The following is a 72,089-nucleotide window of genomic DNA, read 5'->3' as shown; positions in this document are numbered from 1 at the left end:
AGAACCAATTGCAATTAGCGCCTATTGGAATATAAGTGTTCCTCCGGTTAGGGTTAATAACAGAAATAATTCGGTTATTAACCGAAATAAATATGTGTTAACAGTACAGGCGTATACCGAAACATTTCGGTATTCTTTATCAAGGGGGTTATTGCGAACACTGTTAACAGAAATTAAAGGTTAACAGGAATGATAGGTTAACCGCTTTACAAACGGTTATTTTTGCATGTTGCCATTCCGTCGTGCGAAATGAATGCTGGCAACGCTGCGCCAAGCAACCTGCAGGCACTTGTCGGCGTCGTTTAATCGTTCCACGCGCTTTGTTTTTTACTATTTCGACGTTTACTTTTTAACCAGCGACGCTACGCGGAAAGGTCGTAACGTAGTTGCAGAACGCATGATCCGATTTGGTTACGTTTTTTTTTTGTTTGATAGGTGATAATTACGAGAAGATTTGTAGACATGACGGAAGGATCCAGGGTCTGATGATGACCAGGTTATATTATATTATTATATATACTCGACAAAAAAATTACGCAAGATCGCCGAGTTTGAGTTTGTTTGACTTGTCTTGATGAACACTCTGACCCTAGGTGGTTGTTGGTGGTTGATACTCAGGGTGTGATGATAACCAGGTGGTTATAAGGATAGGAGCTCGATATTAAAATAACGCTAGACCTCCGAGTTTGGGCTTGTTTGGTTTGTCTTGATGAGCCTTCTAGCTATACTTGGCTTTGGTGGTTGGTATTCAGCGTCTGATGATGACCAGGTGGTCATAAGTTAGGAAATCGATATTAAAATAACGCGTAACCTTCGAGTTTGGGCTTGTTTGAATTGTCTTGATGAGAACTTTATTGGTGGTTGGTATTTAGGATTGGATGATAACCAAAAGGAAGTTTGGGTTTGTTTGATTTGTCTTGATGAGAACTCTGACTCTAGGTGGTTGTTGCTGGTTGATACTCAGGGTGTGATGATGACCAGGTGGTCATTTGTATTGTCAACTTAGAAACTCGATGTTAAAATAATTTGCCTTGACGAGCATTCTAGCTCTGGTTAGTATTCAAGATCTGATGGTAACCAGATGGTTATAGGAACTCCATTTTAAAATGACGCAAGATGTGGTTACTAGTATGAAGTCGGAAGGTAGTTGTCATGGAATCTAGACAATATAATAACGCTCTCTAACTCACTTGTTTGAGTGATCTTGAATATTACTCTGATCTGAGATGGAATTGGGATGCATCTTAATATGTAGCCATAGGATGAAGTCCGTATCGCATGGTTTAGGCGTATGGTACGTTACGGTTTTGTATGATGCGTATATTAATTTAAAGACTTGAATCGAGTCTATTTTTTAGTCGAGGAATCGATTGGATTCGACTAGAATCGATTAAAATGGACTGGATTTGACAAGCACCTAGAATCGTCACAATCAGCTTGAATGGACTTAAACTGACACAAATGACTTGATCCACTCCACTAGACTGGATTCCACAAAATCGCCTGGAAACGACTAAAATCGACAGTTTTTTATTAATAATATAGGCTCACGTTTGAAAACCGCGTCATTCTCACCTGGTGGTATGGGACGATGTGGTCTAGGGTGAATCACGCTTACCTAGTAAATGCCTATTCACCCTAGCCTTGAAGAATGCCAAATTATAACGAGTTGGAAATGCAGACAACAGTTCCAGTCCTTTGCTATTCGCATCAAAAAGGAAGAGGCAAAACGTTTAGTGCGGATTGGTGGTATATCAACAACATGAAATGTCTGCCGACGACTAGTTGTTCGAAGATGGAATAGTGTGGGTGGAATTAACTCATGAAGTTCCTGCACACACTGAACCGCACACCGAAGTGTATCCTATAAAAAACCGCTACCCTTCGTCTGTGTTTTAGACTTTGGAGTCGAGTCTTCACTAACGACTCATTGTCTACGAGCTTTAATGCTCAACGCTCCACCAAGTCGAGAGCGGCCAACCGAGAGCTGGCAGAGCCTTGCCAAAGGTGACAGCAGTACTCCATACTACAACGAACCTGTGCTGTGTATAGATCGAGCAACTGCTCTGAGGGGAAATATCATCTGACTTTAGAAAGGATGTCTGATTTTTGGCTGCAATTTTGTTATAGACTCGGTGTAGCAGCCGAAGTTTAGGTTGGCAATTAGGTCCATACCATAGAGCTCGAGATAGTTGGTAATTGACGTGGATATTAGTGATGGTGTAACGAAAGTAAATTTTTAGACATTCGCGAATGCGTATACGAATATCTGCAAAAAATATTCGCGAATGCTAATATTCGTTACATCACTAATGGGTACACTCCGGAACATTGGAGCCAGATTCTTTTCGCGGTGAACAGACATGCCTGGGTTTTGGAAGCGTTGAATTCGACCAAGTTGTTGTCACCCCGTTCTGAGACGGACTTAAGGGTCAAATTCACACGATTCATAAGATTCTGATAACAAGTTCTGATAACGCTGACATTTCTGGTGCTTGTTCTCCGTCACTGTGCTATCGTCTGCATACCCATAGGACATAAATCAGCAGATAATTGATCTGGAGCAGGAAGATAGTGGGAGAGAGAACAGATCCCTGAGGGACTCCGGCACTAATACCATGTAAATCAGACGAGCACCCATCGACGACTTCCCAAATCCGTCTATTCCTCCGGAAGTCAGATATCCAATTACACAGGCTAGAAGGGATCTCATATGCCGGAAGCTTTCCAATAAGCCTATGGCTATATTTCCAATAAGACTCACCCAAACCCTATCAAAAACCTTTGTGATATCAAAGGACACGGCAAGAGCCTCGCAAGTGTGTAGCGTACACAAGAATTCGCCAGTTGACCTATTACGTCGGAAACCAAATTGGCGGTCACTAAATAGATCGTTGGTGAAGGTACGCTAGAAGGGAATTGTTCAAGTTCGCTGAAATGGGGCGGTAGTTAGCAGGGTCGGCACGGCACGACTACCTTTTTTGGACACAAGCTGCGCATAGGCAAGCTTACATGGGTTCGGGACTAGTCCTGAACCCAAAGAGAGCCGGTAGAGCCGTGTCAGTACTGGAGACGACTCAAGTGCACAGTTCTGCTGTACGATTGCTGGAATACCATCTGGACCACGGAACTCATTCACGTCTAGAATGTGAAGCATTTTTAGGACCTCATGTTGCCGGATACAGATCTCTGCCATTCTTCTTCTTCTTGTAGTTTCGATGGCATTCAAATTTTTTTCAGCCCAGTATTGCCATTGCCAGATCACAAGGAGGTACACTAGGTGGAATATTGTTCTCAGCATCTAGACGAGAGTCGCAGGTGAGGAGATAAATAAATTTGCCTTCTCGTGCGCGGTATAGGTCAGCGATCCATCAGGTTTCAGCAATGGCGGCAACAACAGACGGCAGAAATTAGCTAGATAAATACCAGTTGGGTACTTAGCCAGTTTCGCACCGATTTGGCCTACTTATATGGTCGAAACGAGCTCCGCGTATTGTCCTCTTGCAAGACTTGGCGGCGTTATTCGGAGTTTTCTTCAGAGTTAGGAGCTTTGCAGGTATATTCTTCACCCCACACCCGGTATGCGGGTCTGCGCAGCTCGTCGGGTCTTCTGAAGAAAAGCATACCTCACTCCAAGGATAGGACGCGAAGAAGTGCCGCATCTCATCCCAGTCTGCTAACTTGTATCGTCATATTCGCCTGGATTCTCTGCGGTTAAGATCAGATGGGAGATAGACAGATAGAGATCTCACCAAACAATGGCCGGAAGTTCCTAAAGGAAAGTCACTGATACTTGATATCGGTCCGGATCAGTTGTCGGCAGAAGGTCCAAGCAGTTGGCGGTATGGTTGGCAACGTCAGGTACCCTTGCAGCGCAATTTACCAGCTGTGAGAAACTTAGTGACAAGGCAAAAGCCTGCACCTCTTTGTCAGCATGGTCGGTCTGCTGGAACGGGTACAAACACTCTTGATGGCAGGTGTTGAAGTCCCCCAGAAGAAAAAGTTGCGTTGAGGGATACTATACTCCGCATTACCAACTCCACTTTGCCAACTCCGATGTGTCATTAAGGTAGGTGAATAACCTGGAATCCAGTCGAGTGAAGTGGAATCTAGCCATCCTTATTCCAATTCGATTCGATTCCAATCAATTTTGTAAATTTTACTCGAATCCAGACGATTTTAGCCGATTTTTAACGATTCCATTCAATTTTGTCGAATATAGCCGATTCTTCAAAAACGCTTGTTTCCCGTTTATACCCATCTTTCTCTTTCCAGCTGAGTTTGTTTTAATATTTTACTCTTCGTTAGTAATAACCTATAAAACCGAGGTTAACCCTTGATATGTGTTAACAGGTTTCAATAGGTTAACAGATTAACGTGTTACCGTAATAAAAGGATACCGATTGAATCTGTTAACCTTTTATATCGGTTAACTTTTTAAATGGGTTTTCCGAACACTGGAATATATATTCAAAATTCAAATTCAAAATTCAAAAATATCTTTATTCAGTAGGTAACATAGTTACACTTTGAATCGTCAATTTTACATAACGAACGTCTCATCCGCCTAAAACTACTGCAGCTTCTCACAACCTGTATAGCCGGGGAAAAGAAGCTGCAAGAAAAACCTCGGCACAGGGCCCTAGACGTTCTTTAAAAAAATAAAAATAAACATAAAACATAAAATATTGGTATACAATTGAGTAATTTAGCTGCCTAATATCGGTTCTCAGACAGTTAATCCCATGCATTCACATCTTCTAAATAATCACCAACTTTATAATAACCTTTTTTGTAAAGTTTTTGTTTAACTACTGTCTTAAAACAGTTGAAAGGCAAATTCTGAATGTCAATGGGAATCTTATTGTAAAAACGTATACATTGCCCCTTAAAAGATTTAGTAATCTTATGTAATCGACTGACTTGTAAAGCAAGTTTATTTTTATTCCTGGTATTAACAATGTGCCGATCGCTATTTTTTGCAAATAATCCTATATGTTTTTTTACATATATTAAGTTTTCAAAGATATATTGTGATGCCAAAGTTAAAATATTAATTTCTTTAAATTTATTTCTAAGTGACATCTTGGGTCCCAATTTGTAAATCGCCCGAATGGCTCGCTTTTGCAGAACAAAAATGCTGTTCATATCTGCAGCATGACCCCACAGCAAGATGCCGTACGACATTAGACTGTGGAAATAGGCAAAATAAACTAATCGCGCGGTTTCTACATCGGTTATTAAACGAATTTTTTTGACCGCGAATGCTGCTGAGCTGAGCCTTTTGGACAACTTATCAATATGAGGACTCCATTGCAACTTAGCGTCCAAAGTAATTCCCAAAAATACAGCAGTATCCGTGAGGTCCAATTCCTTATTTTTTACAATAATAGAATCGAGGGGCCTACTAACATTCGATAACGTAAAATAAACATATTTTGTTTTATTTTCATTAAGTAGCAGGTTGTTTACAGTAAACCAATCCACTACCTCTGAAATGGCGTTGTTTACATCGTCAAAGGAATCTTGTCGTCTCTTTACTTTAAAAAGTAAGGAGGTATCATCTGCAAACAGCACCACCTCGTGTTTTACAAGACTAGGTAGGTCGTTTATGTAAACTAGGAATAGAAATGGACCTAGAATTGAGCCCTGCGGGACGCCTATAGTGACGTTAGATCCACACGATCTGGAGCCATGCACATCAACCCTCTGAACGCGGCCACTAAGGTACGACTCCAAAAGAGCGATGGCATTATCAGTTATTCCATAGTGACGAAGTTTCGCGATCAAGATATCATGACAAACGCAATCGAAGGCTTTGGAAAGGTCGCAAAAGACACCAATAGCATCTTTGGACTCCTCCCAAGCCTGAAAAACATGATTTATTAACTCGACACCAGCATCGGTTGTTGAGCGACCCTTTGTGAAACCAAATTGTTTATTAGACATTAAATTGTTTAAATTGAAATGTTGAAGTAATTGCAGTAATACAATTTTTTCAAATATTTTACTAAGCGTGGGTAGTATAGATATTGGTCTAAAATTAGTAGGGTCAGAAGTACTACCAGCTTTAAACAATGGAATGACTTTACTGTGCTTCATTAAATCTGGAAACACACCATTGTCTACACATTTATTAAATATACATGATAGATAGGGAGCTATGCAATCAATCACGGAGTTAATGACTTTAACAGAGAGACCATGAAGATCTGCAGTCTTTTTGATTTCTAAAGATTTAAAAGCTCTTAAGACGTCCCTAGGACTCACGTGTGTAAATGTTAGTTTATCTACTTTGGACGTATCTATGTGCTCCCTTACAAGTGATTGAGCGAGTGCAGGAGATGACTTCAAGTCCTTGGTAGTCGAAAATGGAATGTCAGTAAAGAATTTTTCAAAAGCTTCAGCAACTTGCTTATCATTTGTGAGTAGTTTACCGTCAATTTGTAATTGATACTCGAGATCGCGTGCTTTGACTTTCCCAGTTTCGCTATTAATAACTTTCCAAGTCATTTTAATAATATCTGAGCTACCTTTAATTTTACTGCTAATAAACATTGCCTTCGCGGTAACGCAAACACGTTTGAAAACTTTTGAATACTGTTTTACATAGTCGTGAAAAGCTACGCTATGATTGTATGTTCTTTCTTCGTAAAGTTCATACAACCTGTTTCTACTCTTATAAATTCCTACCGTCGCCCAGTCACTAAAAATTGGTGTGTCTGCTTTCTTAATTGTTCTTGCCTTAAATACTTTATTAAATTCCGATTTTGTTAAATTAAATAGGGAGTTATATAACAAATTTGGGTCATCACAGTAAGGAAGTTCTGGTAATTTGTTTGACATATTATCTTTGAATTGTTCTAAACGACTACTTGATATGGGATTGCATGTAACATCCTTTTTCAGTGAGCGGTCAACAAATAAGTTGAAAGATATTTGTTGACCACAGTGATCCGACTTTAATTTATTAATTATTAATTTATCACAAGGTTCTAAGTTACTAAAAATATTATCGATACATTTCGCGGACTGTGACGTGATTCGGGTTGGTTCTGAAAAAAGATTTACAAGATTATAACACAGAAATAAGGATTTGAATGTAGTACTTAATGAGCAATTTTCCAGAATATCAATATTAAAATCACCGCAGACGATAACATGTTTGCTTTTATTACATAATTTGCATAAAGCTTCATCAATAACTTTCTCAAATAGATCATAAGATGAAGCGGGGGGTCTGTATACGCTCAATACAATAAGCCGGCTGAGTTCAATACAGGCTAGCTCAACAGTTCGCTCAACTGAGAGACTTACAATATCCGTTCGTTCCTTATATTTTAAACAATTTCGTACTAATATTAATGAACCGCCACGGATAGCCGTCTCCCTGCTGTACGAGCTGGCAACCTGGTGATTATTGAAGCAAACGAACTCATGTTTTTTTAGCCAATGTTCAGTTACGCACATAATATCAACACAATTACTGTTTAAAAAAAGTTCAATTTCAAGTTCCTTGCCCAATATTCCTTGTATGTTTTGGTGTAACAGGTTGATTACATTTGTATTTTTCTTATTGCATTTTATATTTAATATGTCGTCATTTAACTTACTACAGCCAAAGTTTTTCTCTGTTGTCATTAAATTTAATTTAAATTACAAATGTCAGAAATAAAAATAGGCTGCTCAATAGGAGCAGACGCGTTAAAAGCCAACGAATTGGCTGATTCTAATGTAAAAAAAAAGGATAGCGACTTCGCTATTTGTCTTTTGTAAAAGTTAGATAGATAGTAATATCTACCTTTGGTCAAATAAAAATTCCTAACATAGGAATTCGTATCAATGAACTGAAATTTATTATAATAATCACATACTAAAGTATGCAATGTCAGGTTTAGATCATGCCTAAACTTATTTTCGGAATTAAGCTGACTTTGGCTGAAAGGCAATGCAAACAAAATCACTTGTTCTACATTCGGTAGGCTGTTAAGTAAGGAAATATAATGGGAAAGTAGTTCTTTGTTCGCGTTACCTCTCCTACCGGCCAAGATTATGATTGTACTATTTTTCGAGAATTTATAAGAAATTATTCTTTTTAAAATGTCTAAATAGGAGGCACCCGGCATACAATTATTAATTACTGCCCGCCCCAAGAAATGGCTAAGTTGTAAACCCATTGTTTTGCCAATTTCGTCACTAAACATAATAATATTTTGCGCTTTGTTTACCGGCGCGGGCGCCGCCTGCCCGGTCGCCGACGAGAAGGACGTATTATTGTCATTAACAATTGGTGTGAGGAGCAAGTCCTGCGCCGCCCGTACCAGCTGATGGGCCGGCGCGGGCGCGGACAGCGGGGAGGACTCGGAAACACGAGCAGGCCGCTCAGTCTGCGAGGATGAATGATTGCAACTATACTGACGATTAATTAGTGAATCGAAGCGTTCCGCGTTGTGAAAACTCAAATTCACTAACTTATCAGCGGCCAGCTCGTGCTTTCGAATAGTTTTCTGAGCTACTTCGTAGTCCAGTGTCATATTTTCTAAGGATTTTGTCAGTTTTTTTATCTGTGCCTGGAGCTGATCAATTTCACACTCATATTTTTTTGTTTGGTTTTCTAACGTTACGGTACAAGTATTAATTTCGTTCAATAGATGTTGCCCCGTATTAAACAAGTGGTGGTGTGAAGTTGATGCTTGTGGTGAGTCACAAGTGAGGTTACTCTTTGAACACAACACCTCGTGAGATGGGGTGGCGGCAGGGACCAAGTCAGGTGAGTCTGTGATCAGCTCGTCAAACAGCGATTGTGTCCGAGACGTTTTGAAAGTACTGTCCGCGAGTTCAAAGTCCGATATTTGTTTATGCGCGTCGCGCAGCTCGCGTTCTAGAACAACGGTGCGCTTGAGGGCGGTCTCAAACTCATCGCAGCTCCGGTCAAACACATGCACCGTTCTTTGTAGCTGGTCATTTTGGTCTTCCACATCATTTAAACGCTGATGTAAAGCCGCCATCTCACTCTTTAATTGTTTATTTTGTTCTAGTATGACTAATACCTCCTTCTCGCTATCCTCTCTCTCTGATAGTAGCTGCTCACATAACGCTTTAGAATTCTTAAGTTCTAGTAAAGTCAGCTTTAATTGATCTTCTAGCTTACGAGCTGCCACACTGCGAGTAGTCATAGAGGACATAGTACTCATAGTGTTTTTGAGGCAACAAAAAGAAAAGAAAACGTGTCAGTGAGAAGCCACCAAAGAAAGCAGTTACTTACAATTTTGATAATCGTTATTCTTTAATAAATATTTAGAATGCACTATAGATTCCGAAAAGATTACGCACTTTTGAGTTTGTAACGGTTTAACTGACACAAAGACACTTATCACAATTTAAACGCCTTATAGCACTTATAACCACACAAATTTATACAATATTGTTAAAATATGATAAGAATATTATGACGAAATTGGTTTTTTATGAATTTATATACGAAAAATTAATTTAAATAATTAAAAACTACGAGAGCCAATTTGTTTACAACCCAACCGTAGGGTTGCCAGAGCAAAAAAAAAAAAAATATACTTTTAATTGTCACGTATTATGTACGAAGTTAGTACAAAGTGAAATAGCAATCACTTTATCAGTAACTTTAGATCATATTAATTTCAGAAATTCAAAATGGAAGACATTTTGTTACGGAGAATAAATCTGCGAAGAGAGGCTTTGCGATCGGTTTATGACCCCGCAAAGGAAAAGTACGACGCCGGCAATTTAAATGTGGCGGATGCATCCGTTATAAAAAGGCAGCTTCTTAGTTTGATATCAACTTTAGATGCTGAAATTAAAACTTACACCGAAAAATCGTCAATTCACAACGTTGAAGTGGTGGATACCGCATTATTAACGCAAATAGAGGCGGAAGGCCTTGCCACATTGCTCGATCATTCATTGCAAATAACGATGGAGCAGAAAGCAGTGACTAACTATACGGCGACTGACTCCCTGACTACTGCCAGGCTACCTAAGCTCCAGCTTCCGATATTTTCTGGGGACAAGCTGAAGTGGACAGAGTTTTGGGACCGTTTTCGTGCAAATATTCATGATATAAATATTGGGGAAGCTGATAAGTTGTCATATCTGCTCAGTTGTCTAACGGGGGAGGCATTGGAGGCTGTCTCCGGTCTGTCAACTTCGAATGAGAATTACACTATTGCCATTGAGGCTCTTCAAAGAAGATTCGGATCTAAGGATACCATTGTAGATGCTCACTACACGGAGTTGTGCAATCTTAAAAGGGCCACAGATGATAGTAAAAGTTGTCGGACAACCCTCAATGAGATTTAAAGAAACATTAGAGTACTAGAAACACTGGGAGAGCCATCAAACGGAAATCATCTTCGAGCTATGGTATTGCGGAAGTTTCCTGACCGTGTGGTCCATGAACTACATGTCATTGGCACTGACAATTCAATGACTGACATCAGGGCTGGCTTGCACAAGATTATTACTGCCATGGAAAAATCTGTTGCGGTGCTGGCAGATTCTCAGGTCTCATTTAACAATCCTGGCTCCACTACCGAAGCTCTACATGTACGTACAGAGAATACTATGCCAAAACAAAAAACTGAATTTCTCATGAATCAACACAAGAGAAAGGGACAACCTATCAACTATGGACATAAGGCGAAAAAATCCAAAAGGCCTTGCCTCTTTTGTCAACTTTCGAACCATGTCAGTGCTGACTGTAAGCGAGTTAATACCGTGGAAGCCCGAAAAACTAAATTACAAGGACGTTGTTTAAAATGTTTACGGCGAAACCATAAGTCTGAAGATTGCAAACGCAAGATAAGTTGTTTCCGTTGTAATGGACCTCATTTCCAAATGCTGTGCCCGGAAATAAAAGGTGATCAAACTCTGTCTGGTGCCGATAATGTTAACACTTCATGTCAAGTGGCTAATGGTTTTACATTTTTACAGACAGCAGTGGCAAAAATCAGAGGCACTAATGATGTAGAAGGTAGCAGCAAGGTCGGCAGGATTCTTCTAGACAGTGGCAGCCAAAGAAGTTATGTGACAAAGAAACTTGCAGATGTACTTAAGCTGCAAACCGTCAATACTGATCTCTTGCTGATATATACCTTTGGAGCATCTACCCCTCATGAGACATCTAGCCCATCTTCTGAAATAATAGTAGACACCAAACGAGGGATAAGTCAAAAGATAAATGTAAACATAGTGCCTCACATCACAGATCGGGTTCCAATAGCTACAGTCAATGATAGTCGAGTTGATATATTTGCAGATGATGAATCAGCTGGTGAGGGCATAGACCTTCTCATCGGTAATGATTTCTATAGTTCATTCATGCGGGAAAGAAAAATCAAGATGTCTGAGAATTTATATCTGATAGATACCGACTTTGGATATGTTCTTTCCGGAAATGTCACTTCATTATGATAATGATAATATTTTGTCCATAAATACTTACTGTCAGTGTCACACACCCAGTTGCCCATACTTCACTGAGCCGGACTTGCCATTAAGGAATATTGACATCCGATTCTTATGGTCTCTGGAAAATATTGGGATTACGGACTCTCCAAAAGCCACTCAACATGAAGAAGCTGTACAAAAGTTTAATGAGACAGTGCAATATAGAAATGGTAGATATGAGGTCAAATGGCCTTGGATCCAATATCCACCAGACTTGCCATCAAATTTTGGCTTGGCCTTGGGGAGACTGAAGAGTCTTATGAGAAGGCTAGACGAAGACTCCCTGAGGGAATACAACAATATCTTGAAAGAGCAATTAGATTTGGAAATTATAGAAGCTGTACAGTCGCGTGTCGTAGGTCATCGCGTACGGGCGTGCTCGGGTTAGCGCTGTGCATTTTACCGAGGACGTAATGACCTCTAAAGTGTTAAAGTGTAGTAGTTGCAACATCGTCATCAATGAGGTGTTGGCATTTGTGCAAAACAAAGTGGAGGTGATGGATGAACATGGGTTAGCGAGACTATGTGTAACGGCTTTCTCGCCAGCTGATATTAAATTGGCTAAGGATTTGCTGTTCGAGTCGGTGGCAACAAGGAAGCGCAAAATTACGAGGAAAAGAGATTGTAAAGAACAACGTGATATCGAGGACATAATCACATTAATCAAGGAGATTGATCCTGAGATAATCCCAATTTTCGTGGCTCGTGACTTGCAACGTCTACCCCCAGTCACGTTTGATCATATTGATGCAACGAAGTTATTAAAAGACCTAATAATCCTACGAAAAGAACTGTGCGTTATAAAAGAAAACTATGTACAAATCGATCAATTGAACGAGTTAAAAAATGAGCTTGATAGTTTAAAAACGGTCTCAGTTCTTAAAAAGTTTAGACATTGTAATGTGAATAATAAACGAGGAGCATATAACAGTGCGGACAGTTGCGATGGCCTTGATAGCGGACCTACAGGCTTTATAAACACTCCAGAAAAGCCATTGAACTGTAGTCATTTTGCATTGTCTTATCACTCAGCTGATCGTGACTTGCAAAATTCGCATCATGCGCCGAATAGTGCGAAACGACCATCTCAGTCGCGCACGCGTGTTGAGAATCTTGCCCTCTCGCACAACATCGTAGCGATGAGTCAAGAAGAACCGATGCAGACAAGCATATTGCACCAGAGTGTATCTCGCTCACCTACATCTCAATCAAATACGTGGCTCGCGTCGCCGTGCAAGCAACAGGTGCTGCATTCGTCACCTTTGCACGAGCAGCCTATGCCTACAGAACGACAAGGATACACGAACGATAAGTTGATAAACGAGTCTATGAGTGTGAGTCAACGCGATGGTGCTCTCGGTAAGGAATGTGAGGCGAGAGCGAGCGAGAAGGACAGTGTTGATGATAGACGCACACAGATAGGCTCCTGTTCTGACGCGGTAAAGAAAGGTAGCAGCATAAAAACAGTGGTGCGGGAACAGGACGAAAACTGGATACTAGTACAGAGAAATAGATTGCGTAATCGGTTCGTTGGCAAGAGTGGCAACGGTATCATGGACAAGCAATGTAAATTTCAAGCTGCGGATTTAAAAACTGTTTTGTTTATAAACAATGTTAGTACGACTACATCAGAGAAAGACATTCAAGATTATATTCTAAAAAGTACAAATGAACTCGTGCATGTCATTAAGATAAAGATGAAAAGACAAAAAGGATACGCTGCTTTTAAAGTATTTGTTCCAAACTATAAATTACATATGTTTATGGATGACAACTTGTGGCCTAAGGGGATAAACTTTCGACGTTTTTTCGACTTCAGGGTCAAGAAGAGTGAGAAGAAAGTTTCTACAAGTGAAGCTTAAAAGAGGCAATCTATTATTATTATTAATTAATGGATCATAAAGGTGAGCTAGAAAAAATTATTTTAGGTACTTTTAACTGTAAATCTGTAACTAGATCCGTGGATGGAGTTCGTACCCTATGTCAGTGGGCAGATATAATCTCTCTTCAAGAGACATGGCTTTTGCCGCATGATGTGACCTTTATAGGCGATATTGATTCGGAGTTTGGATTCACAAGCAAGTCCGCCGTGGATACTTCCGCCGGAACTCTTCGTGGAAGGCCGTACGGTGGAGTAGCAATAATGTGGCGTAAAAGTGCGTTCTCCGCGGTGTCAGTGATAGAGTGCAATAGTGTTAGGCTTGCAGCTATTAGGGCTACGACGTCAGACCGTACATTCCTAGTTTTCTCAGTGTATATGCCTACGGATGAGCTTGCGAACTTGACTGAGTTTACCGAGTGTTGAAGTGAAATTAGTGCCATAATAGAAAGCAATAATTTGTCGTCCGTTTTTATTTTGGGTGATTTTAATGCGCATCCTAATGAGCATTTTTTTAATGAGATGTGTAATTTTTGTTTGGAACAGAGTTGGGTCTGTGCCGATGTTAAATTACTGGGATTAGATTCAGATACCTACACATTTGTCAGTGACGCACATGGATGTAGACGTTGGCTTGATCACTGCTTAGTCACAGACGCAGCTCTGAAGTCTATTAAAGGGATCAGTGTTTCTTATGATATATACTGGTCGGATCATTTTCCTATGCTAGTCGAATGTGATATTAAAAAACTGGGGCCTAGATGTTCTCCGTGCAAGCCGATTAATAAAGTCGTTTGGGGTGCGCGTAGCGTACAGCAAACTGATTTGTATATGGAGACTTGTAATCAGGGCTTGAGGGACATCGACTTGCACGAGGAATGTTGGTCCTGCTATGATAGTTATTGCAACAAACTAGAACACAGAATCTTAATTGATGAGATGTATAAAAATATTGTGTACGTCCTGAGCCGCGCGGCAGAGCGTAGTCATCGACGAGCGAAACACAGAGGAAAGCGGGTTGTGGGGTGGAACAAACATGTAAAGGACGCTCATGGGAACGCTCGGCTTGGGTTTCAGCTTTGGAATTTGCAGGGTCGTCCTCGGTCGGGGCCTATTTATAATAGAATGATTGAAGCTAGAAGGGAATTTAAATCCAAGCTTAAGTGGTGCCAAAACAACCAACAGCAGATTAAGATGGATATTTTGGCATCTCGTCATTCGAGAAAGGACTTTGCCGGCTTTTGGAAACAGACCAAAAGCATGGGGCACGGGCTGGGCCTGCCAGTGAGCGTTGAGGGTGAGTGTGAGCCAACCGCAATTGCAGAGATTTTTAAGGATCATTTTCGTGTAGAATCTCCACTAGGATCAGGGGGTCAAATGTTGGATGCTGGGGCTGTTGTGTCTGGCGACCGTGTACTGTTTAATGCCGAAGAAATTGAGTGTATAATTAAAAACATGACGCGGGGTAAATCGCCTGGTCACGACAGCCTCAGCATTGAGCACATGCAGTTCGGAGGGGTTCATCTACCCAGGGTGCTGGCCATATTTTTCAACTTGTGCATGGGTCACTCTTATTTGCCGGCAGACCTCATAAGGACAATTGTTGTACCTATTCCGAAGTCTAAGACGGCGGATGCCTCCGACAAGGAGAATTACCGTCCGATTTCGCTAGCCACCATCATGGCGAAGGTGCTGGACGGTGTGCTTGATAAACGTTTGGAAAGGCATATTCATTTATATGATGCACAATTCGGGTTTCGGCCGGGGTTGTCCACGGAATCTGCTATTTTATGCCTCAAGCACACTGTTTTGTGTATTATACGGACCGGAAGACTCCAATATACGCTTGTTTTCTCGATTTGTCGAAGGCGTTCGATCTTGTGTCGTATGAGGTCCTGTGGGAGAAGCTGGCAAATGAGACGGACGTGCCCGGGGAATTGATTGCCATTCTTAAGTATTGGTATGGTAATCAGGTCAATCAGGTTCGTTGGGCTGACTCACTCTCAAGCGTGTATGGGTTGGGGTGTGGAGTTCGTCAGGGGGGGTTGACGTCCCCGCGTCTCTTCAACTTATACATGAATAAATTGGTGGGCGGGCTCAGCGGCACCAGGGTTGGCTGCTCTATTGACGGCACTATGGTCAATAATATCAGTTATGCTGACGATATGGTGCTGTTGAGTCCGTCTATCAGTGCCATGCGAAAGTTGTTGCGTCTGTGTGAGGAGTACGCCGTGGCCCACGGTCTCAGGTACAACGCGAAGAAAACCGAGCTTCTTATTTTCAAAGCAGGTCGCAAGTGCCCTCTCGAAGTGCCACCAATCACGTTGTGTGAAACACAGATACGTAGGGTCTCGCACTTTAAATATCTGGGGCATTGGGTCACGGAGAATATGTCTGACGACATGGACATTGACAGGGAACGCAGGGCGTTGGCAGTTAGGTGCAATATGCTTGCCCGTAGGTTTGTCCGCTGTACAGCGTCGGTAAAAATAACTCTATTTAGGGCTTTTTGTCAGACGTTTTACACGAGCGGCTTGTGGATCAGGTACACCAAGAAAGCTCTTAGCGCCCTGCGTGTTCAATACAATGACGCTTTCAGGATTCTGTTGGGGCTGCCTCGCTACTGCAGCGCGTCGGGAATGTTTGCCGAGGCTAACGTAGATGACTTTTATGCCATAGTGCGAAAGAGGGTGGCCTCGCTGTGGCATAGGACGTGGAACAGCACCAACGGTCTCCTGGAGATTGTAGCCGGGCGGGTCGATGGCCCTGTGCTTAAACACTGGGTCGGTGTCCATGTTGTTGGGGCTTCGCGCAAATTTTATTAATGATTTTTAATTTTAATTTCTTGTTTATAATTTTTATGTATTTGTACTTTTATTTTTTAACAATTTTTGTACTTATTTAGTGTTTATTATTATTTATTTAATTTTTTCTATGGACGTTATTATGGTCTGAAATAAATTATTTGAATTTGAATTTGAATTTGAATTTGAATTTGAATTTGAATTTGAATTTGAATTTGAATTTGAATTTGAATTTGAATTTGAATTTGAATTTGAATTTGAATTTGAATTTGAATTTGAATTTGAATTTGAATTTGAATTTGAATTTGAATTTGAATTTGAATTTGAATTTGAATTTGAATTTGAATTTGAATTTGAATTTGAATTTGAATTTGAATTTGAATTTGAATTTGAATTTGAATTTGAATTTGAATTTGAATTTGAATTTGAATTTGAATTTGAATTTGAATTTGAATTTGAATTTGAATTTGAATTTGAATTTGAATTTGAATTTGAATTTGAATTTGAATTTGAATTTGAATTTGAATTTGAATTTGAATTTGAATTTGAATTTGAATTTGAATTTGAATTTGAATTTGAATTTGAATTTGAATTTGAATTTGAATTTGAATTTGAATTTGAATTTGAATTTGAATTTGAATTTGAATTTGAATTTGAATTTGAATTTGAATTTGAATTTGTACCATCATTTGATAATGGTGACACGAACCGGTCTGTGCACTATCTGCCCCATCACATAATAAGGCAAAAGGGCAAACGAGGAAGAATTGTTTATGATGCATCAGCAAAAATATCTGGACACAAAAGCTTAAATGAGTGTCTATATAGTGGTTCTTATATGCTAGAAGATCTAACAGCACTTCTTCTCAAATTTCAAACCAGGAAGATAGGTATTACTGCTGACGTAGAAAAGGCTTTCTTACAAGTGGGATTGCATAAAGATGACAGGGATGTCACACAATTTCTGTGGGTAAAAGATGCGAATGAAGAACCAACTGGCGATAACCTGGTATGCTTTCGGTTCTGTAGAATACCCTTCGGAATAATAGGAAGTCCTTTCCTACTCACAGCCACAATAAAACACCACATGATTCAATCAGATGACGAGATAATAAGGTCAGTGGCTGATAAATGTTATGTGGATAATTTGGTCACAGGAGCCGACACACTGGAGGAGGCCATGGAGATCTACAAAAAAGTAAGAACTTCTTTCAATCAGCTATCGATGAACATCAGGGACTGGACTTCCAACAGCAAAGAGTTTTTAGAATCTACTCCATCTATACATCAATACAATTAGTCGATGGAAGTGAAAGTTCTTGGTCTAGCATGGGACATAGACAGTGACAAGCTAAAAGTAAACTGGACTGAAAGCCACCTGACTCAAGACTCAATAGACACAAAAAGGAAAGTTTTACGAGCTTTAGCCAGAATCTATGATCCATGTGGGTTTATGTGTCCACTTGTGCTTCCCATGAAATTACTCTTTCAGAAGATTTGTGAGCAAAAATGTAAATGTAAATGCAAAAATATTACCTGAAGATATTACACAATCACTGAAGCAAATCCTGGTCAAGCTCAAGGACATCACGACGGTAAAAGTTTCTAGACATCTCGGAGCTATACCATCAGACGCATCCGCGATATATGAACTACATGGATTTTCAGATGCATCAAAAGATTCGTTTGCTGCGGTAGTGTACTTGAAAGTCATAAGAATAGGAGGAAGTTCAGTATCTTTCGTGATGGCGAAGTCGCATGTGGCACAAAGTAAAGACAAGAAAGAAAAGTGTGTGAATATTCCAAGACTGGAGCTACTTGGGTTCTTGATTACGAGCAGGTTGTTGAAGTATGTAAAGGTGAACATAGGCGTACACATACACAAGGAATTTTTATGGACAGACAGCCTTGTCGTACTTAGCGGTCAGATAAACTGCTCCCACTGTTTGTGTCAAATAGAGTCGAGAAGGTCAAAAAGAATTTACCAGAAGCAGTATGGTACTATATAAATACCAAATCGAACCCTGCTGATCTCGCTACGCGACCGGAAAACTGGGAACACGAAAGGGAGTTGTGGTTCAATGGCCCAGAGTTCTTGAAGTTAGACGAAAGCTACTGGCCTAAAGACCGTCTTTATGACAGCCATCACAACACTCTTCTCTCTGTTGGGGAGGGTCTAGTTCAGAGTCCAGGTGAGCAAATAATAGATACAACGAAAATCTCGGAACAAAAACAACCCAACCAGGCCTTGACTGAACTAGATGCACCACCACAAGAAGTTGAGGCAACAAATGAACTCATGTCAAAAATTAAAAAAATACAAAGTGCATGTTTTGCTGAAGAGTTAGAGGGAAAAAGGACTCATTTAGTCAGAAACTTGGAATTATTTGTGGATGACGATGGTATACTTAGAACAAGGGGTCGAATGGGTAATACAACGTGGAGCTATGATATGAAGCATCCCATACTTTTGCCTAAAGACGCAGAGCTCACGAGGATGATAATCAAGGAAGCTCATGAAAGTAATTATCACGTTGGAGCCCCTCACACACTCAGCATTCTTCGAAAGAAATATTGGATACCACAAGGGAAGGCCCAGGTGTTGAAGGTCATTAAACAATGTTCAAGATGCATAAAACATGGAGGTGGGCCTTACAACCTTCCACCTGCACCACCACTGCCTGCGGAAAGGGTGACGTACAATACTTCCTTCACATATCGTAGGACTCCTCGAACAACAAGGTGAAAAGATGGGTGGCCTTATTTACCTGCTTGACAGTGCGAGCCATCCATTTAGAGGTGGTTAAAGACTTAACAGCAGAAGAATGTCTTCTAGCCATTAGGCGGTTTGCAGCAGCCAGAAACACGCCGAAGAAAATATACTCGGACAACGCCACCTATTTCAGGCTAACCAGTGAAGTAATGAAACAACCATTTTGCATCAAGAATTGTATCGAGTGGAAATTCATCCCTCAGCTTGCTCCATGGCATGGAGGATTTTATGAACGCATGGTGGGCTTAGTGAAACACTGTCTGAAGCGTACATTAGACAAACATTTACTCAATGATAGTCAACTGCTCACTATCATCAAAGAGGTAGAAAATGTGGTAAATGCAAGACCTTTAACGAAAATTGGACCTGAGTTAGATCATATACTGAGCCCTTCTGACATCTTAAGCTTCGGTAAATGCTTGACCGTAGATTTAGCTGCCGTGGAAATACCGGCTACTGGCTCTCAACTGAAGGTCGATTTAATGACAAGCTTTAAAAGAGGCCTTAAGATCCTAGAGGAATTCAAACTTATGTTTGTAAATCAATACCTAGCAAGCCTAAGGGAGAGATATCGCCAGGATCCGAATCAGCCTAGAATTAAATCACAGCGGGTACCTCACCATGGAGACTATGTTCAGTTAAAGGAAAACAGTAAGAACAGAGACAACTGGAAAGTTGGTAAAATCGTAGAGTTGATCAAGGGCGCTGATGGCGAATGTAGAGTCGCTAAAGTCAAAGTCAACGACTCTATTTTTACCAGGTCTATCGGTCATCTTTATCCTCTTGAGGCTTATAGTGAGGAAGGTGATAAACCAGAGCCGGAAGCAAATGTGGAATCTAAAAATAGATATAAAGCTCCGGTACCTGACGTGATCGAACAAGTAAGCCGCGTAAACAGTCCCGTACATATCTCCGATGTAAATTCGGATGAAATTCAAAGCAGTGACTATCACCTTATGGGGGGCGATAACATGAGCAATAAATATGAGATGATCATTGAGCCAAGTACGTCAGTTGATGATCGAGCAGGGGTGGTTGCTCCTGTTGATGTCCCCATGGATACAAGAGGAAGAGAGAAACGAGGTGCTGCTGTGCGAGCCCGGGAGAAGATCCTGGAGTGGACCAAGCATCTCTTCACCCTGCTGCAATAACTCTCCTTGCTGCCGGGAGTGTCGCGCACAGCGCGAGTTGCCAAAAAGAAAGAATAAGAATAAGAAGAAAAAAAAAAAATACGTCCACTTAGAAGGTGAGTCTTTTTGGCGCCAACTGTCAGTCGTTAGCAAATTGATAGCTAGTTAAAAAACTGCAGCCCAGGGAGGCAAAAAGGCGAGGACCTGGAGAGGGTGAGTCAGCTACCTCTTGTAAGTCCTTTTTGTACTATATATGTGATGTGTCGACTGGTATTCATATGGTGTGGAAATATGATGAGACTGTATTATCGTAGCAGTAAATTTCCATAAATGGTGTGCAATAAAACGCTAGTACAATGTACTTTGAGTAGTGTCTTAGACATGGGGGCGTAGAAATTGGACGGGAGCGAGTATCTCTCGCCCCTAGCGACAGTCGACTATTAGTTGGAGAAACCGTGGCGGAACTATGGGGAAGGTGGAGGTTCCCGGGGGACCAAAGGTCCCCTGTCCGGCGGGTGCCAGATATTGCTCAAGGCTAGCTGTACGACCAGAAGCTTGTGATCTAGGGTGAACAGGAAGAGCGAGACTTAGCGGCAAGGCCACCTGTATCACATTAGTAAGGCACCCGGGTATATGCGATTACTCAGACCGGAGCGAGTCGACTGTATTGTCCGGCCTGACCGATGGCAATAAACATGTGAGAGTAAATATCTTGTTAATGCAATCACAGTCGATTCATGATTCCATACCATGTAATGCAAGGTATAACCTAATTACTCTAGTTTTAACTTTGTTGCTCAACCCAACGTTTTTAGACTTGAACCCAAGGCTATTATCAATATCTAAAAAATTAAGCAAAATTAAAAATTTTGAAAAAACCCACGACGGTAAAAATCTCATCGAAAAAGAATAAAATAACTCAAAACCCCCGACTTAACCCAATTATTATGTAACCAAATATTATATTAGACTTAAAAATACTTTCTAAAAAGAGTTGATATCTCGAGACATCGGTAATAGATATACTTAAGTACCTAAACAATGAATATGGATGTTTACAGTTTTTTCCTAACGTGTCTGTTTCTCGAAAATATACTTAAATGTAGCGATAATAATTTTACCATAATACATAACCGAGGAATATCCGTCGGGGGCTGCCATTAACCCAGCTAAAGTTTTTCTAGTGACGTGAATACAATTATTGAAGAATTGTAGATGTTTAACGACGACATAAAATACACTTATGAGTATGATTAAATTTTTGTTGAAATTTCATATAGAAAAGGCAGCCCCCGACGGATATTCCTCGGTTATGTATTATGGTAAAATTATTATCGCTACATTTAAGTATATTTTCGAGAAACAGACACGTTAGGAAAAAACTGTAAACATCCATATTCATTGTTTAGGTACTTAAGTATATCTATTACCGATGTCTCGAGATATCAACTCTTTTTAGAAAGTATTTTTAAGTCTAATATAATATTTCGTTACATAATAATTGGGTTAAGTCGGGGGTTTTGAGTTATTTTATTCTTTTTCGATGAGATTTTTACCGTCGTGGGTTTTTTCAAAATTTTTAATTTTGCTTAATTTTATTTCAGACTTTTTAGAGAGCATATACGAATCATAATCTATATAATGTGTAGGTAAGATCTCGCAAAACAATAAGTGTGATTCATCCTACCACATAATATTAAGTCCCTTATTATATATTATACAGTTGCTTTCTGTTTAAAGTTACCTCTATAACACTCATCTGAGAACATGCACCAATCACCCACGAACTCATTCCTGAAATCCGCATTGAAATCAGACAATACGTTTTAATTTTAATAATATTGCAATATAAACGTTTCACACTAATATAGCAGCGCCTCCTAGTGAGTTAATATCATAAGACTTATCTTAGACCATGCACCATTCAACTACGAACCCATTGCTGAAAACCGCATTGAAATCGGACAATTCGTTTTAATATTATTGCAATACTATTTTTCACTAATATTGTAGCACCCTCTAGTGAGTTAAAGACGTAATTTTTATTATTTGGGAACATGCAATAAGCTACCACGTACACATTGCCGAAAACAGAATTGTAATCGGACATTTCGTTTTGATTATATTGCAACATTGTTTTGCACTAATATTGTGGCGCCCCTAGTGAGTTACAGCCATGACACCTGTCTAAGAACATGAATTCATCAAACACAAACCCGCTATTGAAAACCGCCTCAAAATCGGATCATTAGTTTAAAAGATAGGTGGTAACATTACTTTGCACAAACGCACACACAAACATCTCTCACCCTAAACGCATATACCTGCTCCGTTCCGTCGTGGGTAATAAATGTAATTAAAATTATACTAACCGTAATTAACAACACTTTGCTTTACTTAATACATAACATACATAAACTGCCTATATACGTCCCACTGCTGGGCACAGGCCTCCCCTCAATCAACCGGAGGGGGTATGGAGCATACTCCATCACGCTGCTCCACTGCGGGTTGGTGGAGGTGTTTTTACGGCTAATAGCCGGGACCAACGGCTTAACGTACCCTCCGAAGCACAGAATCATCTTACTTTTTCGGACAATCAGGTGATTCAAGCCTGAAAAGTCCTTACCAAACAAAGAGGACAGTCTCACAAAGTGATTTCGACAATGTCCCCATCGGGAATCGAACCCGGAACACCAGATCGTGAGCCTAACGCTCTAACCACTAGACCACGGAGGCTGTTTACTTAATACTACCTGATTATTGAGTGATGGGTTCAACTTTATGAATTAAATGAGGATTAATTGGATGAATTTGATTCACTTGACCACACAATCCACGTGCCACTTATAGTCGATCTTGATTTTTCTTTAATCTTCTCTTTAATCTTCGCCAATCACTTCGTATTAATTTATCTACAATTTATTGATTGTGATCTGGGATCTTCTCTGAAATCTGGCTCGAAGGACCATGAATATGCCATCAGGCAAAAAGGCATATCAATGCCTTTTTACTGATTTTTAAGGGATTTAGGTAGCAATGAAACAGCACCGTGTTCGACGTAATTACGTGTAATCAATGGAACCGAAAAAAAAAAACGCCTGTCAAAAACAATTAACTAATAAAAAACTATTGCAAATAAATTGCTATTATAAATTGAAGAGGCGTTTCGGATAATATTTATTCTAAACACTAATATTGTGGCGCCCCCTAGTGAGTTACAGACATGACACTTGTCTAATAACATGAACTCATCAAACACAAACCCGTTATTGAAAACCGCATCAAAATCGGATTATTAGTTTAGAAGATAATTAATAACATTTCTTTGCACAAACGCACACACAAACATCTCTCACCCTAAACGCATATACCTGCTCCGTTCCGTCGTGGGTAAAAAGGGGGCGACATAACCCTACCCCTACATTTTTTTTTATCGCATTTGTATTTATTATTATTTACATAGTAAATTCAAAATACATTCTAAATACATTCCAAATATTTCATAGAAAAATAATTTAATTACTTATTCATTTATATAATTACATCTTGAAATTGAAACAAATTTATTATACTTTTTTGTTTTAAACAATAAACTAAACTTGCAAAATTAATTATTTACTTATTATACCGGGTGTTAGTGACATCGTAACGAATACTGAGAGGGATGATTCAGACCATGATTCTGAGTTAATATCTAGTGGAATTTTCCGTCGCAAAATTCATGAAATTTTGAGTTTTGTTTTTAATTATTTTCAATTCCATATTGTGTTTTTAGCTGCATAGAACCCAAATTTCAATAAAAAAAACAATAATGACAAATTATCGAAAATTTTCGATGTAATGGAGACAACAGCTGCTCGAACGGGTCAACGGCCACACGCACCGAGCCGCGCGCCCCGCTCCGCACGCCCCGCTCCGCGCGCCCCGCGCCGCACGCCGGCGGCGGCGCGGCGGCGGCGCGGCCTACAAAGTAGGCACTACGAACCGATCCTATTTCTTTCTCTGTCTATCGTAAATTTATAAATTTATTTTATTTTATTCTTATTCTTAAATGGACGGATAATCAACAGGCATAAAATTTATGGAATACACGTCAATTTTAAGCAGAAATCTAAAACAACCGACAGAATTAAGTTGACAGCACACGTCAAACGGTTTGCATACCAGCGAGATACCTTTTTGATTCGACTGGGTTATTCATTCATTTACTCATAGGAATCGGGGCCATTATCTACCTAAAACAGTTGAAACAGTAAATAATTGTATTCTTTGTTGTCATTAGAATAACTAACAACCAACTAACACAACCACCACAGATTAGGTAATTAGTTACCTACTATGTCAACCATCCACCAACTTAGTATGTAAGTACCTACGCAAAACCTCGCTACACAAAAATCGAGCGAGATCGTGTCTAGAATTGGGCGGACACTCCGCCAGAATGTTGCCTATCGATATTCTATCGATACCTAGTTAAAAAAAACCAATAGTAGGTACCTATCGATAGATCTTTTAGATCAATACCCATTATTATTACAAAGCAAGACCTATCGGTACTATCGCTAGTATCGATCTAAATGTACTATCACTACTTTCGATAGTTTAGACAATTTTCAAGTTCAACAATTGATAATCTACCTATCGATAGTTCGGCAACTCCGCCGCGTAGGCAATGTCGGCATGTTCAAAGAAAAAAATTGTCCGAGAGGAGTGATCTTATTTTTTCTTGTTACATGTTGGTACCGAGGTACTAAGTACTAAGTTATTCGTGGTTTTAAATCTCATTGTTAAATCATCAGTAAAGAACTAATTAAACCTATCCTGTTCTGTGTACAATTCATGTAACGGCTACGTGCTTACATAAGTACCTAGTAGACGGGAGCAACGACTTAACGTACCTTCCGAAGCACGGATCATTTTACTTTCGGACAATCAGGTGATCAGCCTGTAACGTCCCAACCAAAGGCCTTATAAACAGATTTTTGTGATATGTCCCCACCGGAATACGAACCCGGACCCTCCGCATCCCATCGCTCAACCACTGGACCACATAGGCCAAGAAGGTTCTAAGACATAATTAAAGGATCCTGGGACGCAAGACCTCCGAGTTAGGGCTTGTTTGATCTGTCTTGATGGATACTCGGACGTGAATAGCCTCACGGATCAAGGGCAACGCGCGCCAATAAAGTAGGCATTACGAACAGATACTAGGTATTTCTTTGAGTTGATAGGTATCAAGTGAAGTTTCCTGTCGCCAAATTCATAAAAAAATTAGATTTTTTTCAGTCCCATATTGTGTTTTAAGCTGCATAGAACGCACATTTAAAATAAACAAATAAAAATTACTAATTATTAAATTTTATCAATGTCATCAATAATAATAATAACGTATCTACAACTTCAGCTATGCGCAGGTGAATAGCCGGCGCACGGGTCAAGGGCAACGCTCGCCAATAAAGTAGGCATACGAACAGATACTATTTCTTTCTCTGTCACTTGCACCATAAACATACTTCTCTCTCTCTCTCTAGTCGTCGGCTCGACTCAGCCGCGGCCGGTGCGTCGTCGGCGCCCTTAGTCGGCGCCTTTGATGCTTTGCGCTAACGCCGCCGCGCGCTTCCGCTCAGTCGAATACTAAGCTTGACCCGAATCGCGTGATGTTTTTCGAGGATATTTTTTTCGTGTTTGTGAGTGTTTGTTTCATTCTGTAAATGAGTAGTGTCGACTATGATGATAGATCATAGACCATTTACTGCGCAAAAGTATGGAAGATTGTTGATGTTTATTAAAGAGCAAGGTGTTGTGTTTGTGAGTGCGTGTGATACCTACCTACCGCGGAGGAAACGCGATGTTGCATACCTACGTGACGTGACATGTTCTAGGGTACCTACCTAGGTACTTCATCCGAAGGAATAACAATTAAGGTAAGGCAAGAGTAGGGTTTTTATTGTTAATAAGTTAGGAACGTCTTAATAACTGGTAGGTAGGTACCGTGCGTGAAAAATCGTGGCAGTAGGTGTTCTACTTCAACAAACAACATTTTTAAACGTTGAACCACTAAGCATCTAAATACAAGAGAATGAAAACTCCTACCTAGATATCAACATCGTATCACGCACGCGTAACGTAGCCGCGCGTAAGTTTAGCGTCTGTGTGGCGCGTTGTTCGACTTACATTGCGGCACAGTAAAAATTGAAAATCTTAATTAAACATTTGCGACAAGAAAAACACCCACCATCATTTTTAGTACAATAAAATAGGCGTTCCATTTTTTTTTTCGTTACGATGTCACTAACACCCTGTATATCTGTCGTGGCCAGATCATAGAATTGACCATTTCATGAAATGGTCGTATTTCATGAAATGGCCAACTTCAACTGACCATATCGTTTAAACGTCAGCGTTTAATGATATTTCCATCCACGTTTGACAATATCATTATTGTAGGGTGTCCATGATAAGTAGTGTAATAAAAACGCAAAATAGGGTAGGAAATAATGTATTACTCTAGTACAAAGTACAAAAATGTTTAAAATTCAAATAAAAATTAAAAAGTCATTTTCGATTAACGGAGTGTTGATGTAGTTGACATATACGCCGTAACTGCATCTCGCTTTGAAGTCGTCGTCATATTTTTTGACACTATTTCATGCCATTGGTATGCCATTCAGTATACTTTTCGTGTGTAAGATAAACATACTGGCGGCGTAGGGGTAGCCCAAGGGCCACCCCCGCCGCACCTTAACCTACTGTTATGCCTTGTAAAAATTATAAAAAAAGGATTATGATAATTTAAATTATGACAAAAACATTTATGCGTTTTAATAGAATCCCGTTTCAAGTAGTTAATGCCATCTGCGGCAAATCTACAATAAGTCACGTCAAAAACAAGAAACTTTACGGACAGTAGGATCGTCTATATTTTTCTTTTTTAAAATTAATATCGCTTCATTCGCAGTTTTAATTATATTTTATTTCAAAATATGTGAAATCCAATAATAGTCCATTGATTTACGTAGCGTGGTCACTCGACCTTCATTATTTGCCATATAACCTAAAATAAAAATAAAGTTGCTGTCTACTGTTAATACGAGTTTTTCTTTTCACCTTAGTGTCAAAACATTGCTTCACTGCACTTTCATTTTGTATTTGCTCATTATTATTCGTATTATTCGCGTTCACAAAAGAATAATTATTGTCCGCCGCCATTATACAAAACCAAAACAAAGCGACACCAGCGCCACTACCGGTGGATAATGTTACTATTTTACGATATGATCGCTAACGTTTGGCCATAATAATGAAGTAATCATGCATTTAGTTGGTCATATCGTTAAACGTTTTGTGTTCATTGATCTGGCCAAACCACATCATGATGTGGCCAACGAATGTTGTTCTATTTCATGAAATACGACCATTTCATGAAATGGTCGATCATTTCATGAAATGATCAATTCTATGATATGGCCACGATATATCTATTAGTGTTGCTTATGACACGCTTGTTTGTTTTGCTGGTCGGGCTGGCTACGGCGCGATCGAAGGTTGTGGAAATCCCCACCGATCAGGAGGTCGTACTATCCTGCCGTAACGAGTGCGATAATTAGTTTCATTGTTTGTAATAAGTGGACTCGGATTAAGCCCTACTTGTAATTTTTTCAAACATTTGGCTTGTTTATCATAATGCATTTTTTGTTTTAATTGCCGAGTTTTTAATTTTTCTATGCAGTTTTCTAGTATTTTTGGTAAAAGTAGGGCTGGGTCGCAAGGTATCACACTACGAAGTTTACGGTTATACAATAACTCGGCTGGCGAGGGTATTGTGTTTGAAATAGGTGTGTTATGATACTCCAATAACCCTAAATTAAAGTCTGAGTTGTCATAAGCAGTTTTTTTCATGATATTTTTTACTGTTTGAATTGACCTCTCCACTTGTCCGTTTGATTGGGGGTATCTGGGCGATGAAGTTATGTGTTCGAATTTCCATGCTTTTGTAAATTCATTAAATAAATTTGAAGAAAACTCCGGTCCGTTATCTGTCATAACATGTTCTGGAATTCCGTGTCTTCTAAAGATTAATTTTAATTTTTGAATTGCATGTTCTGTTCTCTAACAGCTCAAGTTTTCAACCTCAATGAATTTACTATAATAGTCCACCGCAATAACGTATGACTGATTGCCCATATGGAAGACATCGATACCTACATTAGACCACTGTCTATCAGGAATCTCATGGCAAATAAGCGATTCTTTGCAGTTTTGTTTTTTATACGTTAGACATGCTTGACAGTGTGACATATAATCTTGCAACTGTGAGTTCATATTTGGCCAATACATTATTTCTCGTGCACGTAATTTACATTTTTCTATACCCATGTGGCTGGAATGTATCTTTTTTATCATATCATAGCGTAAACTTCTTGGAATAACAATTCTATTGCCTCTCCAAACAATATCAAAATGTACCGTTAACTCGTCTTTACAATCCCAATAACTTCGAAGATTGTGGTCTAATTTATTTTTGTCACTAGGCCATCCACGTTTAATTTGTTTTATTAAGTTTTGAAGTTCACTATCGTCCTTTGTTTGTTTTTGCACCGTTAATAAATGCGTATCTGTCAAGAGTATTGCTTGCTCTGATGACGCATACTTGTGCCTGCGTGTGGTGGTGTTCCCGCGCCGAGGCGGCGGCGGCGAGTGCGCACTCCGGTACAGGTGCCCGCGATAACGTGTCCGCTACATATAGATACTTACCTGGTTTATAAACTAGTTTGAATGTAAAAGGTTGCAGTCGCATCAACATTCTTTGCAATCGAGCGGGAGCGTTACATAATGGTTTGTTTATTATATTTACTAGAGGCTTATGATCTGTCTCAATTGTTATGTCTGTGCGGCCGTAAATGTATGTATAGAATCTTTCACAAGCAAAAACACACGCATACAATTCTTTTTCTATTTGCGCGTAAGACTGTTCTGTTTTGGTGAGTGATTTGGAAGCATAACATACGGGTAAATTATCTTGCATTAAACATGCCCCTAGGCCGTGTTTACTTGCGTCGACTGAAATGACGACTGCCTGTTTTAAGTTATAGTATTGCAAAACTGGTGGGCTTGTTAGACAACTCTTAATTTCTTTAAAACACTGATCATGCTTTTCATTCCAGTGCCATGATGTGTCCTTTTTTAATAAGTCTCGCAAAACTGTTGTTTTCTCCGATAATTTTGGAATAAAATTATTAACATCTCGTAGCAGTGTGGGTGTCGCGTAACATCATCATCAGAATGGAGGGTGGGCGTTAGAAGACAATAATGGCCGTCATCAGTATCACAATCATTTTATTTACTTCCACATAGTTTTTGTATCACGATTAAATAAAGTCACAGCATAAGGTACACACTCACGGCAACGTCACGGTATTCGTAACGGTTACACAGTCTCTCGTTATCTAGCGCGCATAAGGACGTTAGCGCGAAGGGGCTACTCGCCCTCTACTTGCCCTCCACCACCCATGGTTCCTATATTCGGACCGAATCATCGGGACACGTGCTCTTTTCCGATCACACTTTCTTGACGTCCCTACAAGTTATAGGTGAGCGACTATAGCACTCCACGTTCCGATCGTAATTATTCGACACGTCCGTTCACGACGAAGGTTCGCGGTAGACTGCCCGACTATAACGGCAGTGCACGTCCGCTCGACACGACGACTCTGTAGTGACTCCCCCGACTTCACTCCGCTCTGCTCGTACGCCACCTTTCGTCGGAGCGTTGCAACTTCATGACGGAAGTGATGTAACTTCATTTTATTTTCCGATTTGATCCATTTCTCTTCTTAATTCATAACCAACTCCGACACGGCCATCCTGCGTGACACACGTCCTCGTGTGTTAATCTGAAACAATATACCACAGCACAGTATCCAAGTTCGCTCGGTCATTCCTGACCTAACATGAGACTCTATAAAGGACTCTACATGAGCTCTACTTGTGACTCTACACGAGCTCTACTTGTGACTCTACACGAGCTCTACTTGTGACTCTACACGAGCTCTACTTGTGACTCTACACGAGCTCTACTTGTGACTCTACACGAGCTCTACTTGTGACTCTACACGAGCTCTACTTGTGACTCTACACGAGCTCTACTTGTGACTCTACATGAGCTCACATTACATCATGATAAATCATCAACTAACAATACACGGACCATTGACCAGTATTCACACACTATAAACAACCAAACTTGAAAATCCAATTACTCTTTACACATCGGTCGTTACTATCACCTAAACGAGCGATAGTAACTCATGCCACTCTACTGAGCGACGATATCTCAAAACCAGGCGTCACTACCACCTAAATCGAGCGGTAGCAACTCATGCCACTCTACTGAGTGACGATATCTCACAACCAGGCGTCACTACCACCTAAATCGAGCGGTAGCAACTCATGCCACTTACACCAAGTGACGATATCTCACAACCAGGCGTCACTACCACCTAAATCGAGCGGTAGCAACTCATGCCACTTACACCAAGTGACGATATCTCAACACAGTCGTTGCTGCCACCTAAACCGAGCGACAGCAACTCATGCCACTTACACCAAGTGACGATATCTCAACACAGTCGTTGCTGCCACCTAAATCGAGCGACAGCAACTCATGCCACTTACACCAAGTGACGATATCCCAACACAGTCGTTACTGCCACCTAAATCGAGCGACAGCAACTCATGCCACTTACACCAAGTGACGATATCTCAACACAGCTAGCACACAAACTTTACGTACATTTTAGTTGGTAGAATAGTGGTCAATGCGTTACACAATTTCTTTTATATCACTAATTTCTAATTTGTGCAGTTCGACTAATTCTACCGGAGGTCAACTTGACTTAGATTCAGGTACAATGTCATGACCAAATACAAAGTCAACATGACATCCAGGCTTCGACCGCATACCTGTAGTTTCTAAGACGAGCAGCACAAAAGTGGCTGCAGCCCCGAACACTACAAGTGCGCAGCTTCCTATTAGAGTTGCTCCGAAACAGGTCAATCATAGCTTTCATTACTCAATTAAATCAATTAACATTATTACACATCTACTGCAAAGCACAACAGACTGTAATATTCCTCCCCAAACTGTGGTTACGCTACAAAACAGTCATAAGTCACAACATCCCCTCCCGGGATGGCCACCATGGTCCACGACCACAAAACGACAGAGCACCCTGCTCTCACACACACAAGTCATAAAGTCACAGTGTAGCGACCAACACCTCGAGGAAACATTACCGCATTTAAACAATTACCAATTCGGTATTATCATTATTTAGAATGTTTTGCTCCAATTTTCTCACTAATGATTTACTGTTTCGGGCATTTTTTAAGCCTATTTCATTTAATCATAATCCAAATCATTTTACTTCGCAATGTTTACTTCACTTCATTACGATTTCCAATTTAATTAAAGTTAACAAAAGAGAACTTTCTGCACTATATTCGTTTGAAACCTAATAAAAATTCCATTATTCAAATCAGGTAAAACAGATACGACTCACCAGAACTTATAAGAATTTCCAATAAAAGATCAACCACTGGTCTTGTGACATGGTTTAGGTCTTCACCAGCGCAGCAAGTCCGGCTGGTATACAACGCGCTGTCAAGATGTCGTCACTTAACACGGCTACGGCTCAGCCCGCGCCATTTTCTTCCCCGCTTGCAATCCACCAATTGCCGAACCAAGTTATGACATGAAACAAAAGAATTCACTGTATTATCGTATTCACATGACTTTCTTTCAATCAGTTTAAAAAGATTATTAAAGAATGTTGAATATTGAAACATTTGATGAATGACGGTAGATTACAAAACACGTTATTCAACGAGACTCAATTATCATGTCATGATTAATTTCTTTTTGCTTGGAGTGAGAAAATACAACTTTAACCACGCAGGTCAAGCGTGTCTACACCAATTCGAAATATTTTTAGACCAAAATACAAAGATTTTACGATGATGAAAACAGATTGGAAAACGCGGTGTGATTGACACGGATTGACACAATGTGTCTCGTCAATTTTGTTTTTTTTAAAAAACAATTTCCTCATTATTAGAAACGGAAATTCACATAGCAATAAAGTCAACAACAATAAGGTTCCAGTATGAAAACGACTCACCGTAATAACAGTTTTCAATTTCAGGTTCCATAATTTTCAAACACGACTGCACACAGTATGGACATATTGTGATGTTCACGCCATCATATCTTACGGCATGTAGTGATGTCGATCATTAACAAGGTCCAGGTCACTTCAAATTCAGGTCCATCTCCAAATTCAGGCATGACACTACATCTTCATCACGTGGTCACACGAATGTGATAATCATCATAATCTTCTTCTGATTGTGATAATCGAAACTTGCATTGTCTTGTTGTGAACGTCACATCACGTTGTCTTCATCCAAGTTCACTAATCCCGCTTCTGATGTCGTAGCAGTGTGGGTGTCGCGTAACATCATCATCAGAATGGAGGGTGGGCGTTAGAAGACAATAATGGCCGTCATCAGTATCACAATCATTTTATTTACTTCCACATAGTTTTTGTATCACGATTAAATAAAGTCACAGCATAAGGTACACACTCACGGCAACGTCACGGTATTCGTAACGGTTACACAGTCTCTCGTTATCTAGCGCGCATAAGGACGTTAGCGCGAAGGGGCTACTCGCCCTCTACTTGCCCTCCACCACCCATGGTTCCTATATTCGGACCGAATCATCGGGACACGTGCTCTTTTCCGATCACACTTTCTTGACGTCCCTACAAGTTATAGGTGAGCGACTATAGCACTCCACGTTCCGATCGTAATTATTCGACACGTCCGTTCACGACGAAGGTTCGCGGTAGACTGCCCGACTATAACGGCAGTGCACGTCCGCTCGACACGACGACTCTGTAGTGACTCCCCCGACTTCACTCCGCTCTGCTCGTACGCCACCTTTCGTCGGAGCGTTGCAACTTCATGACGGAAGTGATGTAACTTCATTTTATTTTCCGATTTGATCCATTTCTCTTCTTAATTCATAACCAACTCCGACAAACATATGTTACCAGGCCCAAAAATCTTTTGTAATGTAGGTAGTTTTAAATGGTTTCTTTATTATATCATTTTGTAGGGTAAATTGTAAACTGTCTGTCGTAATAAAGTGCTTGCTGGGAATAGACGTTTTTATTTAGCTCCTACATATCAATGGCGAACGAGGATAATAACGAATAATCAGTGTGCAGTGTAGTGAAAAGAAAGAAACGGGTAGTACCAAATAACAAAAACAATGGCAATGGGTCAAATCCGGGAATTTGATGTGCAGACCGGGAACTGGTCGTCGTACGTGGAGCGGCTCGAAATGTACTTCATTGCGAACAAAGTCCAAGATGACACAAAATTACCAGTATTAATCACAGTGATGGGAGAACGAGCTTACGATCTTTTAACTGCATTAGCAAGTCCAAATAAACCTACGACATTAAAATATACTGCTGTGATTGAGTTATTACGCAAACATTTGGAACCGATACCGTCAAAGTGGGCGGAACGTTATAAGTACAGACAAAGAGTAAAAAATGAAGGCGAACTCATCAGCAGTTATGTAGCGGAGTTAAGGAAATTGGCATATAATTGTGACTATGGTTCGGCGTTAGAAGATAACCTGTGTGAACAAATTATATTGGGAGTTCGTAGTGACGTCATCAGGCAAAGGTTAATAGCGGAGCAAGACTTAACTTATAGCAAATGTATTAGTTTGGCAAGTACTTTGGAGGCAGCGCAACGGGATGCGGCATTAGTGCAAACAAATAAAATTGATGTGACGTCACCAGTTATGAATCAGATGATCGACGGCTTGCATACAATGCGAGTGGGAAACCGGTCGAGAGGACGCGGCGGTAGCAATGCATATCGAGTACCGGCGGCGCCGCGCAATAACAATCGAGATTGCCGTTCATGCGGAGCGCGTGATCATTGGGCAAATGAGTGTAAGTTTAGAAACTACGTGTGTAGTAAGTGCGGAGTTATGGGGCACTTGCGGAGAGTGTGCAGGGGAAATATTCAAGCCGGAAATAAGGGCAGGAACGGAACGGGGCAACGAGTACCGAGCGAAGGAGCGACGCGAGCCCCACCCGGCACATATTACGTGAAGGAGGACGGGCCGGACGAGGCCCGGTATCACGCGCAGACTGCGGAAGACGGCGGCAGCGACTACGAGGAGCCGGTGATGCAGATGTCACTGAGCCAATACAAGCCGGTTAGAATTCCTCTTTTAGTTGCGGGAAGGGAACTTTTAATGGAAATAGACACGGGTTCTGCGTTATCTTGTATAAGTAATCAAACATTTGAGACGTCTTATAGCGATTTGCCTTTAAAAGAGTGTCGATTAACCTTGTCTTTTTATAATGGAACCAAAGTTAGTTCGTTAGGATATGTAGAAACTGTAGTGTGTTATAATGGTTTTAAAAAAAAGTTGGATCTGTACGTAATCAATAACTGAACTACTACATTATTGGGACGGCAGTGGTTATCGGAATTAAATATAGAAATACCGAAATTTCATGTAAACAAAGTGGGTGAATCGGAATGTACTGATGATAACAATGACATATTTTCCAGATATGCTAAGTTGTTCGATGGAGGCCTGGGTCGGTTTACGGGCGGAAAGGCGACGCTGCACGTGCGGGAGGGAGCCGTGCCCGTGTACTGCCGGGCGCGGCCGCTGCCCTACGCGCTGCGCGAGCGCGTAGATGCCGAGTTGGACGGCATGCTGCGCGCCGGCGTCGTCGAGCCCGTCGACTGTTCCGACTGGGCAACGCCCCTCGTCATTGTCAGCAAGCCCGACGGAGCCATTCGGTTATGTGCCGATTATAAGGTGACTTTAAATCCTGTCTTATCTGTCGATAAATACCCGGTGCCTAAAATAGATGATTTGTTTTCCAAGATAGGGCGGAGCAAGTATTTTAGCAAAATCGACCTCTCACAGGCGTATAATCAGATCGAGCTGGATGATACAAAGAAATATACAGTTATAAATACACACCGCGGTTTATTCATGTACAATCGCTTGGTATACGGTCTCGCATCGAGTCCGGGAATTTCCCAAAGATTTATGAGTAATATACATACACATACATGATGGACTAATGTTATGGGCGATAGGCTGATCCCTTATCACCATAAGGTTCATCATATCCATCTTAGGACTTCGTATCAACAGTGGCTGCAAGTTGTCTTTGATTACTTGTGGCTCTGCCCACCCCATTTGGGATTACGGGCGTGAGTTTATGTATGTTTGTATGTATGAGTAATATTGTTAGGTATGCGAACGTAGGGACGAGTAAATCAAAGACCGGCTAGTTGCACACTGACGTATATTGATTATCCAACGGCCGATGCCGAGATATACCCACACATACACAATATCCCTCCCCCATAGCTTAACATTAACATATTTACTTAAAAATCTAAAAAGAAGAAAGGCCTATAATTAACTTTCGGGACTGGACGTAATAGCCTTCCGCCCTCCCCGAGGCGTCTCTGCTCAGAGCTCTCGCCGACCTCACTTCCTTCTTCTGCTGCTTCATGGAACTCGTCTTCGTCGAGCTCCGGATTATCCCCTGTTCCTTCACCTGACCTCGAACCGAACTGTGAATCCACATTGCGCGGGGAAGGCACTTCAGTTCTCTGCGAGGCTTGTGTTATTGGTCTTTCGTAAGTCATCGGTAGTGGTGAAAGGCCTCTCTCTGTGCTTGATGACGACAATTGAGTTCCAGGAACGCTTTCCGCATCTGCAGCAGATCGCTCGGGTGAAAAATCTTGTAAATCGATTGGGCATTCCCATGGCGTCATTACATCCGTCCCTTTATAGGCCACCAATTGATTTTTATGTTTTTTTATTACATTTTCTCGTTCAGAGTCTTTCACTAAATAAGTCACTTTCCCTATTCTTTTTACAATAATACCTTTACCCCATTTATTCCCATTACTAATTTTAAACAATACATAATTTCCTTTTTTATAACATTCTTTGTTTTTGCCGCCGTATGCTTTAGTCTGCAAAGACTGTTTTTTACCCACGACGGAACGGAGCAGGTATATGCGTTTAGGGTGAGAGATGTTTGTGTGTGCGTTTGTGCAAAGAAATGTTATTAATTATCTTCTAAACTAATAATCCGATTTTGATGCGGTTTTCAATAACGGGTTTGTGTTTGATGAGTTCATGTTATTAGACAAGTGTCATGTCTGTAACTCACTAGGGGGCGCCACAATATTAGTGTTTAGAATAAATATTATCCGAAACGCCTCTTCAATTTTTAATAGCAATTTATTTGCAATAGTTTTTATTAGTTAATTGTTTTTGACAGGCGTTTTTTTTTCGGTTCCATTGATTACACGTAATTACGTCGAACACGGTGCTGTTTCATTGCTACCTAAATCCCTTAAAAATCAGTAAAAAGGCATTGATATGCCTTTTTGCCTGATGGCATATTCATGGTCCTTCGAGCCACATTTCGGAGAAGATCCCAGATCACAATCAATAAATTGTAGATAAATTAATACGAAGTGATTGGCGAAGATTAAAGAGAAGATTAAAGAAAAATCAAGATCGACTATAAGTGGCACGTGGATTGTGTGGTCAAGTGAATCAAATTCATCCAATTAATCCTCATTTAATTCATAAAGTTGAACCCATCACTCAATAATCAGGTAGTATTAAGTAAACAGCCTCCGTGGTCTAGTGGTTAGAGCGTTAGGCTCACGATCTGGTGTTCCGGGTTCGATTCCCGATGGGGACATTGTCGAAATCACTTTGTGAGACTGTCCTCTTTGTTTGGTAAGGACTTTTCAGGCTTGAATCACCTGATTGTCCGAAAAAGTAAGATGATTCTGTGCTTCGGAGGGTACGTTAAGCCGTTGGTCCCGGCTATTAGCCGTAAAAACACCTCCACCAACCCGCAGTGGAGCAGCGTGATGGAGTATGCTCCATACCCCCTCCGGTTGATTGAGGGGAGGCCTGTGCCCAGCAGTGGGACGTATATAGGCAGTTTATGTATGTTATGTATTAAGTAAAGCAAAGTGTTGTTAATTACGGTTAGTATAATTTTAATTACATTTATTAACCACGACGGAACGGAGCATTTATATGCGTTTAGGGTGAGAGATGTTTGTGTGTGCGTTTGTGCAAAGTAATGTTACCACCTATCTTTTAAACTAATGATCCGATTTTGAGGCGGTTTTCAATAGCGGGTTTGTGTTTGATGAATTCATGTTCTTAGACAGGTGTCATGGCTGTAACTCACTAGGGGCGCCACAATATTAGTGCAAAACAATGTTGCAATATAATCAAAACGAAATGTCCGATTACAATTCTGTTTTCGGCAATGTGTACGTGGTAGCTTATTGCATGTTCCCAAATAATAAAAATTACGTCTTTAACTCACTAGAGGGTGCTACAATATTAGTGAAAAATAGTATTGCAATAATATTAAAACGAATTGTCCGATTTCAATGCGGTTTTCAGCAATGGGTTCGTAGTTGAATGGTGCATGGTCTAAGATAAGTCTTATGATATTAACTCACTAGGAGGCGCTGCTATATTAGTGTGAAACGTTTATATTGCAATATTATTAAAATTAAAACGTATTGTCTGATTTCAATGCGGATTTCAGGAATGAGTTCGTGGGTGATTGGTGCATGTTCTCAGATGAGTGTTATAGAGGTAACTTTAAACAGAAAGCAACTGTATAATATATAATAAGGGACTTAATATTATGTGGTAGGATGAATCACACTTATTGTTTTGCGAGATCTTACCTACACATTATATAGATTATGATTCGTATATGCTCTCTAAAAAGTCTGAAATAAAATTAAGCAAAATTAAAAATTTTGAAAAAACCCACGACGGTAAAAATCTCATCGAAAAAGAATAAAATAACTCAAAACCCCCGACTTAACCCAATTATTATGTAACGAAATATTATATTAGACTTAAAAATACTTTCTAAAAAGAGTTGATATCTCGAGACATCGGTAATAGATATACTTAAGTACCTAAACAATGAATATGGATGTTTACAGTTTTTTCCTAACGTGTCTGTTTCTCGAAAATATACTTAAATGTAGCGATAATAATTTTACCATAATACATAACCGAGGAATATCCGTCGGGGGCTGCCTTTTCTATATGAAATTTCAACAAAAATTTAATCATACTCATAAGTGTATTTTATGTCGTCGTTAAACATCTACAATTCTTCAATAATTGTATTCACGTCACTAGAAAAACTTTAGCTGGGTTAATGGCAGCCCCCGACGGATATTCCTCGGTTATGTATTATGGTAAAATTATTATCGCTACATTTAAGTATATTTTCGAGAAACAGACACGTTAGGAAAAAACTGTAAACATCCATATTCATTGTTTAGGTACTTAAGTATATCTATTACCGATGTCTCGAGATATCAACTCTTTTTAGAAAGTATTTTTAAGTCTAATATAATATTTCGTTACATAATAATTGGGTTAAGTCGGGGGTTTTGAGTTATTTTATTCTTTTTCGATGAGATTTTTACCGTCGTGGGTTTTTTCAAAATTTTTAATTTTGCTTAATTTTATTTTGTTGTACGTGATTAGTGTGGGCGTCTGACGACGACGGCGACGGTGCTGCTGTTATGTCACTGGTGAGTAAATCGAGACGCGAACGAAGTTTCCGTCCGAAAACCAACTCTGCAGGTGAAGAGCCCTTAGTGGAATTTACTGAGTTTCTATAATCATAAAGGTATTTTAGTAATTTGACATGACTATCTTTTTGGTTTGAATTTTCCAAAATACTCGATTTGATTCCTTTCTTTACTATCTTTACGAAACTCTCCGCCTGCCCATTGCTAGCCGGGTGGTAAGCAGGTGACGTCACATGTGATATACCGTTCATTTTACAAAAGGTTTGAAATTCTTGTGATATAAAGGCCGTACCATTATCACTAACCAACGTATGCGGTACCCCAAATCTTGACATATAATCTTGTAATTTAATAATCGTAGTTTTACTAGTAACACTGTTCATTAAATACACTTCAACCCATTTAGTGTGTGCGTCTACGATAACGAGGTACGTATTATTGTTTATCGGTCCCAAGAAGTCAATATGTATTCTAAAGAAAGGTTGTTTAGGGTATGGCCACACCGCGAGCGGCACACGAGCGGGAGACTGCTTTAACTGAATACAAGTTTTACAACTTGCAATCATCTTTTCTATGGCGTCGTCTACACCTGGGAACCAAAATCTGCTACGAGCCTCTGCCTTAGTTTTCACAACCCCCATATGTGATCCGTGAAGATCTGAGAGGATTTTGTCCCGTGACTTCCTCGGAATTACCACTTTGTGGCCCCTCATAAGGCAACCATTTTCAAATGACAACTGTGTCTTACATAAATAGTATGGTCTTATATGGATGTTGTTATTTTTTTGTGGCCAACCATTAACAATGTAATCAATTACTTTTCTCAATATATCATCATTTTTCGTTTCGTTGCGTAAATCATCGATTGTTATTGGCAAACTACCATCCATTACAAAATTTACATATGAAGCCCTATCTTCAACAATATCATTGCTCGTCTCTGCAAACCGCTCCCACTGTGACCGCACCTCGCAACACGTTGACTCATCGCTAGCCGGCAAACTGAACCGAGATAGGTAATCCGCACTATTCTCCGCGCTTTTGATGTACTCGATGTTGTAATTATACCCGTTTAAAAACATGGCGTACCTCTGAAGTCGGTTAGCAGAGACTTCAGGAATACCACGATATGGACCAAATATTGATAATAGGGTTTATGGTCTGTTCGCAAGGTGAATGGCACCGATCTACCGTATAAGTATTGATGGAATCTACGTACTCCGAAAATAATGGCAGTAGCTTCTTTCTGAATTTGTGCGTATCGTTTTTCTGATTTTGTCAGAGTACGTGAAGCAAACGATACTGGCCGCTCGACACCATCCGCTTCCACTTGCGACAGAACCGCGCCTAAGCCGGTTGGTGACGCATCTACAGTCAATATTATTTTTGCACTAGGGTTGAAATGCGCTAACACCTGATCTGAGGCTAAACATGTTTTAATGTTATTAAAAGCTTCATCATATTCTGCATTCCAGCACCACTTGTTTTCTTTTTGAAGCAAATCATAAAGGGGGCTGAGCATTGACGATGCTCCCGAAACAAAATTACGGTAGTAATTTACAAGCCCCAAAAATGATTGTAATTGGCTAACATTACCGGGTACCGGCGCATTTGTCTTTACTTTTTCGGGCGACTTTTTCAGCCCCGATTTATCTATGATGTAACCTAAGTATTCTACTTGATCTTTAAAAAACTCACACTTCTCCCGTTGTAGTGTCAACCCTACATCTTGTAATTTTTGTAATACTGCATCTAACCGTTGTTGATGTTGTGATCTATTTACGCCGGTAACCAATATGTCATCTAACATGCACAGAACGCCGTCCATTCCCGACAGCACGCACTCCATTGCCCGTTGAAATATGGCGGGCGCACTCGCGAGACCGAACACCAGGCGTGTATACTTAAATAGACCTTTATGGGTATTAATGCACGTATAATTTTGTGATTGTTCGTCTAGTTCGAATCGTGCATAACCCTGGGTAAGGTCTAACTTGCTAAACTGCTGACCTCCGTGTAATTTCGTAAACAGCTCTTGTGCTGTTGGTAATGGATACTGTTCTACCTGTAATTGTTTATTGATGGAGACGGAGTAGTCCGCGCAGAGCCTGATCGCCCCGCTGCGCTTCAACACCGGCACTACGGGCGAAGCGTACTCCGAATACTCGACCGGTTTCAATATACCTACTTCTACTAATCGTTCGATTTCCTTGTCCACTTTGTCTCTTAATGCGTAGGCCATAGGGCGTGCTTTAAAAAACACTGGTTTCGAGTTTTCTTTTAATTGAAGAGTAACTTTATACTTATTGAATTTTCCAATTTGATCTGAAAAAAGCTGTGGAAACCTTGTCTGTAACTGTTGAACATAAGCATCCGTATTTTCAACAAACTGTAATGGCAACATTTCCAGGTTGAAAGCCGAAATGAAATCTCGACCCAATATCGGCGGGCCGCCGTTACGTATAACATATACGTTTAAGGAGTTTCTTTGTTCTCTATAAACTATCGTCAAGTAAATTATGCCTAAACATTCGATCTGACTTCCCGTAAAAGTTAACAACCGTTTATTGGTTAATGATAATGGTATATTTTTAAAATATTGTTTATACGTACGTTCTGATATCGCCGTGACGGCAGAGCCACTGTCAATCTGAAACTTCATTCGCACCCCCTGTATTACTACCGTTTCGGTCATCGGTTCACCATTGAAAGTACGAATATGAAGCAACTCACCATCGTCGTCCGCACCCTCCGACTTGCCTTCACATTGGACATAATTCATTTTTTTGCACATGCGACGCAAGTGGCCTTTTTCGTTACATTTTTTACATTTGTAATTTGCAAACCGACATTTGGACGAATCGTGATTATTATAGCCACACACCGAACACTGCACTTTATTTATGTCGACGTTTTTAGCACTTTTTGTAATTTTGAACATCTGATCGGAGTGAGTCGGCCCCCGCGTCGACGCCGCCGCCGCCGTTACAACCGCTCGTGCGCTCCGCATGCTGTCCGCTAATTCTGCTGCTTTCGCTAACGTCAACACCTGGAAGTCCTGCGCGAAAAGTTTCTCCTTCTCTGGTCCTGAGAGCATCCCCATTAAGAACCGATCCCTCAGAGCCTCTTCCACATTGAGAAACTGACATTGCGCGGTCAACCCTCGCAACCTTGCCGCAAACTGTGTAAATGTTTCACCAACATTTTGTGTCGCCGTATAAAAATTGTATCTATCTCCAAACCCAGTCCTCTTGGGTGTGAAATGGTCATCTAACAATTTGGTGATGTCTTCGTAGGGCAAATTCGGCAGCTGTTTGGGCAACGCCAAATCCGTCGCCAGACGGTAGGTACCGTCGCTGAGTGCGCTGAGGAGAATAGCCCGCTTCTTCACGTCATCCTTGACATCGTTCGCAATAAACCATTGTTCGAGCCTGTTTTTATAAGTTTGCCACGTCTGTAAATCGCGATCAAAAACCGATAAAATCCCGAAACTTGCCATATTATTATTTTTATATCAAACGCGGGTAATCTTCGCCACTGTTAGGTATGCGAACGTAGGGACGAGTAAATCAAAGACCGGCTAGTTGCACACTGACGTATATTGATTATCCAACGGCCGATGCCGAGATATACCCACACATACACAATATTTGAACTCCCATACAAACTTTTAACCCTCATTTCAGCCTCATTTCACTGGTCGAAATTTCAGAAACGCTAGAACAAATGTTTAATTATTTCTTATCAAGTGCTTATATAAAGTTGCATGGTTTTATATTTTGAAATTAAAATATCCCATACAAACTTTCAACCCCTATTTCAATAAAAGGTAGCATATATTCTTTCTCAGGGTCTAAAGATTGTGGTGGCGCCATCTATTGATTTAAGTAAATAAATTAGTATTGTCTCACGATTCCCGCTACCCCTTCCCTGTGCACGTCACAACAAGTGTGCTGATTGGCCATTGCGTGTCATCAGCCCCGCTCCGCGACGCGAAGAATAACCGCCAACCGCACCAGTATGAAAATTTACTCCAACGCGCGCGTGTGTGTTACTGCTGTTGTCAATTATGTGTTTCGGCTTGTATTATCATTTATTTGGTATTTACTATTTAATACAATTTACAGAAATCTTAACATGTTTGCGGGGTTCGGAGCAGCCCGGTCTCAAAAAGAAAAAGCCAATTGTCATCCGTCAGTCTGACAATCTATATATTTTTTTTTTATAAATGCTAGTGTTGCCACTACAACTAATTCGCAACATCCTCTAAACCACGAAATAAGAAAGGAATAAGTAGGCAACTCCGAACCATTGTCAATAACAAACAAAAAAAAAACCACTGCAGAATATGACGAAACAAGACCCATTTTACAATTAACCATTCAAGTCTAGATTACAATACAAAATTGAAATTGTCAAAAAATATATTAAATTACAAATTGTAATACATCAGTACAAAGTTATCAAAACAATAGCTACAAGTACATTGTAACATGTTAAGTAAAGGTAAACAAATCAACCATCCTAAGAGGTTACGTCATACAAAAGAAAGCTAGTGCAACATGTCTTTCTATGCTGAAATAGAACTTTACATATTACACTATTCTACGTCACAATTGTTAAAATAAACAAATCTCACAATGTGTTTGTACTGAATTACAAATCTATAGCATTCAAATTATTCATTATTAAGTCATTAGGTCATTATTTGTTTGTAAACATGTCATAAATTTTCCCAATAGGCTAACCATTCGAAATTATAAAAAAGATCATACACATAATATAAATGTCAGATTCTCCAAATTCACTCGTCACGTAGACAATTCAAGAACAAAACCACTGGCACAGTCCAAATTCACCAAATTTGTTATTTACCAAATTTATAGGCAAGTCAATATGCTTATTACACATTAGAAAGGGATCTACATACCACATATTCAGTCCAAAAATCTGCGTGGGAGCTTAACGACTCTACCGTGTCTTGTAGTGGTAGACGAGGGGTGTGACTCATCACCCACTGTTATCGCGGGTGTCTCGTCAATGTGAGAGTTTGCAGTTGGGTCTAGAACACAGCTAGATCCAGCCCGCAAGTCAGCACTGTCGGGCTCACCTTGCTTAGGGACAGTAGGTGTATGCCACTCGTCTGTGACTGCCGACAATTCTAATGGGTAGAGGCGTTGACAACTTCTTATCTTCTCTCCCATCGCAGTCTGTACTTTCGCGACTCTTGTTATGCCGTCGTTACCTGTAACCAATTCTTTTATTATGCCAAGAGGCCAATAGAGACGACCTGCATCAGTCTGTATCAAGACAACGTCGCCTACCGACGGGAATTTCGACTTACCTTTGTTCTTGCTAATAAGTAACGAAATATATTCATTTCTAAATCTCTGTCGAAACTCCGTCCGCAGGGTCTGCAGGTAGCGCAATCTGATGTTCATATTGTGAGCATCGATTACGTCTAAATCAGGTGTCTCTGCCGTGGATAGTCCCTGTAAAAATAAAGCGGGTGTCAAAGGGCGTGGCGTGTCGTCGTCTGTAGCTATATACGTCAAGGGACGGTTATTCATAACCGACTCACATTCACATAGCAGGGTGGTCAGCTCTATCCATGATAATGACGCTTTTCCCAATATCCGACGTAGCATTTCCTTTATGACGCGCACCAGACGTTCCCACCATCCTCCCCACCACGGAGAAGCGGGCGGGATGAACTTCCATTTTATAGGCTGTGGTAGTACGGCTGTGGTAACTTCGACTTCCTTCCAATCCACATTATTTAACAAGTTAGCAGTACCTTGAAAATTTGTTCCATTGTCCGTGTATATGACTTGTATTCGTCCTCTTCGAGCAATGAATCTTCGTAGTGCCATTATGAAGCTGTTTGTTGACAATGACTCCACTAGTTCGAGGTGTACTGCTCTATATGTCGCACACGTGAATAGAGCGATCCAACATTTCGTCTGATTTCGTAGAACCAACGGTCCCGCAAAATCTATGCCTGTAGTCTGGAAGGCCGTCACACTTTCCACTCTGTCTGTGGGCAGGGGTGCCTCTGGAACTTCGTAATGTTTACATTTGTACTTCTTGCAGATGACACATTCTGAAACAACTCTTTTTGCGAGACGTCTTATGCCTAAAACCCAGAATTCATTTCTGATGCTAGACATTAAAGTCTGTGTCCCTGCGTGTTGTAGAATCTCGTGTCGCTGTCGTACGAACCCTCTCACGATTTCGTTTTTTCCAGATAACAGTATCGGGTTTACGAAATCTTTGTGTTCGTGACTTAGTTCCAGTCTTGTCTTGACTCTAAGTACACCGTCGCTGCCTTGTCGTGTCTTTAAGTTGTTTGGTAAATGTCCCCCGGCGAAATCCTCCTTCTGTAACAATTTAAATAATGTTTTTTCCGCATACACACACTCGTCGTTAGACAAGTCGCTAGCTACGGCAAATTGTCTCCTTACCTTAGGATTCCAACGAAGTAACCATGCTACCAATCTGATTATTTTGTTGTATTTTGAAAAATACAACAACCTCTTACTAAACAGAGGTTCAGTAACAGACATGTTTACGTGAGACTGTGATTTTTCTTCTTTTCTTACAATTTCTTCATTTGGTTTTGCCTGTATTGAACTTGATATGGGCCAGCAATCCTGCCTGTTACGCAACCACGTCGGTCCTTCCCACCAACGCTTCTCGAGCAGCGCATTTGCATTGCAACCGCGAGAAGGCAGGTCCGCAGGATTACAATCCCCCGATATATGATTCCATGAGTCTATATCTGAGTTTTTTGATATCTCCTTTACTCTATTGCTTACAAATGGTTTCCATTGACGCTGTTGTTTTACCCATGCAAGCACTACGGTCGAATCTGTCCAAAAATAAGAATTATAATTTGTTTCTGGTGTCATGAGTCCACTGTCAATGACCTCTCTGTACAGTCGCGAGGCTATCACAGCCCCCATCAACTCCAACCGTGGCAAAGACATCTTCTTATTCGCTGGGGCGATTCTGCTTTTAGCTATTATGAGTTGTACATGCGCCTTGCCTTCCTGTTCAGTCCGCAGGTATACACAGGCCGCATATGCGTCTTCACTTGCATCTGAAAAAGTGTGGATGCTATTATTACACTTCTTAATTGGTGCTGCTGTTAACCGTCTAGGTATTTTGCATTTCTTTAGTAGATGTATTGTACTTTGCCATATCTTGAATTCACGTGCTAGCTCTGGACATATTTCTTCATCCCAGTCGAATTTTCTTTTCCATACTTTTTGGAGTAGGCGCTTAGGTACAACTGTCGCCGGGCAGACGATTCCTAGAGGGTCGAAAATTTGCTGTGTCACGGACAGTAAATATCTCTTTGTGATTTTTCCTTTATAGTTTTCATTAGAATTGATGTTACAGCATAAAGTGTCCTCTTCGGTATTCCACTTCAATCCCAGCACGTGGGTGTCTTTCACAGCTCCTTCCATTCTTTCAGGAGCAGTAACCCAGCCACGTAGGTCGAATTTCGCCATCGCCATTATCTCTCTCGACTGTGAAATGAAGTTATCACGTTGTGTTATTGTATCAAAACTGGCTGTACAGTTGTCCACATAAAAGGACTCTTTTAACTTTTGAACTGTTTCTCTATACTTGTTACCACAGTTATCTAAATGGAAATTAATTGTGGCAGCCAAAAGAAAGGGACTACAGTTCACCCCAAACATAACTCTATTATGTTGATAAGTAACTACTTCTTGCTGCATTTCAAAATCCTTCCACCACAAGAATTTTAAATACTTTCTGTCATTCTTCGAGACTGAGATTTGTAAGAAAGCCTTAGCTATGTCTGCAATCGCTCCATAAGCTCCTCTTCTAAATAAAATTAACAGCTTAGGTATGAGTTCAATAAGGTTAATGCCTTTATCTATGCAGTCATTCAGAGACAAACCTTTACAGTCTTTAGCCGACGCATCGAACACGGGTCGTAACATCGTGGTCGTGCTAGACGGCTTTATGACAGTGTGGTGAGGAATGTAGTGGCCTTCATTCGTATTGTCCACTATCACTTCTTCAATGATACCTTCTCTTTGCCATGTTTTAAAAACATCAGAATATGATTGAAGGTTACCTGTTTTTATAAGTTTTCTCGTAGTGCTCTGCAGTCGTTTTTGCGCTACGTCGTAGTTTGCGTCAGGCTCTGGACACCCTTCCTTCCATAACAGAGATACTTCATAGCGGCCATCTTCATTTACTGAAATATTATCATTAAAACATTTTAATATTTCTGCTTTGATCACTTCTTTTTCCTGTTTTTCATAGGGGTCTCTAATGCCTAACAGCTCAATATTCCATAAATTACAAATATCTGATTGTGACACGTATGACACACTGACATTGTTCACGGTGGAATCATTCATTTGTGTAGGTCCTTGTATTGTCCATCCTAATTTTGTCTCCACTGCTAGCAAGCTTTTATTAATGGAAAACAAATTATTTGTCATTATGGACCCAAAGTAATCTGAACCTATCAAAAGCCCTATTTCAATGTTCTTGTCATTGATCTGAATATTATGGCTTTTTAATTCTTGCAACAAAGTTGCATCATCCTTTATACTAGGTAGGCTCCCACACAAGTTTGGTTGCTCCAGTACTAACATCTGAAAAGAGAATGAGTTATCTATATTACTTACGTTTAACTTTCTCTGATTGTAGACTCGAGCGGGTCCCGTGGTACCTCCGAACAATGTGTGTTTAATGTTTTCTGTTCCTACCTTCTCTAGCTTCAATTCTTTTGCTACCGAACTCTTGACGTACGACCTTTGCGAACCGCTGTCCAACAACGCTCTAACTTTCATGTTTCTCCCATTATAGCTGACTGTTACTATCAATGTCTGTAAAAAAGTTTCATTATGTTTAGTAAACAGGGTACTTTCTGTTTTATGTACGTTGGGACACAGGATTATATTATGTCTCTTATGGCAAGACAAACATTTTGTAAATGTTTTGCATTTATTTGCTAAATGACCCTTCTTGAGACAGATAAAACAAAAACCAGATCTTTTGATGCTGTTCATTTTCTCCTCCAACGTCATGCTGTTTGCCTTTGTACACTGAAAGATAACATGATTATTTTTGCCACATAAGCAACACAATATAGTATCTTTACCTTGTGTATGCCTTTCTTTGCTTACATTGGAGACAATGCACGCCGCCGTTGGAATTAATTCTTGGTTCGTGTTCTGTTGAGATGTTGTCATATCTGTAAAAGTGTAATTAGCCCTTGCCATACGGATATTTTCCTCGGATTCAACCTCACGTTTAAGAAAATCTAGAAGATGTGCCAGTCGTTTTGTAGATAAATTTGACCTATTATATGCAATCAAAAAGTTTTCTGGTATTATGGATTCCACAATTGGATATAAAATTACCTCATATTTATCTTTGGTTACATTTAAAGAATCTAAGGCCAATATATAATATAAGAAGTAATCCAAAATAACAGCGCCATCTACTGGTTCGCGATGGGACTACGTAAAAGGCGAATAGATGGCGTTGACAACGCAACCGTAATAATACTGAAGAAATACAGATGGCGCCAGTGAGGACTGGATAAAACAGGCGGTCTAACCGTTATTGTCAGATTTAGAAAAACATCGTGTATGCGGAGTGTATTTTTGAATTCAGTGCGAGTAAAAATAAGTTTATTCCATGGATTATCGTCTCATTTCTGAACCCCTCTAATAGTTCAGAAGTGGGATCTCGCGGATAAGTAGTTCGCAATCTTGTATAGATTAAACCCAGCTCACAAGACGACCTGAAAATGGGAAGGCGCTCGCGCTCGAGAACGCGGGATCGAGGCGGAGGTAAGAGATCTCGAGATCGATCTTGTAAACGGCGTCGAACTGATAAAGATGGTGTGGAATGTCGACTTCAAAATTTAGAGAGGATGTTGGAGAAAATAGTGGCGTCGGCAAGTACATCGACGGTACAACAGGGCTCCGGGGCAAGTACGTCACAGGCAGTTCCGACATCGTCTGATTTGCACGGGGAAGTTGCCAGAAATTGTGTTAATGCGATACGCGGGCCTTCCGTGAGTATGACACCCCCACATATACCATTATCTCCTAGACCTTTGGAGTCGGCGGCGCCGCTAAGCATAGCCACGCCGGGGCCAGTTGAGTTACAGGCGGATACAGCGACGACGAATGAGGATACTTCAGTGTCTTGCACGTTTAGTCAAGGTCAAATACATAAAATGTTACCCGCGTCGGAAAACATTCCAGCTTTTAGTGGAAATACTGACCAAATGACTACCAGAGCCTGGTTGAAGCGTTTGGAGTCACTTGCTAAAATTTATAATTGGGATGAACGGTTCTTAGTTTATCAAATGACGTCTAAATTAACAGGAAACGCACGGCTGTGGTTTGACGCCCAACAAGACATTGATTTCTCATGGGAACAATGGAAAATAAAGCTCATAGCTCATTTTCCCGAAGGACGTGGTTTAGCTGCAAAACTATATGATTTTGTCACGATAAAACGTGAAAACAATGAAAACATCTTGGACTTTTATTATAAAAAGTTGTCTCTTGGTAAAAAGTGTGATCAACCTGATCATGTAATTGCTGATGTTATAATTTTTACTCTGAATGAACCGATGTTGAAGTCTGGCGCCCGTGGCGCGGCTTGTCGTGATACTAAAAGTTTATTGGGGTATTTGGTGGATGTTGCGTCCGATACCATTTATACATATAGAAGTAAAGTTAGTCAGAGTACTTTAGAGAAGCCAAAAACCACGGTAATTAGGAGAACAAACCAAAAAGATGACGTCACTTGTTACAAGTGCAATGCCAGAGGTCATTATTCATCACAATGTAATAAAACAGATGTTAAACGTTGCGATAAGTGTTCAAAGTACGGGCATACGTTACAAGAGTGTAAAGAAGACAGACAATGCAAAAATTGTAACAGGTGGGGTCACACTACCGATCAGTGTTACCGATCAAAAAAGGAATCTGTAAGTAAACCACCAAAACTATTTAAACTGTCAGACGACGATGTAAACGATCGAAAATACCATAAAAATGTGATTGTTAATAAAAATTCATTAACCGCTTATGTCGACTTTGGGAGTGCGTGTAATACTATAACCGCTAGTGCTGTTGCGAATGTAGGACTACACTATACACAAGGGTCGTCGCGTTGCATTCGCGCGTACGGAGGCGGTGTAATTAAACCAGTAGGTGAGTTGATAACTCACATATCGCTAGACAAGGCTTCGGCTATTGTCCCTATTCTGGTAGTTGAAGACGGGTTACAAGATACTGACATGATCATCGGTAGACCGTTCACGGAACAGCCAAACATTGTTGTGACTAAAACATTTAACGAGCTTACAATAGCAAACATTGATAACGAAAATTCTCAGGTAGTCGAAAGCAATAACATAACAAACAATTTTGATGAACTACCCTCCATGCCACAAACGGTAAACAACGTTCTGAAATTATCATTAATTAATGATACTGTCATACATCGCGGTCTCAATGATGTACCCGTTAAAATCTCGAATAATGACAGTGATGGCAAATCAATATTCGTAAGATACTCCCAGCATCACCAACCGGGTATGGAATTAGATATTTTGCCGGGTTTTGTAGAAATGCGGAATAATTGTGGACACCTAAAAGTCATGAGTCATGTATATACACCTATAACTTTATATGCAAATAAGTGTATAGCTCGAGCGGAAATGTCTTTATCAACTGAGGATTTTAATACAGATTTGACCGGGTGTGATAAAGCACGACTTGAGGCGTTGTTAGATAAATATAAACACTGCTTTGCGGGGAAAGAGGGTAGGATTGGAGCGTCGGAAATAGAGATGACTATAGAATTAACTAATACTACACCGTTTTATTATCGTCCTTTCCGATTATCTCTGCCAGAACAACAACAGGTAAAGGAGATCATAGATGACTTACTCGCACAGGGCGTCATCGAACCAAGCAACTCACCATACGCGAGTCGTATTCTCCTCGTGACGAAAAAGAACGGACAAAAACGAATGTGCGTTGATTATCGGCATTTAAATAGTCTTACTCGGAAGGATCGATATCCACTTCCTTTGATACAAGACCAGGTGGATCGATTAAAGGGGCAAAAATATTTTAGTACCTTAGATATGTGTTCCGGATATCATCAAATATGGATTCATCCCGATAGCCGAAAGTACACGGCCTTTGTTACGCCTTTTGGACAGTACCAATACCGTCGTATGCCATTTGGGCTCTCCAATGCGCCAGCCGTTTTCCAACGCGCAATTAATCAGCTATTAGGCGACTTCAGATTTAAATTCGCGGGAGCCTATTTAGACGATATTGTGTGCTATTCCAGTACGATTGTCGAAGGTTTAGATAGACTCGAATCAATTCTCAATCAATCAATCAATCAATCAATAATACTTTATTGCACAACGACATATACAAAGGACATAAACATACGAATAAAAACATAAGTACAATAGGCGGCCTTATTGCTAAATAGCAATTTCTGCCAGGCAACCTTAGGCAACCTGCCAGGCAACCTTAATTCTCAAACTTATATCGGAAGCCGGCTTGACTCTACGAAAGGAAAAGTGTGCTTTCCTTAAAACCCAAATAGAATACCTCGGATTCGATATCACGGCGGGTGAAATACGCCCATCGCCAAAAAAAATTAGAAAGCGTTGAAAATTTTCCCAGGCCAAAGTCAGTTCATCAGTTGAGACAATTCATAGGGCTGGCTAGTTATTTTAGGCGATTTATTAAGTCTTTTGCCTTGCGAGCCCGTCCCCTAACAACATTACTTAAGAAAGATACCCCGTGGCAATGGGCAGAAGCCCAGGAGGTATCCTTTAATGATATCAAACAAGCTTTAATTTCGCAACCAGTATTAGCAATTTTCGATGAAAATATAGACGTTCAGGTGCACACTGATGCTTCATCCATGGGTATCGCAGGCGTCCTTATGCAGAAGCAATCCGATGGTCAATTTAAACCAGTGGCGTATGCCAGTCGACAGACCATTCCCGCTGAGTGTAAGTACCATTCGTACGAACTTGAAGCATTGGCAGTGGTGATGAGTTTACAAAAATTTCGCATTTATTTATTAGGGAAGCAGTTTACCGTCGTTACTGATTGTAACGCCCTAAGTACTACATGGACTACGCGCGATATGATACCACGAATAGGGCGGTGGTGGTTAGAGTTGCTCGAATACGATTTTAAGGTAATCTATCGTCCCGGAAAACATATGCAACATGCCGACACGCTCAGCCGAAACACAATAGACACCATATTACACATAGAACAAACGACATGGGTTACGGCGGTGCAACACGCGGACCCTAAAGTTAATGCGCTTATAGAAACTTTAAAATCGAGTAATGTTGACAACGCAGTTCAGGACGGTTATTGTTTAGTCGATGGACAACTTTGTAAACTTATTGATGGCAAGAAAAGAATTGTTAGTCCTAAATCTGTGCGATGGCGAGTTGTCAAGATTTTTCATGACGACAATGGTCATATGTGTCAAGAAAAGGTCATTAACTTAATTCGAAAAAAATACTGGTTTGAAAAATTAAGACGATTTGTTACAAAATATGTCAAAAGCTGTATCTCGTGTCAGTTTTCAAAGAAACCTACTGGGGTGCAGAGAGGTCAATTACACGCAATAAATAAGGGAAATATGCCTTTCGAAACAATACATTTGGACCATTTAGGTCCGTTTTGTTAATCCAAGGGAGCCAATACTTATCTTTTGTTAGTCGTTGACGGATTTTCTAAATATGCGTGGCTTCAACCAGTTCCTAATACTAAGACCGAGCACGTTCTTTCTACTTTGATTTTGTTTGAAAAGATATTCGGTACGCCCTCGCGTATTATTACCGATCGAGGCAAGTGTTTCACAAGTCATAAAATGTCAAAATTTTGCACAAATAGACAAATAAAACATATAATGAACGCTGTGGCCTGTCCACGGGCTAATGGACAGGTCGAGAGAGTTAATCGCACTGTTTTACAAGCTCTTACGGCTTGTATAGGAGATAAACATGACACTTGGGAAGAATACATTCCTCAAGTACAACGTGGCATTAATAGTACCATAAATAATTCGACCGGTAAGAGCCCATTTGAATTGATCTTTGGGTTTGTCCTACGTTTTCCATTAGATGTTCCGAGTTTAGATCAGTATGATCACGATAATATTCGCGAGAATCGTCGGACAGCTGCTGAAAAGTTGAGATCAACTGCTAAGCAAATGGAGGTACGTTACAATCGTAACCGCATTCCAGCTATCCAATTTCAAGTAAATGACCTTGTTCAAGTTGAACGTAGAATTCTGAAACGAGGTATAACCAGTGGAAAGTTAGTTGACAAGTATGCAGGGCCCTATAAGATGACCGCTTCTTTGGGGAATGATCGTTACCGGGTGGAATCATTGAATACTCGGGGTCGTAAATATCGAAATGTTGTTGCCGGGGATAAGATGAAACCATTCCTGATTCAAGAGGATTCTGATTATAACGATGATAGTGTTGATTCTGACGCTGAAGCTTAAGTAATTTGGTTGAGATATTATGTAATAAATATAACTTTATATAACGATAGAATGATAATTAGTATTTTCTTAGATTGTGATTTAATTTGTTCCGATACTGTAATATAACTGCAGTCATAATTATACCATTATAATTATTTGATTATATTTTGTTTTGTATTAAGGTTAAAATTAAAACTTTTCGATTTATAATTTAATCAAATACATTTAAATGTTAATACACGTCTGCAAGAAATAATTTAAATAATCTTATTATTAAAATACACCCTCGACCAGTTAGGTTTGAGGCTATGATCTGTTCAGAATTGGGTTACATTGTCACCTCGTAAGCCTGTTCAGTTAGAAATGCTTGTAGCCGGTAAGGTTAAGACCAGTCAGGTTTGAGGCGTAAACCCAGTCTCGTAAGTCTATTCAGTTAGAATAGCCTTATGACCAGAAAGGTTAAGACCAGTTAGGTTTGAGACTATGGGCTTTTCAAAAATCAGGTTACATTGACGCTTCATAAGTCTGTTCAGTTAGAATCGACTTATAGCCAGTAAGGTTAAGACCAGTCAGGTTTGAGGCATATACCCAGTCTCGTGAGTCTATTCAGTTAGAATGGGCTTATGGCCAGAAAGGTTAAGACCAGTTAGGTTTGAGACTGCGGTTTATAAAGAAGCATCGATAAGGGAGATCACCTCAGATATAATGGAAACATGACCAGATAAGTCAAAGCTCCACAAGTCTGATGCAACTCGAGGTTACCTCCAGTAAGAAAAAAAATGAGTGGTGTACATGAATCCTGACATCAAGCAAGTAAAAGAACAGACGCGAAGCAGACTACTTGAGTCAAGACAATACGAGGACGTATTTTCATCAGGATGGTCGACTATAAGAAGTAATCCAAAATAACAGCGCCATCTACTGGTTCGCGATGGGACTACGTAAAAGACGAATAGATGGCGTTGACAACGCAACCGTAATAATACTGAAGAAATACAGATGGCGCCAGTGAGGACTGGATAAAACAGGCGGTCTAACCGTTATTGTCAGATTTAGAAAAACATCGTGTATGCGGAGTGTATTTTTGAATTCAGTGCGAGTAAAAATAAGTTTATTCCATGGATTATCGTCTCATTTCTGAACCCCTCTAATAATAAGTAGACAATTTGTCATATAACGTTAACAAGTCAAATTTAAAGGTTTTCGAACTTGATATTAAATTTAAAAGTTCCCTAATGTAAACTTGTATCAGTACCTCTTCTTTTGCAAACCTATCCTTCAATTCTTCAATTGCTTTTATGTAGTTGGTTGCTGATGATGGAAAGCTGCTGACTAACATTTTTGCCTTAGAGCCCTCCTTCAGCCCTTGTAGCAGGTATTGGAATTTGTCTTCAGGTTGCAATGTCTTCGATTCATGTATCTTCTTAAATTGACCCCAGAACGCAATCCACTTGCGTGGGTCATCATCAAATTTTAATAATTCAATTTTTGGTAAATTTAAATTTGACGTAGTTGTTTCCTTAGTGAATTTCGATTGGATTAAGTTATCCATTTTATACTTAAGTGTTAGGTAGATTTTCCTAAAGTTTGCCGCTTGGTCACACTCTTCGTCATAAACGTGTTCGTCGCCATCTATCATTTTTTCCGCAATCACGTTGTCTAACATTTTTATTTTTTCTGTACATTCTTTCAAATATTCGTATTCTATAATCGCCGATGATATTTCCGTGTTTTTGATATAGTCTTCGAGTTTTTTCGATGTCCTTGTGAATTGTCTTCTCATTTGATCACGTTCCTTTGTTTTGGAATCTACCTTGGAATCCATATTGTAATTTGCAGATTAGAAAATTCCTTCGGTCGCCAATTGTTGTCAATTATGTGTTTCGGCAATTAAACTCGTTTACTTTCACTTGTATTATCATTTATTTGGTATTTACTATTTAATACAATTTACAGAAATCTTAACGTGTTTGCGGGGTTCGGAGCAGCCCGGTCTCAAAAAGAAAAAGCCAATTGTCATCCGTCAGTCTGACAATCTATATATTTTTTTTTTTATAAATGCTAGTGTTGCCACTACAACTAATTCGCAACAACTGCAATACCTCGCGTCTAAGTCGCATATCGCTAAATTCGCTCCAGATGTAAACAGTTTTGTTAGATCTTCGTACCCCCAACGCTTTAAAGTGTAGTAAAAATACGGTAGAACAGTAATCACACTTATTTATTCTGGTATCAAGAAAATAACACTTAACTTGGTAAACACATCCGATGTCGTCAAGGTCCCCAACGCAAGAGAGCGTGTATCAATCCGTCCGATTTGACAACCCCATTCTTGTGTTGCCATTTATAGAAAAATGTCTTATAACTGTCAACGAACTATTCAGCCTAACACTCGTCCATCCTGACCGCGTGTATGTCCCCATACAAGTCGACAGATGAGCCTAACACTCGGCTGATTGATGCACGCTTCCAGCTTAATGTACCTAATTAACAAAGTATATTTAAGTTAATCACACAATAAATGCACAGAATAAATCTCATTACATTTCATTTCAATCTTTTCACACAGTTTCATACATACATACATACATAAACTCACGCCCGTAATCCCAAATGGGGTGGGCAGAGCCACAAGTAATCAAAGACAACTTGCAGCCACTGTTGACACAGTTTCATAGAGCAGTTAAGTTTTTGAATAGACATGAGGTTGTTCATTTTGAAATTCACTATACAAAGATTTTAATCGTAAGACCCGGTTTTCTAGACGCAATAATTAAATGATAGAGATTCGATTTATCTCAGCATTGGGTTTTACGACCATTAATGTAAAAGAAAATATTTATATTCAAATTAAGAATGTTGGTAATATACAATGACCTGTAATAGGTATAGATTTATATGAACCCACAAAAATGCTTTCTAGCCGTGGGTAATAGCTACCGATTTATGGTGGTACAAAGGTAATTTCAATTAGCTGCACAGAATAACAATTCAAGATATTTAGATATAAGGTAATCGATTTTGTTTACAATTAAATTAATCTATATTACATACTAATGAACCAATCACATGGTCCATTCTATCTCAGTTCTAACGAACCAATCACATGGTCCTTTTTATTTCAATACCAACGAGCCAATCACATGGTCGTCTGTTTCTCTAATATTAGTTAACCAATCACATGGTTCTTCATACCTTAAATTTAACGAACCAATCACATGGTTCTTTATACCTTAAATTTAACGAACCGTTCAGAGTTCAGAGTAGACGTGGATATGCACATCGTCTTTTGAGAATTGGTAGCCTTACTATCACGTTACTCGTCGGGTTTCATAAAACAACTGTCTATTTTATGGCCTACTTTGTTGCACCGAGTACATTGATTAAGTGGTTTCGGGCACATTCGAAATGGGTGACCTGATCCCTTACAATTAAAACAAAATATACTCTATCTATAAATATAATATATTTTATCTTGAAACCAACAGCTCTATTACCATTGCTGCCGCTAGTTATATTGAACCCTACGTTTGGCCTATTCCTAAAATTGAAACGTTCTGGGATATTTGTCTCCTTATTACTCATTAGGAATTCTAATAACTGTTCAGGTTCTGTGCACCGTAACGCCAAAGCATTCGACTTGGTAGTTTTGTCACTCAACCCGTGTATCAGACAATCTACCGCGCGTTTGCCGATATTGCACTGGTTCAACATTGCCAATTTCTCGTAAAAGTACACTACGATTGGTTCCTGGAACATACTTTTGCGCTTTAGCATGTACTCCAAGGACTGGCCATAGTTTTGCTCAAATGGGAATGCACTACACAACTTTTGTTGCTATTCCACCCACGTATACATTATGGTTTCTAGACTATCATACCACGATTTAGCCAGTCCCTGCCGTTTCTGGCAACGCGAAATGAATTGTAGTTCTTTCGTCCCAACCGTAGACGGTGGCGCACTCATTCACCTTTTTTTTACCAAACATCTACTCGCTGTCCTTTCGATGACGGGTCAACATCTGGAAGTATATTCTTAGGATTGGGGTTATTAGAGTGACTGGGTGCGCCTGCCGGCGTCGGCTGGGGCTTTATTGAGTTTAGTATGTCTATAACATCCTTGGACGTGAATGTAGGACTATCTATCCGTCTAGACCGATGCGCGGTATTAATTCCTTCGTCATGTGCATCTGTATGCGGACGTTTCATCCCATGATTGACGTCATTTCTGTCTGGTAGTCTACTACGTTCACGGTCACGTTGAAGTTGATCTTAAAGGAACTGCAGCCGTGCTCGCTCTCGCACTTACAATTGTTCTCGCTCCTGTATACTCGAACTATTCCTAGTTCTACTTTGTTGGCGACTTACACTGCGATTACGGTGGTAGAGAGTGGAGCTAGGACTACGTTTTCTACTTCTGCTTCGCGTCTTACTGTGACGATGAGAACAGCTCGATTTACGTCTACGACTTCTACTTCGCGTCTTACTGCGTTGACGATAACAATAGCTTGGAATACACGTCTACGGCTTTACTGCGGTGACGACGCGAACGGCTTGGACTACGTCTACGACTTGTACTACGTATCTTACTTGAGTCATTGCAATTAGAGTGAAGTCCACCCTCGGTATGCACATCACGGTCGGTGCGCCTTTCACGTGACTGCTCGGATGTCTGGATCTCGAGAGTTGTAAGGCTCCGTCGCCTCTGAGCTTCAGATTCATCACGTTGTTGCATATCTTGGTAAACAATTACCGCTCCAACGGTAAAAACAAACTATTCAACGCTACGTGGACTAGCCAAGTTCCGTATACTTTCGCCGCCAACCTTCGAATGCCCAATTTCTGCATTGCGAAATGCACTACTGTCCTCTCAACCCAGCCGTAAACCTCCGCGCACTGATTTACCTTTTTTAGCCACATGTCTATGCGTTGGCTTTTCAGAGACGGATTAAATTCCGGAAGAATATTTTTGTTATCCAAATTTTTATTTACTGATGGTGCGCTTTGATTTAACGGCTGCGATGGGAGAGCATCTTTAATAGTTTTAATTAGTTCGACAACCTTCTCCTGCTCTCTTCTCGAAGCCAGCTCGCGATCAAGCAAGCAGCGACTGCGGCTGCGGCTTTCACCGCGGCTGCGGCTGCGTCTGGCACGTGAACGGCTCCTCCTAGGAGTCTCCAGACTAAGGACTCCGTCTCCTCCGTCCATTTCCTAGAACTCGTAAAATAAAATTGTAACCATTAATGACTAACCAACATTTGAATTTTAAAGAATCTAATTTTACTGTTTTTGATGATAACTCGAAAACGGTGCTTCCGGGGCACGTAATTATCCGCCAGATTCTACCATCCACATAATAAATCCGAAGAACAATCCGGAGTGTTCGGTCGTCCGATATCCGGACAGCATGCCCTAGGTGCATCTAGAGAAAATAGACAATATGTTTGACCCCTTTCATCAACCTCCGTAACCTCAACCTGGTATCATCACATGTGCTGTTCATATAGGATCTATTATTGTTACTAAAGAACACCCAAAACCTGCTAGGGGATGGATAATAAGGCTATGATAACATTTTATTCACAAAAACGTAAAAGTTAAAAATATTTGTGTAAAAATCTCGTAAACTATGCATGTGACCTTACAAACGACATCTTCAGTAATCCCTTATAACCCTCAATACCAGCAAGTTCTACTTTATGACAATAAATTACATTTAAGTAGTTCTACTTTATGATAATAATTACAATGACTCTTAATGATATTAGGCCAAACAAAATAATTACATTTTATAATTTAGTATCTAAATAAAGATTCAATTACTGAAACCAGATTGACCGGACCATATTACATATGTACATACATATATATATGATGAGGTGAGCAGAACCACAAGTAATCAAAGACAGCTTGCAGCCACTGTTGATACGAAATCCTAAGATACCATACATAACCAACATATTATGTGGCCTATAAGAAAAAAAATGTAAAAACAACACATAAATTATCTTGTAAACTACTTACAAGTCTGGTCGCAATAACAACGAAATTTTTGTTACCGCTGTATTAATTAGTATTAATCTTTACCAAACATAATAACCCTTTACAACAAAACTTCACTATTATTTCCTTTTATATATTTTTTTATTTTTTTAAATGTAGGTATGTACGTAGCATTGGATTAATTAGGTCATTCATTGAAGTTGAACATATCAAGAGTAATACATTCATTTTTGTTTATTTTCTGTAATCCGTACGTAATGTTTAGAATGTGGGTAACTCTTCGAAATAAAGACAGGTTAAATAACTATAGGTAACTACTATTTGAAATAAAAGTTGACTATGCGTAATTGAAACAATTAGAGTCTCACTAATAATTAAAGAATAATTATAATTCAAACAACACTTTTCCACAGTTAAACTTACAAACTATCCAGCTTGAAAAGTGGTCACGCGTGGCAACAAAACATTCCAAAAATGTAGGTACTTACCACTTCTGATATGTAGTAAAAATACGGTAGAACAGTAATCACACTTATTTATTCTGGTATCAAGAAAATAACACTTAACTTGGTAAACACATCCGATGTCGTCAAGGTCCCCAACGCAAGAGAGCGTGTATCAATCCGTCCGATTTGACAACCCCATTCTTGTGTTGCCATTTATAGAAAAATGTCTTATAACTGTCAACGAACTATTCAGCCTAACAAAAGGGTTGCGTAGGCGACTGAGCCACCGTTGTGAACTGGACTGTGCTGTGAAGTGCTGTGTGCTCTGAATCCCCGGGGATATCGTCGTTCGCTGGCGGTTTCATCGAAAGGTAAGGCGTGCACATCCTTTATTTCCTGTCCATGTTACAGCGTGAGACACTTATTTACAATAGAATCTTACAAATTCTTAATTATCGAAGGCAAACATAAAGTTCAGCCGCTGGCGCGACCATTTGTGGTCCTTCTTAGCCAAATAATAATACTAGCACCCGCCCTTGTTAGTTTTCTTAGGATATCTAACGAGTGTATTTTATTCGCATTTATATATCGCGTACATTACGTCCAGTATATAAACAAATAATTAAAACGCGCCACGACATTGTGATGTGTGTTTTTATCCGCCATTTTATTCTCGCAACGCAATAACAATAATTTCTTATTTGTATCGCATTTATGTATGTAATTATCACGTAAATTACATTAACTTAAGCTTAAACGCATATAACATCGTATACCTACTCGTCAAATATTATTTTACATTTCTAATTGGAAATAAATCGCAATAACTTTACCGGCCGGTCGCGGCCGCCTGGCGCATACGCGTAAGTACCTAGTTCAAGGTCACGCGTCCCTGTTGTAATTTCTACTTTTTTATAAAATATTTACGCTCGCCTAGACTTTCTCATAAGCCATAATGTCTAAGAGTAAAGCTATTCATGAACCTGAGGACAGTGAAGCTGTCGATGTACAGCTACTCCTACTCGAGTCAAAACGCAACGCCATTTTCGAAATTGTACAACATATTTACGATTTAACGCCCGATATACATAAAAATGTTACGGCAAGGGACACTTTCCTCTGTGGAAGCGCAAATATCGATACACTTCGTCTCGATTTCCAAAAATTGGTGGACGATTATAACTGCCGCTTGTTAACTATAACGCCCGGGGCGAAACCCGATTATAAATGTTTAGTCTCTTTCGAACAAATATATAGTCGCATTAAACAACTGCGCAGTCAATATTCTTCTTGCACTTCTCAAGTTCAAAAACCAACCCGCGTAAAAGTCACCCGAGCTTGCCACCCATTGAGTTGATGTCTTTCTCTGGCGATATTCGCTCATGGCCTCTATTTTACGCAAGTTTTAAATCCACTGTACACGATAATCCATCGCTCACTGATGCTGAGAAGCTGTACTACCTGCTAGGAAAGATCTCGGGCAAGGCTCACGCTGCGTGCGCAGGCATTACGCCGTGCGCAGAGGTCACTCTGCGTCGAGCGGCCGTCCCGAACGGTCGTTTGTTCAGAGGTCCCGAGCTGCGCCCCGCAGCTCCCCGCGCTGCGCCCCGCAGCCCCCCGCCGCGCGCCCCGCGCCCCGTGCCGCCATTGTCTGCCGGCTACCTGCTGGCCCTGCCGCCATTCATTGAGCCAACAATAGTTCTTCTCAGAACTTGCTGGCTTATCTAAGTTTCAAGGTTAAAATAACGACTGTTATTTTACAGTTGCATCGATCTTAATTTAAAACCACAGTTTCGTGGTCCTCAATGGATACCTTGCGGTGTTAATTAAGCTGAGTGGGACGTGGCCCTGGGGCGTCCGCTTGCCTCACTTTGAGGTAGGCATATTACCCGGACGGGGCTAGAACCACCGGGCTTGGGGTCTACCCTAGTCGACTCTAGCTGTCACCCGGGGTAGAGTGACCAATCTCTACCCCTTATTCTTTTCTCTTCGTGTTTCGGGGTGTAAAAACCCTCCGCACTTAGAGCATAGGAACCCTCTTGCACAATAAGATCGGCAAAGGGATACCAGCTTAGGGCACACCATAAGCACACATCCTCTTTGTTAACCCCAACCAAAGAGGCAAAACTCACTCTCACACACCCTCGAGCAATCCCACTCGAGTTGCGAAAGTTAGCGAGCGATCGCCTCAGAGTTTCTTGCGCCGCTTATTCTCTGAGGAACGCTTTTGCGAAGCGGTAGTAATTATTCTATAGCAGATTGGCCGTCCCTTAAAAATGGCCGACAGCTCCGAGCTGTGGGCCGAAATCGGTAAACTCATTTTGACGCATATCCTAGCGGATAAAAGCAGCGCGCTTTACGCTGAGATATGCCGATTAGTACCTCAAGTTGCGGCGTTAACCTTGCCTTCCGCGCCTCGCGTTGATAGCCCTCGTGCCGACCGCGCTTCGTCACCCAGTCTCCCCGCGACCCCCTGCCCCACCGCGTCCTTCGCGTCGTTTCCCGGCCCTGCCCGCCCCGCCGCGTCTCTAGCTTTGTCCCAATCGCGCGCGTCATCTCCTTCCCCTGCTTCCCTCCTCGCCGGTGACGATGAGGTATCGTGCGATGTTCGTATGGACGTTGCCGAGTCCGATTCGTCGTCGGAGTGTGTGGAGTCGTCCTCTTCGGAGGACATATTCACGCTCGTGGAGGGCCGTAAGGGAAAACGAGCCCGCCGTCACCGTGAATCTGAGCCTGCTAAGGTTCAGAAAACGTCCTCGGGAACGTCGATCCCCTCTTCCATCCCCGAGGTCCGTAAGGTCCCTTCCAGCCCTTCTAAGGCTGTCACTGAAGTACAAAAAGGTCCCACCCCTCCGCCCTTGTACATGAGGGACAAAAATAGGTGGAATGAAGTCTCCCTTCGGGCGAAAGAGGAGAACATCGTAATCACCAGCGCCCGCACGACCCAAGATGGGATCAAAATCCAGGTCCCGTCATCTTCTGAGCATAGAAAGCTCACTTCGATTCTAAAAGGTAGAGGAATACAATTCCATACCTACGCCCTCCCGGAGGAACGTATCCTCCGTATTATTCTAAAGGGAATCCCTAAGGAGTGGGAAACCACTCTTGTTAAGGAGGACCTTATTAAAAACGGTTTTCCGGTTCTCGAGGTGCACCGTATGCACCGCGGTCGTGGCCAAGTCCCGTACGACATGGTCACCGTTATATTAGAAAGGACGGATGAGGGCAAGAAGATCTTCAACCTGAAGACTTGTTGCGGTCTATCTGGCCTTAAAGTTGAAACTCCCCATAAGGGAGGCCCCCCAACGCAATGTCATAGATGCCAACTTTACGGGCATTCTAGTAGGCATTGTCATGCCAAGCCTAGGTGCGTAAAGTGCCTAGGTGATCACGCTACCTCGGATTGCCTTAGAGGCAAAAACGAGGTGGAACCCCCTAGCTGTGTGCTGTGTGGTCAGCAAGGTCATCCTGCGAACTATCGCGGATGCACCAAGGCTCCACGCACCCACCATAAGGTAGCTCAACGAAGGGCAGCCCGCGCTGCAGCTTCCCAACCCGGTCCCACTAAGGCCCATATGGCCCCTTCCTCGCACTCTACTCGCGATTTCCCGGCTCTGCCACTCACGCAGACCAAACTCGCGCCACAGCGTCCATCCGCATGGATTCGTCCCCCGGCAATCGTCCGACCCACAAATCCGCTCCGCGCCCAACCTAGTAGCAACTTAGGTATTCCTGCAGCCACTCTTGCGCCTCATCCGGTTCCTGCGATGGCCCCTCAGGCCTCTGCGTTTCCTGTCAACCAGTTTAGGGAATTTAGTATTCTCTTTAAGTCGGCCCTTAGTCAACTTGACAGTTTATTAGACTCCCTGTCCCAATTTAAAGCCTAATAATGGATTGTACGAATAAAAGTAGAGTCAAACCGCGTTCCCTTACAATAGGTTTTTACAATGCTGATGGCATCTTAGGTCAACGTGCAGAGATTCACGAGTTTGTAAAACATCATCAGGTAGATATTTTATTAGTGCAGGAATCTTTCCTCAAACCCTCTAATCGCGACCCCAAGATGGCGAATTATAATTTAGTGCGAAACGACAGGATCTTTGCGCCCAAAGGGGGCACTCTCATTTATTATAGAAAGTCACTTCACTGTATACCTATAGACCCGCCTGCCCTCACTGACATTGAGGCTTCGATCTGTCGAGTGGGCATGACAGGACATCAGCCAATCACACTAATGTCGGCTTATCTATCTCCTAATAACTCTAAGAGGTTACTTAGAAGTGACCTCGAAGCCCTCTTTAATCTCAGTAATTCAGTCATAATTGCAGGCGATCTTAACGCTAAACATCTTTCTTGGAGTTGCTTAACAACAAACACAAGAGGCAGGGTATTAGAAACTCTAGCCGAGCCCCTCTATTATGATATAATAACACCATTGCAGCCCACTAGATATCCCCCTGACTTGAACCACAGACCAGAAATACTCGACTTGGCGCTTCTAAAGAACATAAACTTACGTCTATGTTCTATAGAAGTACTACACGAGTTACAATCCGACCACCGACCTGTTATATTAAAACTAGGCTCCCGTTTAGACGCCCCTGATAATCCAGCAACCCCTAAGACAGTACTGGACTGGGAGAAGGTGGCCGAAGGCCTCCAGTCTTCTAGTTCAGTATACTTAGATAGTATCCCAGTAGAAATAGTCTCCTTAGAGGAGGCCTCGACAGCTATTAACTCCCTCACAGATCACGTGAGGTCGGTTTTGAATGAAAGTTCAAAACAGGTTCCGGAGATGGAAGACCATCGCTGGAAACTGCCTACCGACATCCGTGATCTGCTAACGGAGAAAAACGCAGCCACCCGCGCATATGATTCCAATCGCACCGAGGAATGTCGCCGTCATTTGCGTCTCTTGCAGCATACTGTAAGAAAACGTATTAATGACATGCGACAGAATCGGTGGGATAATCTTTTGAGCGGCATTGAGCCCCACCACCAGGCCATCTGGCAGCTGTCTAGGTCTCTTCAAAAGGATACGGTTGTTCCTACTCCTCCTCTCAATAGGCCTAACCAACCCCCCGCTTTTGACGACGACGAAAAAGCCGAATGCCTTGCCGACAGTCTCGAAGCCCAATGTTCGCCCAGTACTCTCCCTATCGATCGTAGGCACCTCTCGACGGTGAACTCTGAAGTTCAGCGTAGGGCTTCTGTACCTCCCACCGATCCTCCTCTTCCACAGGTTACTGAGGAAGAGGTACTAGGTATCATCAAAAGATTTCATACCCGAAAAGCCCCTGGCTCAGACGGTATCACGAATCGTGTCCTTAAAAACTTCGGTGCTCCCCTCATCTGCTTACTAACGGCAATATTCAACGTCGCCATGAGCAACTGCGTCTTTCCACAGCAGTGGAAAGAAGCAATTGTAATTGGTATACCAAAGCCTGGGAAACCTAAAAACGAACCTTCGAGTTACCGCCCCATAAGTCTCCTCAATACCATTGGGAAGATTTATGAGCGGCTCATATTTGCTAGATTACGGGACTACGCCGAATCCAATAGTCTTATTCCACCAGAGCAGTTTGGTTTTAGAACCAAACACTCCTGCGTCCAACAAGTGCACCGTATTGTTGAACATATCTCCAGTAGATTAAACTTAAAAAAACCTGTCGCTACGGGAGCGCTCTTCTTCGATGTGGCGAAAGCGTTCGACAAAGTCTGGCACAACGGCTTGATCTACAAGCTTTATTCACTGGGAGTGCCAGACCGTCTCGTGCACATCATACGAGACTTCCTCTCAAATCGAACCTTTCGCTACCGCGTAGAAGGGACGCTCTCGTCACCGCACCCGATACATGCCGGAGTCCCACAAGGCTCCGTCCTCTCCCCTTTACTATTTTCATTGTATACTAGTGACATTCCCAAATCCCCTAATACCGAATTAGCTTTATTTGCGGATGATACAGCCATCTATTCTTCGTGCCGTGGTCGAGTTATGATGACCGGAATCCTCCAACGCGCGGCCAATGCCTTGGGCAAGTGGTTTCGCAAATGGAGAATCGAGGTAAACCCGGAGAAAAGTGCAGCGGTGTACTTTTCAAAGGGCTATTATAACACGCCACGGTCACGCCGTCAACTTAAAATCATTAAGATGTTTGGCAAGCCGATCCCTTGGGAGGAGCAAGTCAAATATCTCGGCGTAGTCTTAGATAGACGTCTTACTTTCAAGGCCCATATCAAACGTGTGCGCGATCGCGCCGCGTTTGTAATGGGCCGTCTTCACTGTCTCCTTAACAAGCGAAGTAAATTGTCCCTTAGGAATAAGGTCAAAATCTACACGACTTGCATCCGTCCGATCATGACCTATGCAGGGGTAGTTTTCGCTCATGCGAGTCCCTCTCAAATCCACCGTCTACAGGTAATACAAAATCGTTTCATGCGGAAAGCCACGGGAGCTCCGTGGTTCCTTCGCAATGAAAATCTGCACATTGACCTAGGTCTGCCAACCATTGCCCAATGGCTCAAATTAGCTTCCAAACGTTTTTTCGATTCTGCTCCGCACCACCCAAATCCCCTGGTAGTTGCGGCTTCCGAATACATCCCGCTTAGGGACGGTACTGAAAAGTATCGGCGTCCGAAGGACGTAATATACGATCCCGACGACCCGATTACTCTAGCCATAGAGGCAGCCAATCAGCTCGCGACACCAAACACTTCAGGACACCGATACCGACCCCGCCGGCGTGGTCGACGATTTCCCTCATTCAGCGCTTATCGCTATCGACCCACTAGGGTCGATTAATTCTTTCAAATATTTTTCCTCTCAGACGACGCCCTGAGCCGAGGTTCGCGCCCAACTGGGCACCCTCAGGCCTGTTGTCTTAAACGTTGTACCGGGTGAGAGCCTTCAGCGCTCCCCATTTGTCCGGCCAAGTAGTTAATGCCATCTGCGGCAAATCTACAATAAGTCACGTCAAAAAAAAAAAAAAGTGCGCAGAGAATTATAAACTTTTATTTGAAACGCTCATTGAGAAGTACGAAGACAAACGTACACTCGCTTCTACCTACATTAATCAATTATGTGATTTTAAACCGCTGACTTCTGCGTCCGTCAATAATTTTGAGCCGTTTTCTGACAAGTTCGTAAGCGCAGTTCGCACATTGAAAAACCTCAAACTTGATAATTTAACGGATTTTATTCTACTTCATATCGCTCTTAAAAAGTTCGATTCTGATACAGTTCGCGCATTTGAAATGAGTATTGACTCAAATAATATTCCCACGTTTGACGAGTTTGTAACTTTCATAAATAAACAAGAAAAAATATTGCAACGCTCGCCTACTACAGCTCACCCTGTAAGTAGTGCTAAAAAAGATAATACCCTTTCGCGCCCCCGCTCTAATAATGTAAACGCATCGCCGCCGCACTATCAGGCCTATCTGAGTACGGTAGATTCCGCAAACAAATGTTTGTGTACTAATATTACTCATCAACATTTATTTAAATGCCCCGATTTTAATAAGTTGATCCCGGACGAACGTTTCAAGGCCGTGAAGGAAAGAAACGGGTGTGTTAACTGTTTGAGTTTAATACACCGAGTTTCAAATTGTAATTCAAATCTGAACTGCCGGGTTTGTAAATTAAAACATCATACGCTACTTCACACTTCGAACGGGAATCGAACCGCAACCTCTCCGCGTCGACGGCACCGTCGACCGCGCCATCGCGTCCCGCGCAACCGCCGCCGCCCGTCGCGCCCGCACTGTGCGAGCGCACGGACGTCGCGTTGCGTGCTACCGGCCCAACGACCGCGACGACACCGCGCGTTGATAAATAATGAACAACTTGCCGCGTCTACTACAATTCTGCTTGTCACCGCGCAAGTAGCCGCGTACGATAGTAGTGGTAATTATCATCACATTCGTGTTTTACTTGATTCTGCTTCTCAGAGTCATTTTATAACTAAAGAATGTTGCGAACGTTTAGGTATACAACGTAAACAAATCGAACGCACAATTATAAAGGGTTTCGGTGGATCGGAGAAGGTACTTAAGGAGTCAGTCGATTTCGAATTTCATTCCCGCTTTAATTCAAATATTAAATATAATATTTGCTCGCTGGTCGTAGACCAAATAACGGATTGTTTGCCGACCGCCGTGGTTGACAAATCTGCGCTTCCGCAATTGGATAATTTACCGCTCGCGGATACTACTTTCGCGACTCCTAATAAAATAAACGCTTTGATAGGTGCATCGCTTTTCCCACATTTGTTATTACCCGATGTTGGAGGGAGTGACTTCACGTCGGCGCCCGCGCCCGCACCCCGCGCTGTTAACACAGTTTTGGGATATGTTATTATGGGTTCCGTACCCACTATTTGTAACGCCGCGGCCTCTTCACTAACTGCTTGCTGCGTAGTTGAGGAGCCAATTAACACTCTTGTAAAAAGGTTCTGGGAATTAGAAGAACTTACCGCTTCGCCCGTTCAATGTGCCGAGGACGTTGAATGTGATGTCTTCTACCGCGCGACCACTGCGCGTGATCCCACTAGTGGTCGATATATTGTTGGCTTACCGTTCTGTGAGGACGTCTTCTCGCTTGGTGAATCTTATGATATTGCCCGCAAACGCTTTCTGTGTTTAGAAAGAAAGTTAGAAGCTTTACCTAATTTGAGATCTGCTTATGATGAAGTCATCACTGAGTACATCGATAAAGAGTACATATCGCCCGCACATTCTGACGACTCTAGTAAGTCGCTGTTACCCATGTATGTTATTCCGCATCACGGAGTTGTTCGGGAGGACAAAGCTTCTACTCGCTTACGCATCGTTTTGGACGCCAGCAGTAAGACTGGTTCCGGACGCTCTTTAAATGACGTCCTGCACAGTGGGCCGAATTTACAAGGCAATCTTTTTGAGATCATTTTAAACTTTCGCATTTACCCTGTCGCTTTAACGGCTGATTGTCGTCAGCAGTTTCTCCAGATCGTTATGCGAGACATCGATCGTCGTTATCAACGCATTCTTTACCACTTTAATCCACAAGACCCGCTTGTTCTTTACGAGTTCAATCGTGTTTGCTTCGGCTTGAAGTCTAGCCCGTACCATGCACTGCGCACGGTACAGCAGCTTGTCTCCGATGATGGTTCTAAATATCCGCGTGCGAGCGAGATAGCGTCCAATGCGCTTTACATGGACGACATTGCGTTCTCTGTGATGAAGGCGGAGGATGGCGTCGCCGCCTCTAAGGAACTCATCGACTTGTTCAAGACAGCTCAGTGGGACTTGGTCAAGTGGAATAGCAACTCGCAGACTGTTTTAGATTCTATTCCCGCTTCGCATAAACGCACTAAAGAGGTCGAGTTTGATAAATCCATGCAGCACAAAATACTGGGCTTGCATTGGTCCACGCAATCTGATTATTTTTATTTTGAAGTCGCGCCTCGCGAGCAGGATAAGTGCACCAAGCGCACTATCCTCTCCACTATTGCCCGCTTGTGGGACATCATGGGATTTGTTGCTCCGACTATCCTATACGCTAAACTTTTGATAAAACAGCTCTGGCAGCTGGGAATCGACTGGGATGATGAGCCGCCGCCACACATCAATAAGATATGGAGACAGTTTTGTCACGAGCTTCCATTGCTCAATAATTTTAAAATACCGCGACATGTAGGTGTGGTCGAAGACTGCGTCGTCACTTTAGTCGGATTCTCAGACGCCAGTGAGCTCGCGTACGGAGGTGTGGTATACCTTCACGTACAGTCCGCTAGTGGTAACACCGTGCAGCTCGTGTGCTCGAAGTCCAAAGTTGCGCCCTCGCAACCGCTCACTATCGCTCGTCTCGAGCTCTGCGGAATCGTGTTATTATCTAAATTACTTCGCACAGTTTTAAATAACTACGCTGGCTGCTTTGCCGTTAACGTTTGCGATTTTACAGACTCTAAAGTCGCTTTATATTGGATTAAAAGTTCGCCCCACCGCTGGCAAACGTTCGTCGCAAATCGCGTCGTCCAGGTGACTGACAACATCGCCGCTGATCACTTTCATCACGTCTCCGGAGTGGAGAACCCCGCAGACTGCTTGTCGCGTGGCGTTACGCCACAGAAGCTTATTTCGCACCCCCTGTGGTTAAAGGGGCCTCCGTGGCTTGCGATGGACCCGTCACAGTGGCCTATTAATAAAGAGTCCGAGGTACAATCTATTGAAGATATACCTGAGAGGAAGATTTTAGCACACCCTGTGACTACTCCCGCGCAAGACTGCGCTATATACAACCTTGCTCAGCGCGTGTCATCTTAGACGAAGCTATTACGCGTGATTGTATTTGTATGCAGATTCACTAAATTGTTACCTCGCCGTGAGTCCATGTCCGTTACCGCTAGCGACATGGAGTTCGCTGAAATTAAGATATTACAAATTATACAACGCAAATATTTCGTCGACGAATTAAATAACTTACGCAATAATAAATGTTGTTCTCCCGCATTTAATAAGTTACGCGCGTTTCTGGACAATGGTCTGATTAGGGTAGGCGGTCGTCTCGTCAATTCTGATCTAGATTATTCCCATAAACATCCCGCTATTCTACCGCGACATGACCATGTCATCGACCTTATTATTGATCATTATCATAAAACGCATTTACACGCTGGTCCCGAACTTTTGATGTCTCTCCTTAGACAAAGGTTCTGGATACTGTCCGCCCGTCGCGCTGTGAGACAGAGAGTCCACAGATGTAACAAGTGTTTTTGCATGAAACCGCGACCCACATTTCCGCTTATGGCAAATTTGCCTGACACTCGTACTACACGAGCTGTCAAAGCTTTCACGCACACCGGCTGCGATTACGCAGGCCCTATTTCTTATACGCCCGTTAGGCGTCGCGGAGTTCAAAGTTTGAAGGGTTACATCTGTGTCTTCACGTGTCTGACGACACGAGCGGTACATATTGAGATCGCTACTGACCTTAGTACTCCCAGCTTCTTAGCTGCCTTAAAACGCTTTCTCGCGCGCCGTGGTCCGGTACAGTGTATGTATTCCGACAACGGAACCAACTTTCAAGGCGCTAAGTCCTATCTCCGTGAGTTATACGATTTCCTTAATAAAGATTATCGCCCTCGTTTCGAAGAGGAGTTAACAGAAAATCGCATCGAGTGGAAATTTATCTGCCCGAATTCACCGCATTTCGGCGGCTGTTGGGAGAGCATGGTCAAAATTATTAAAACGCATTTATTTAAAGTCATTGGACAACAACTTCTGTCGTATGAAGAACTTAGTACGGTTCTAACGCAAATAGAGTGTCCGCTTAATTCGCGTCTTTTGACTGTTTTAAGTTCCGACCCCGCGGAACCTACCGCGTTGACGCCGAGTCACTTCCTCCACACCGCGCCTCTATCTTCCCTACCCGCGCCTGAAGTAGATTGTAATAACCTTAACTTACTTCATAGGCATTCACTGATCGATAAACTCGTTCAGTCTTTCTGCGATGGAGGATTGAGTACTTACACAATCTTCAATCGAGAGAGAAGTGGAATACCGCGTCTGTTCCCATTACGCCGGGGACAGTTGTTATTATTTTAACCGATAATGCACCTCCTCTCACATGGCCGTTAGCGGTTGTAGAGAAGGTCCATCCCTCAAGGAATGGTATAGTTCGCGTGGCTACTCTTAGGACTTCTACAGGTACATATCTTCGTCCTGTCGTACGCTTATGTCCTCTGCCTAACCAGTAAGTTCAATTTCGCATTCGCGTATACTCTTAGACGTTAAGTTCATTTGTATATATATATATTATACGTTAATTAGTTATCTATAACACGCTATTTGTTTCGCATATCGTAACTTAAGTTTATGTAACTTACTAACATATTTTTCCCCTTTATGATAGTTTCTTAAAGGTGACCCTTTAAGGGGGGCTGGAAATGGTGGCGCCATCTATTGATTTAAGTAAATAAATAAAAATAGGTAAAAAAACTTTTTAAGTTAAACAGTTTTATGTTAAACATACATTGCAATGTTTAAGCTAAATGTACTAAAAACCAAAAAATAATAAAATAGATACAGTCGTGGGAATTATAAACATATGCATAGACTAGACTAAAATAAAACCGTGGGGCACGTCAATTGTCTACAAATTATCGACTTAATGTGCGATAGAAGAATCGTTTAATTCGTCGTTAGGCAGTTGGCCCGCAGACGGTGAGGAAATTACTTACTATTTTCTTGCTCATGGAAATTCCAATAGTTTTACACTCCATGTAAA

At 41.2% G+C, this 72,089-nt stretch overlaps 2 protein-coding genes, 1 long non-coding RNA gene and 1 pseudogene across 6 annotated transcripts; 1 reads left to right on the top strand and 3 right to left on the bottom strand.

Annotated features, from left to right (window-relative positions):
- Positions 1 to 29,391: 29,391 nt before the first annotated feature.
- Positions 29,392 to 33,169, bottom strand: LOC126381047 (uncharacterized). Its single transcript, XR_007568647.1, has 2 exons — positions 30,573 to 33,169; positions 29,392 to 30,500 (listed from the first exon to the last, which is right to left on the bottom strand). It is a non-coding gene; the product is annotated as an uncharacterized LOC126381047 (long non-coding RNA).
- A 1,679-nt stretch (positions 33,170 to 34,848) lies between these two features.
- Positions 34,849 to 42,313, bottom strand: LOC126381060 (uncharacterized protein K02A2.6-like; annotated as a pseudogene).
- A 1,265-nt stretch (positions 42,314 to 43,578) lies between these two features.
- On the bottom strand, positions 43,579 to 48,244 carry LOC126381034 (uncharacterized). 4 transcript variants are annotated; one of them, XR_007568641.1, is made up of 4 exons: positions 47,960 to 48,244; positions 47,484 to 47,684; positions 46,922 to 47,044; positions 43,613 to 44,300 (listed from the first exon to the last, which is right to left on the bottom strand). XR_007568641.1 is itself a non-coding variant. In XM_050030593.1 (3 exons), exons 2-3 carry the CDS (start codon positions 47,646 to 47,648, stop codon positions 43,746 to 43,748), a joined length of 639 nt encoding a protein of 212 aa, XP_049886550.1. In that variant the 5' UTR covers positions 47,649 to 47,684; positions 47,960 to 48,191; the 3' UTR covers positions 43,622 to 43,745. The 4 variants fall into 4 exon arrangements, 1 of the variants encoding a protein (XP_049886550.1); XR_007568642.1 differs by having other exon boundaries at positions 43,615 to 44,300; positions 47,565 to 47,684; XM_050030593.1 differs by lacking the exon at positions 46,922 to 47,044 and having other exon boundaries at positions 43,622 to 44,300; positions 47,565 to 47,684; positions 47,960 to 48,191.
- Positions 48,245 to 48,739: 495 nt separating this feature from the next.
- Positions 48,740 to 70,126, top strand: LOC126381059 (uncharacterized). The gene is made up of 3 exons (XM_050030602.1): positions 48,740 to 48,800; positions 68,469 to 68,573; positions 68,871 to 70,126. Exons 1-3 carry the CDS (start codon positions 48,740 to 48,742, stop codon positions 70,124 to 70,126), a joined length of 1,422 nt encoding a protein of 473 aa, XP_049886559.1.
- The last annotated feature ends 1,963 nt before the right edge of the window (positions 70,127 to 72,089 follow it).

Source organism: Pectinophora gossypiella, unplaced genomic scaffold (genome assembly GCF_024362695.1).
Source record: "Pectinophora gossypiella unplaced genomic scaffold, ilPecGoss1.1 Pgos_34, whole genome shotgun sequence".
Taxonomy (NCBI): domain Eukaryota; kingdom Metazoa; phylum Arthropoda; class Insecta; order Lepidoptera; family Gelechiidae; genus Pectinophora; species Pectinophora gossypiella.
The sequence above is the reverse complement of the archived record's forward strand: the minus strand, read 5'-3'. Positions and strand labels throughout refer to the sequence as shown.

Coding starts and splice junctions, on each gene's coding strand:
- LOC126381034 (XM_050030593.1), bottom strand. CDS start 47,648: ATGAAAGTTAGAGCGTTGTTGGACAGCGGTTCGCAAAGGTCGTACGTC. Junction 44,301..47,564: donor AAGAATTGAAGCTAGAGAAG/GTAGGAACAGAA, acceptor TTATTTTTACAG/GGACTATCCACGGCAGAGAC.
- LOC126381059 (XM_050030602.1), top strand. CDS start 48,740: ATGTTGGAGAAAATAGTGGCGTCGGCAAGTACATCGACGGTACAACAG. Junction 48,801..68,468: donor ACAACAGGGCTCCGGGGCAA/GTACGTCACAGG, acceptor TTCTGTGTTTAG/AAAGAAAGTTAGAAGCTTTA. Junction 68,574..68,870: donor CGCACATTCTGACGACTCTA/GTAAGTCGCTGT, acceptor TTAATCCACAAG/ACCCGCTTGTTCTTTACGAG.